Here is a 72,089-nt window from a genome sequence, read left to right on the forward strand (position 1 = left end):
CATAATAGCTTCACGCTGGCATGTGTTAACTCCATCTGCAATGCAAATGCAAATTTGCATGTTTTATACAATCTGATTTGAAAGTAAAATATACATTTTGTACAATGTCACACACACCCTATAATAAGTGTAAGCTGATATTCAAAGCTTCAAGGGGCATTGGATACTGTAGATAGAAGAGCCTGGCACAGCTGCCCCTTCACCCAAAGGAAAACTGCCGAACAAGAGGAAATATTAAACCTGGGGCAAGGCAGTAACTAAATAGTTAACAAATCTGTGACAGGGTCGAAATGGGTCTCCACAGACACCCTGAGCCAATTCAAACAGCAATTAGATATAAATAGTGTCAAATGGTATAGCTTTTTATACAGGCCCACAGTGGAAATAAGGATGAAAATGAAGTGGCCCATTGGAAGATTCTTTGGTAGGCCAACCCAACACTGCTCTCTGAATCCAGTACTAAGTGAAACAATCTTGCAGCTTTCTAAAATATGTATAAACACAAATATACAGAGAAGGAATGTCTGGGCACACAATAAGCTATACCCTCATACTGTACTGTCTAAGGGAAACAATATGGCACCTCCTTCCCATATGTATAAATACAAATATACAGAGAAGGAATGTTCTGGGCACATAATAAGCTATACCCTCATACTGTACTGTCTAAGGGAAACAATATGGCACCTCCTTCTCATATGTATAAATACAAATATACAGAGAAGGAATGCTCTGGGCACACAATAAGCTATACCCTCATACTGTACTGTCTAAGGGAAACAATATGGCACCTCCTTCCCATATGTATAAATACAAATATACAGAGAAGGAATGTCTGGGCACACAATAAGCTATACCCTCATACTGTACTGTCTAAGGGAAACAATATGGCACCTCCTTCTCATATGTATAAATACAAATATACAGAGAAGGAATGCTCTGGGCACACAATAAGCTATACCCTCATACTGTACTGTCTAAGGGAAATAATATGGCACCTCCTTCCCATATGTATAAATACAAATATACAGAGAAGGAATGTTCTGGGCACACAATAAGCTATACCCTCATGCTGTACTGTCTAAGGGAAACAATATGGCACCTCCTTCCCATATGTATAAATACAAATATACAGAGAAGGAATGTTCTGGGCACACAATAAGTTATACCCTCATACTGTACTGTCTAAGGGAATCAGTATGGCACCTCCTTCCCATATGTATAAATACAAATATACAGAGAAGGAATGTTCTGTGCACAATAAGCTATACCCTTATAAGGGAAACAAAATGGTGCTTCTTTTGCCTCAGAAAAGTGAGCACTTGAGTGTTGGGGCTCTGAGGCAGGGAGGGAGGACATGATATAGGGTCAGTTAGGGCTTCTACATAAGTACACTTAATAATAGTTCAAACATTGGCCTCCACCTGGTCTTATGGCTGCAGCCCTAATAGGACACATCACACAGACATAGCCCTGAGTAGTAACTACTGTCACCTCAAGCATTTCTATCTCCTAGGCAACAACCCGCGTCATCCCCATCCGGGAACCATTTCCGTATCAGAGGTGACGTCACTTCAGTCAAGTCTATGGTGACCGAGCTGGATAGATAAGCTGCTGTGACAACTGTTCTCAGAGGGCGGAAGCCGATTGAAACTTATCGGATGTCCGGGAATATTGCACGCATTTATGGTTATTTTGGCTTCGCGTGAGAGTGCCAAGATGGCGGAAGGCGAGTACGTATCTTTATTATTACCGGGTTCGAAGGGAAAATGTTTATTCCGTTATATACGGGCGGGTGGAATACAGAGGCAGCCGGAGGCTTATTATAGAGGATGTTTATTTCTATTCTGGGCGTTCATTTTGGTTGAAGCTGTAGTTTCCTTGTGCTGCAGATTCACCTGTTACCCGCGCTGCAGACTGGCCTCTCCCTGAGGACTTTATAAAATCAGAGGCCCTGTGATCATTGCTTTTATTTTGTACAATAACAGCAGAGCAGCTGACACCAGTTCTCTTTGTTGACATTTCTGTTTGTAGGAATTCCTTTAATAATACTCCACAGCCTGTCAGTGTTAAACATTCCCTGCTGTATTCATCAAATGTATTATTTTAGCCTCAGATTATATCATGTTTGCTAAAGTGGATACATGATGGGATTGCTTATGGTTTTTGTGCTGCTATCCAAGTGGAAATAATTCTCTGTCTGGAGTTAAAAGGAGAACTAAACCCTAAAAATAAATATGAACAAAAATGGCATATTTTATATAGTGAATTTATTGCACGAGGCTAAAGTTTCAGCTTGTCAATAGCAGCAATGATCCAGGACTTCAAACTTGTCACAGGGGGTCACCATCTTGGAAAGTGTCTGTGACACTCACATGCTCAGTGGGCTCTGATTGGCTGTTGAGAAGCTAAGCTTAAGGGTCGTCCAGTACCGTAACTGGAGGGGGCCCGGCTGCGTGTCACGGACCAGGGCCTGCCCCCCTCTGTACGGCCCGAATTTCAGTGGCGCATGGCGCTGCCGGGTGGATTTCAGTGGTGCGTGGCGCTGCCAGGGGGGTGCCTGAGGGTCTGCGGGCCCTGACCCGTTCGCACCCCCTGCTCCCCCGGTAGTTCCGCCACTGGGGTCGTCACTAATTATCCAGCAGAAAATGAAGTTGGTCTCTAATATAAGCTGATGAAAAAAGGGCTGATTATTAAAGGATATGTCAACCCAAAACAATTATTTTTGGCCTAAAAAAGAAAACCTAATTCTAAGCAACTTTGCAATATATATTAATTACAGATTTCCTATGTTTCTCTTAGTTATATATGTATTGCTATTGAAAGGAGTGTTTGTCCCTTTCTATTTTCTGCCCTGGTGGCTCTGGCTTGTGAAACAATGTAACCTAAACCAACGGATTAACAGACCTGTCTTGCTGGAGCAGACTGGATTTTGCAACATTGTTTTAAAAGTCAGTAGTTAAGCAAATGCTGATTTCAATAGCAATTACATTTACAGAAGGAAAGCTACCAAAGTAGTTTATTGCCAATATATTATCCACAACAGTGCAAGCTAGAATGTCATTCTTATTCTTTAGAATGCTTTTCCATTCCTGAGTAAACCGCTCTAGACACTGTCTCTGTTTGTTTAGGATAGCAGCTGCCATATTAGCTTGCTGTGACATCACTTCCTGCCTGAGTCTTCTCCCTGCTCGCACATAACTCTGAGCTCAGGTTACTGCAGGGAGGGGAGAGGAGCATACTGAGCATGCTCAAGCCCAAGCCCTGGAGGTTTAAGATGAAAACAGGAAGTCTGATACAAAAGCCCATGTGTACACAATAGAAGGAAAGAAATGAACAGATCTTCCCTGCTGAAGGGCGGTGGTTGCCTTGGGCTGGTACAGAAACCCAAATCATAATGGGGCTTATTTATAAATACTGGGCAAATTTGCACCTGGGCAGTAACCCACAGCAACCAATCAGTGATGAGCTTTTTTCAGCCGGCTGCAGGTTGAACACTGAAAGCAATCATCTGATTGGTTGCCATGGGTTACTGCCTAGGTGCAAATTTGCCCAGTGTTTATAAATGACCCCCAATGTGCAACATTTCTACCTACTTCTTTAGCAAGGCTTTAGTTATCCTTTAAAGGAGTGGTTCTCCTTTAGGTTAACTTTTAGTAAGAAATTTTTCAATTGAAAATTTTCATTATATATTTTTTTACAGTTATTTTTTTTTTTTTTAATTATTGCCTTCTTCTGACTCTTTCCAGGTCACTGACCCCATCTAAAAAAAACGTATTTAAGATTAAAAATCGTTATTACTACTTTTTATTACTCCTCTTTCTATTCAGGCCCTCTCCTATTCATACTTGAGTCTTTTATTTAAATCAGTCCATGGTTGCTAGGGGAATTTGGAGCCAGCAACCTGACTGCTGAAATATAAAAAGCTAAATAACTACAAGTAATAAAAACTGAAAACCAATTGCAAATTGTCAGTCTCTACATCATACTAAAGGTTACCTCAAAGGCAAACGATTCCTTGAATATTTTATTTGGTTTTATTTCCGTTATCAATCTGTCCAATATATTTCTCAGCTCTACTTTGAGATAATAGTAGTAAATGGGTTACTTTGTTTTGTTTTTACATTTTAGGAATGAGAGCAGTATTTAGATTTTGTATAGCACAGGATACATGTTTTTCTTGCCTTACCTAGCTAATAAGTGAACCTTTTATGTTTTACAGATTTCACAATGTCAGCCATGGAGATTTTAACACCACCTTCTTCACTACCCTTGCAATTTCGACAAAGCTTGTGCTTCCTACGCCAGAAAAACCAATTATACCAGTACAAACTGGGGTACAAGCTCAGCAGGAGGAACAGTCAAGTGGCATGTCTATATTCTTTAGTCTTTTAGTTTTAGGTAAGTCTAACTATGGAAATTTGCTTTTATCTATTGCTGTCTCTGATAACCTGTGTGCAGTCACATAAGGTATTTGGTCTTGGAAATCTTATGTGCCGTGATTTGTGATATCCTTAGATTTCCATTATTTATTATATGGTGCATGAACTATGTCAATTAGGTCTTTAAAAGTAATATTTATGTACAGAAGCTTCTTTTATTTATATTATTTATGCTGTACAACAGCGTTGTAGCAACTGATTTAATGTTATGTAAGACATGGGATTTTAATAATATTTTGTTGCAGTTAGAGAAACAGTAACACCAAAATATGAAAGTGTTTTAAAGTAATGAAAATGTAATGTAGTGTTGAGCTGCAGTGGTAATACTGGTGTGTTTGCTTCAGAAACTCTACTATAGTTTATATAAACAAGCTGCTGTGTAGCCATGGGGGCAGCCATTCAAGCACAGGATACACAGTAGATAACAGATAAGTACTACTATAGTTTATATAAACAAGCTGCTGTGTAGCCATGGGGGCAGCCATTCAAGCACAGGATACACAGTAGATAACAGATAAGTACTACTATAGTTTATATAAACAAGCTGCTGTGTAGCCATGGGGGCAGCCATTCAAGCACAGGATACACAGTAGATAACAGATAAGTACTACTATAGTTTATATAAACAAGCTGCTGTGTAGCCATGGGGGCAGCCATTCAAGCACAGGATACACAGTAGATAACAGATAAGTACTACTATAGTTTATATAAACAAGCTGCTGTGTAGCCATGGGGGCAGGATTGAGCCGCAGGAGAAATGGCACAATTGGTGGTGGGGCAGAAAGAGACAGGACAGGTTTGTGAAAAAAGTGGTGGAGATCGCGAGAAAGCAGGATTATTGCTTTATTGCATATAAATACCCTTTACAGAACTGGGGATATTTTCCCTTTAAATCATCATCTTGCACAAGCCTTTAGGGATGGTAAGTGTATTGCCGCTCACTACTGCAGAAAAGTACTTCAGTTAAAAAAAACCAAAAAACGAAACCTACTATTTTCCACATGACCTCTCGGCAGGAAACTCGTGCTACACTTAATCATTCAAGTCAATGGATTCAAATAAGCAACAATTCCCTCTTTATGATTCTTACTTTTCCTGCCGCCACCCCAGCTCTAATATTGGTCTTGTGTATTAAAGATGTGGCCTGCACTGTGAGACCCACTCTGTTACTATGACTCACGTAAGGTGAATCGTCATCACTGCTCCTTTAGTGATACATTAAAGTGGTTGTTCACCTTCAAACAACTCGTTGTTTTCAGATAGATCACCAGAAATAATGACTTTCCAGTTAGAATATTGATACAGTAGTTGCTAATACTCCAGAGATACTGCTGAGAAATGTATCAACTCAATGTTCCAAAATTGTAACAGTTTAGAGGCTACACCTGAATTCCTGAGCTGCCAGTCTCCAACACAAGACACAGGAACATTACACTTTAAACTTAGAAAAAGAGTAAAAAATAATGGAAAGTAATTGAACAAACTCTTTATTTCTGGGGATCTGAAAACAACTGAACTGAAAAAAGTGTTTGGAAGGTGAACAACCGTTTGGGTCAGTCCACACGAGCAGATTCGGGGAGATTAGTCGCCGACTAAAACGAAAATCGTCTGAGACAATGCACACACGGTGCTTCCCCCGGTGGAGGGCAGGGGGAAGGCAGTTTGGGGGGGATTGTCGCCCCGAAGAAGAGGCGATTTGTCACTGGGCTGACTAATCTCCCCGAATCTACTCGTGTGGCCTGACCCTTAAGGAAATTTTGCCTCATTCCAAGAATCCAATTTTTTTTCTGTGCCCTTTTTATGAAAGGGGATGTATAGTCTGATACTGGTAAGGTTCTTGGAGAAATTTTTTAGTAAAAAATGTAGCATTTAAAGGCACCTTCCTTGATTGACTCTGGTTATTTTTTTAAACAGTTTTTTAAAATAGTTTGTTTTGCAAAGGGTGTTGCCGCGTTAAAGCTGCTATACTCTTCCTAGTCACAGCAACCGGTATCTTGTCATGCAGTCACCCTCTTACCATGAAAAATGGCAGAATATTGATTTATTTTTTAAAAACATTACATTTAAAACTTGGCAGCACTTCTGAGATATGGCAGTACCCCTGTTGTACAAGAACAGCCATATTAATGTTTTATCGTTTTCTTCCTAATGGATTTCCGTGATGACCCTTTTAACATTTATTTTTTTTAAATTCTATATAAGCTTTGTTAGCAAGCAAAAAACAAATTACAGACTATAAACTTCCTTCCTGATTTGCTGTGTGTATGAGGATTTCCTGGAATATGCATACAGGAAGTCTGGTGTGCAAAGAGTAAATGCTGCACATTACATATTGGTCTTTTTTAACCCAAGGCACCCACAGCCTTTTAATATAAAAGACATGTTCCTCAGATTCCCCTAATAGATCCCCAACTTTTTCTGCTGATTCACAGCATATGCTCTAGGCTCCTGTATGTTAACTGAGCTCAGGGGCCCAAGATTAGCATGAGTACAATGCAACCTTTATGGATGAATGGTAGACTCCTTGGATCAAATAGCTGCTGCCCAAATTGAAACGCTGCAATGAACCCATCTGTAATCCAGTAGATGGGGGTATATTCCCTACACAATGTGTACCATTAGTAGCCATTTGTCCCAAAAGGTTAATTGAAGGTGAAAAATCATGTAGCTCACTCAGTGACTTCTGTGATCACAAGTGCTACAGTCATAAGAAAGTCTTGCTGATTGAGTGTCTTATATCATGGGGCCGCAGTCATGTGATTCAGCTTCTCTTTTCTCTTACCTCTGGAATTCCATTGATTCCCATACTATAGACAATGTCTGCGTATAAAATAGGTGCTAATCATAGTTGCTTCATTTTTAAAGGGGAAGTGAAGTCTAAAATAGAATAAGGCTAGAAATGTCGTATTTTGTATACTAAACATTAACACGAACTTACTGCACCCCAAGCCAATGCACCACAAGCACAGATCCTATCTGATCCCCATTGTAAGCAGCAGTCCTGTCCTGCTTTATGGCAGAGATTCTAGCTATCTGTATAACAGAGAATTCTGTCCCAGTGGCTGCACAGATCCTATCTGATCCCCATTGTAAGCAGCAGTCCTGTCCTGCTTTATGGCTGAGATTCTAGCTATCTGTATAACAGAACATTCAGTCCTAGTGGCATAGATACTGTCACTGTTTTAAGTAGCAGCCTGCTTATTATATAAATATGACATATCAAGATATATTGTATGTATATATTTGACATATTTACAACATTCATTGCTTCTCCTCTTTTTTTTCTTTTTCAGCCATTTGCATCATATTGGTGCATCTTTTGATAAAGTACAGACTTCATTTCTTGCCAGAAAGTGTTGCCGTCGTTTCTTTAGGTGAGTCCTTTCTTTACAACTTTGTGCATGCTGAAACAGCTAGAGGGTAGGTGTGATGGATTGTTCTAAGTTCTCAATGTTTGCCTGTATTAATGCACCTAGGGCATCTACAGCACTGCAATTCAGCAGAACAGGAAAGTCACCCTTTTGTCCCTAGCTTAAAGTCAGCTAATGGCTGCGCATGCTGGGATTTGTCATTCAGCAACCATTAAAATGCCTCAGGGATATAGCACATGCAGATTTTATATATATATATATATATATAAGCCACTTTTATGTGCATGACATGCATTCAGTCCTTTAGTGTGCACACTCTATATAGCTACAAAGCATAGCAAGGAGAGCAGTCCTCTGCTATAAGAATTTATGTAATTAACACTTACGTGCAGTATTTTCCATCACTAATATTTATAATGGCCCAGTGCCCTGTAACATGTTACGATCTATATGTGTCCCTTGTCTAATGTCAGGCAACATTTAAAAAAAAATCTTATTTGTGTTTAGATTTTGTAATAGGTTTAAATATCCTGTTGGGGGTGAGGACTGCACCATCTTGTTGATGTAGTCCTCTCCTCGACAACCTGCATTTAAAGGGGAAGGAAACCTAGTCGGCGCAAACCATCCTCCCCCCCCCCCCTGGCATACCCGTCCCGCTGGGCAAATGCCCCTAACTTGTTACTTACCCTTCTGCGCAGGTCCAGTCCAGGGAGTTCACAGACAGCGTTTTAGCGCATGTGCAGTAGGATCATTTCGCCGGTACGGATCTACTGCGCATGCGCCAAAAGTCACGCGCATGCGCAGTAGATCGTACCGGCGAAATGATCCTACTGCGCATGCGCCGTTCAAAGCAGTAAGAAGATCGCGTGGAAGAAGATGTCGTCTGTGAACTCCCTGGACTGGACCTGCGCAGAAGGGTAAGTAACACGTTAGGGGCATTTGCCCAGCGGGACGGGTAGGCCAGGGGGGAGAGTGGGCAACAAACGGGAGGGGGGGTGGGGGGGTTTGCGCCGACTAGGTTTCCTTCCCCTTTAAAGTCCTTGTGATCCGATTGTTTGGCCCCCAAGGGCAAAACAATTAGTTTAGCCCAATATTGCCCGCCTCAAGGTGGGCATAATGGGAAAAGATGGATCATTCAGGGAACTGCCTGTATTGATAACATTTTATGGTGTCTCGGATTTTTCCTGCTGAATTAAGTACAATTCCTATTAAGGGTAGGGGCACACGGGAAGATTAGTTGCCCGCGATTTTTAAAAAGTCGTTCGTTTTGTCTTTGCATGCAGCTACATGCAAATTGCCAGCTATTATGCATGCAGCATGATTTGAGATCACCTGTAGCTCCAAAATGCTCAGAGAGACCCTTTTTGGAACGATTTGTCAGAAATAGCATGTACATAGAGAAGTACTGAAATCTCCTACAAGCACACACACAGATTAGTAGGTGCCATAGTATGTAAATTCTTGCGCTGGCCGAGGGAATGAACACGCCGAGATGACTTCCGTCTCATGCGTGGGAGGATAACGTAGCGTGAAGCACTATAGGATATAAATCGCTTGAAATCAAAAGTCGTGCGAAATCTTTCCTGCCCAAAGACGATCGCCTTGTCACGGCGACTTCCTTTTTAACATTCGCGGGCGACTAATCTCACCGTGTGCCCCAAGTCAAACTATGCCTAAAGGACAATGGAATCTGAGGCCAAACTGAAACTGCAGCAAAAGTTATTGCAGAATGCTGGAGGCGAAAGGTCTGTAACCGATAATAAAAGAAAAGACAAGAGTCTTGTATTTGCCCTTCATTATTATTTTAACTTTACCCAGCAGTGAGTTGAAACCCATTCAGGGACCAGGGCTTTATCTTGCTTTTCCTTGCTAGAGATTTCAACAGATTCCTTTAGTCACTCCGTTTTTGTTCCCAATCTCCTCTCTTATCCCCTGAGCCCTCTGGTGGCCACTGAATGGTTTCCATATTGATTAGAACCTTGGACTATGGACCAATTAGTTCATTGTGCATTTTTATTCGCTGACTGCCTTAGAACAAGGGGCGTCCTTGGTTATATCTTGACTACAAAGCTGACGTGTCTGGGATGAGGCTCTAATAATGGGCATCTTGTGATTGTCTGACTGTGTTGGGAAGGGCCCATTCTGTCATGTGCTGATTCATGAGCTATTTCTAAAGGCTGCAATCGTTGCAAAAGCCTCTTTCAGCTCTGCAGGAAATCATTTTTGTGTTGCAATCTTTTTTTAAGTCTGTTTAGACAAGGTGACTCTTCTTATAAAGTTCTTTAGCTCCTAGGGCTTCTTCAGAAGCTCTGCCTGTTAGTTGGGAGGGGTTGTATTTAAACCAAGGTTGTCCAAACTGCAATCAACTATAAACAACCCCACTCCAGCAGTGCTGGGAGAATTGTAGTTCAACAACAGCTGGGATTTGGAAACTTGGATACTTGTGGTTTATAAAGTACAGTTCTTTATGGTCTGGCTCTGTTTACTTCCTTTCATTAACCCCCCAAAATTCCTATGTTTATTACTAACAATAACCTTTGCTTTAATCCTAAACTGAGGGACATTGGAAATTGTATAAAAAAGTGATTACAGACATTTTATTAGTTTTGTTTCAACACTTAAGGTGGCCATACACAGGGAGATCCGCTCATTTGGCGATTTCGTTAAATGAGCGGATCACTCCCAGATATGCCCACATTGAGGTTGGCGATATTGGGCTAATCCAATCGGCCCAATGATCGGATCAGAATTTAGGCAATACAGGCGGTCAGATTGCGGGACCGCATCAATGTACAAATGTGGCCGCGATCCAACGAGTTTTTTTAACCGTCCCGATCAACATCTTGCCGACTTTCGCCGAGATATCGATTGGGGACGCCTGTCGGATGGCCCCACACATGGGCCAATAAGCTGCCGACTCGGTATGTTGCCTTTAGAGATTTAATAAGGGTCAAATTGAATTTTCGAAAAAAAAATTTTGGTCAAAACTCTCAAATTCTAATTGTGAATTTTCCAAGCTTGATTTGAGTTTTAATTCGAATTTTGAGATTTATCATACTCTGGCCCTTTAAGAACTCTAATTCGACTATTCGCCATCTAAAACCTTCCGAATTACTGTACATGTTAATGGGAGAGTTGCAGTGACCAATTTGGAGTTGTTTGTAGCCTTCCTGACGTTCAGGGTTTTTTTTGGAGAAAAAACTCGAATCGAGTGTGGTCGAATTCTATTCGGATTCGAGTTTTCCAATCGGTAAAATTCATCTGAGCTTGACATATTCGATTTTATTAATAGATAGTTATATATTCGCATTTGGAGTAAAATCAAATTCATGTGAGTAAAAAAACAACAACAAAAAAACAGGAATTCGAACCTTGATAAATGTGCCCCTAAGTTAGTTGCATTGCAAGGAAATGCAAAAACTGCACATAATTGTATATTTACTTTAGGGATGCACCGAATCCACTATTTTGGATTCGACCGAACCCCCGAGTCCTTTGTGAAAGATTCGGCTGAATACCGAACCCTAATTTGCATATGCAAATCAGCGAGGGGGAGAGAAAAAGAGAGCCACGCACATAGTATTGTGACGAAAAGTTACATGATTTTAAGCATTTGAATTCGGTTCGGGCAGGAACAAGGATTCGGCCGAATCCGAATCCTGCTTGAAAATGGCCGAATATCGAACCGAATCCTGTATTTGGTGCATCCCTAATTTACTTGCATGGCAAATCAAATGCTGAAATACTACCAACATGCTACATTACTTCTTAAATTGGGAGACCTTCACTTGGCTGACCATTCCTGTACTTCATCTTACAGAATGGATGATTTATATACTTGTACTGATGCCATGGCATGCATGGGTAGAGGTCAGCAAGCAAGTGTATCCAGGGCCGCCATCAGGGGGGGACAGGGGGGACAAGCGTACCGGGCCCGGGCATGAAGGGGGGCCCGGCAGCGCTGCATTTTTTTGAAGATCCGGGCCCCCCTTACGAGCGCCCGAGCCGTACGTCTTGCCTCTTCAGTGCCGAATGCGGAAGTGCCGAAAAGCCGAAGCTGATGCGACGAAAAGACCCGAAGTCACGGAAAAAGCCGAAGTCACGAAGCGCCGAAAAGACCCGAAGTCACGAAAACAGCCGAAGCCGAAGTCCTGAAGCAGCGCAAAGACCCGAAGTCACGAAAACAGCCGAAATTGAAGTCCTGAAGCGGTGAAAAGACCCGAAGTCACGAAAGGAGGCGAAGTTGAAGTACTGAAGCCATGAGTTCAATTGCTACTGAACACCAGTTTGTGTTTTTTTTTTTTTTTAATCCCCTGGCCACCAATGTATTATTTTAATATTCTATAGGCCCCTGCCACCAATCTTTTTTTTAAAACTTTTGTTTTTGGGGCCCCAATTTTTTTTTTAACTCGTAAGGGGCCCCTTGCCACCATTGTTTTTTTTGGGTTTTTTTTTTTTAAAAAAAAATTAATTTTCTTTTTGGTGGCCCCAAATTTTTTTAACTTGTAAGGGGGCCCCTGCCACCAGTTTTTTTTTTTTTTAAAAAAAAATTATTTTTTTTTAAAAATTTTTTTGGGGCCCCAATTTGTTTTTAACTTGTAAGGGGGCCCCTGCCACCATTTTTTTTTTTTTTTTCAAAAAAATATTTTTTTCTCCAAATTTTTTTTTTGGGGCCCCAATTTGTTTTTAACTTATAAGGGGGCCCCTGCGCCAATGTTTTTTTTTTTTTACATTTTTTTTTGTTGGGGCCCCAAGTTTTTTTTAACAGGGGGCCCCTGCCACCAATGTTTTTAAAAAAAAAAAAAATTTAATTTTTTTTTTTGGGGCCCCAATTTTTTTTATAAGGGGGCCCTGACCATCAATAGCTTTTTACAACTTGTGTGGGGGGGGGTTACTTTTTTAGCGCTGATGTCTGTGTGGTCTTTTAACTGCGATGTGGGCGGGATATGGGGCTTGGTCGTCAGTGTGGGCGGGGCCCAGGGGGCCCCAAAAATTTTGTTGTACGGGGCCCCGTGATTTCTAATGGCGGCCCTGAGTGTATCCCAAATCTTATCTGATTGACCCCTGATAGGATAATGATATCCTCCTAAGCTGGAATTTTTTTTAACCAGCCCCAATCATTTGGGGTGAGCATCAGTTTGACCCCAGGCATGCATCAGTCGGCTCATGGTAGCCGATCTTGTAAGTAGTGGCATTTCATTTGTTCAGAGTTTGCCATTTTGGATTCCAGTTTTTGATAAGGCCCCACTTAAATCTGCGTGTTACAGAACAGAAACCCTGCTATACTTTTTAAGAGAACCCAGAACAGCGAAGGGTGTTTAAACATGCACCTTTCCAGAAACAATTACCTGTTACATGGAGAAGCCAAGAGTTTGATGCCCCTTTTAGCTTAGGTGGCATAGGAATCAGTTGGCATCAGCCTTCTCAGGCCAGAAGGGGAATATAGTAACAATTGTTACACTGGGATACATATCTCGGTGGCCTATTCTCTATGTTTTACAACTTGATAAATTATCATCAAAGAGGTGTTGACTGCATTACACCCTCCTGCAATAAGATTACTGTAATCCATTTTTATTTCTGTTCTCCAGGTATTTTAATGGGGGCCGTGATAAAGATCGTAGAGTCCCTGAAACTAGCTAATTGGAAGGTAAGCTCTTAAAACCAGTACCATGTCTTTAAAGGATTAAATGAATGTCAATCCACACACTGATTCTGAAGACTTTAATAATTGGAACTTTATTAAAACTGAATCCTTTTTCCTGTAATCATGACAGATTAATATTAGACTATACTTTTTACTACCATATAGGTGCTTAATATTTTATTTTGGTAGATTCACAGTAGATTTTGGCTGATCCAAACTCCCGGCACAGAGGATTAGATATTGAGCTGAATCCACAAGTGATATAAACTAATTGGGTAATGTAATTAATGGTTTTCTTATTGTCGAGTAACCCATCCCAACCAATCGTCCGTTTACTGTCAGCTGTTTGAAAACAAGCATCTGATTGGTTGCTGCGGGTTACTAGATATGGACAAACCTAAGACTTTTTATTACAGAAGCTGTTTATTAGGGACATTTAACCAGTAACTGCATATGCTGCTTAGCTACAACTTCCAACATGCCTCAACTTGTAAATGCAAAACATGGCAGCTGTACATCCAGAAAGCTTGAGAGGAACATTATTTATTGTTTAACTGGCTCCCGCTGAAATTGATGTGTGCTAGGCATGGAGTAGGAACCTTAGATTGTTAGCTCTGGAGAGAGAACATTATCTGTAAAATGCTACTTAAAGAGGAAGAAAAGTGTAAAATAGAATAAGGCTAGAAATGCTGTATTTTGTATACTAAACATAAACATGAACTTACTGCACCACAAGCCTAATCAAACAAATGATTTATGCTTTCAAAGTTGGCCACAGGGGGTCACCATCTTGTAACTTTGTTATACATCTTTGCAAGACCAAGACTGTGCACATGCTCAGTGTGGTCTGGGCTGCTTAGGGATCATCATAAATTATCAAAACAGCACAAGTCAAATAATATCTGCCAGAAGCCGATACACAAGACTGATTAATAATCAGAATATACAGACTGCACTGGGTCCTGTGTTGTCATGTAATCTAATGTGGAGTTTATAGTTTTTGTATTGTTTAATATAAACTTTCTCCAACTCTGCAGAACCAGTGGCTGCAGCAAAATAATCCTCCCAATAGAATCCCAGTTTATCTGTTTAAATCTGGCTCCATGATCTTTGTCCCTGCAGCTGGAGTTGGAAACAGTAAAGGGGATGTAAAGGCAAAAATAAAATCCAATACAAATCTCTACGCAGTCGCCGACTGCTCTACAGGGAAACAAACAAAGCTGCTTGAGTTCTGCATGGCTGGGAAGTAAGGCGGGGGCTCCCCCTGCTGTTCATAAGTATGATTGTTTCCCTGAAGAACAGTTAGGGACTGTCTGATAATTCCTATCCACAGCAGTAAATGAAGGGAGAATTTCACTGCATACAGTCAGGTTTCTTATAAAAAAAATACACATTTTTTAATTAAAGTATATTGGAGATAGGTTTTTTTTCATTAAAGAAAGTAAAAATGGGATTTTATTTTTTTTGCCTTTACCCTACTCTGCCCTTTAAAGGGGTGGTTCACCTTTGAGGTAACTTTAGTATGTAATAGAATTGCAAAATCTAAGCAACTTTTCCACTGATTATTTTTATAGTTTTATAATTATTTGCCTTTTTCCATTGTCTTTAAAGCTTTCAAATATGCGTCGCTGACGTCATCTAAAAAGTAGCAAATATAGCTACTTTTTATTATTCATCTTTCTATTCAGGCCTCTCCTATTCATATTCCAGTCTCTTATTCAAATCAATACATGGTTGCCAGGGGAATTTGGACTCTAGCAACTAGATTGCTGAAACTGGAGAGCTGCTGAATAAAAAGCTAAATAAGTCAAAAACCTTCAATAATAAAAAATGAAAACCAATTGCAAATTGCCTCAGACTGTCACTCTCTATGTCATACTAAAAGTTAACTCAAGGGTAAACCACTCACTATCTACACTGCTCCATATTGTCGGCTTTGCACAGGGCAGTAATCCTAATGGCCGCATTCAGCACCTGCACATCAAAACCAAACAGCAGGTGGTTCTCATACAGACTTCTACGGAGTTTTTCACGACCCCGTAAGCAGAACGCAACTTTCTATTGGTCGTCCACTCCAATTACTATCTGTATTGTTTTACAGACACAAGGGTCTGAATAGAAATGTTTCCCACGCAGAATGTAGTTCAGTTCTTGATGTACCGCAGGGCTAACTGTATCCTGAATGCACGCCATCATTTTCCGCTATTAAATATTCTTTCAGTTCAGAGAAAAGGTTTGTGCTGCACAGCTGGAGATAATTACGGCAAAAATAACAGGTTTACTGGAAACGAGAAACAGGCCTGCGTTCTAGGCAGAGGCGGAAGGGTTGATGGAAATGTAAAGGCTTCGCTATGGTGCACGATGAGGGTGAAGGCACATGCCACTTATAATGTTCCCACAGGTAGCAGCAAAAGATAAAATATGTTTTAGTCATTCTCAAAAGCCTCAGGAAACTTCATTGGTTTTGGCTAACCGCAGAGATAAAAGCTGCCACCTTGTACTTGAGTTGGCGAGCCTGTTGGAAAGACCCTGTCGGGCAACCAGTCTCTATCTACCGAGGAAATCTCATCTACGAAATAATGCCACCTAGACTTATGAGATCAAGAAATCCGATAAGATTTATTCGCACGGGGAATGGCACTCGCGTATGACACAAGTTGCACATAAACACTCCAAAAACAGTCCCCCAATGTTGGACCTTTTATACCCCTGTAAGGGGGTCTCCAAAGGCTTCAGTTCTGACCAATCGGTAAAAGTCCTTCTTTGCTTTAGTCCATGTTCTATGATGAATCCTCCAGGCCGTCTGGTCTCAGATGATCTTGTCTGGAACATTTTGGGGAAATTGAGACATATGTGATGACGATAATGATGATAACTTCTCAGCAAGTACTTTACAAGCCAAACAGCAAGTGTACAATCCTTTTGATGTAAACAACTATACCCTTCATTATTCTGTTAAACATAATTCAAACTATATATGCTTATACTTAATTAACCTAATTCTTACACACACCTAAAAATAAGATGGTATAACTTAGCCTCACAACCCCATAAATAGGCCAGTAAGCTGCTAAACATCTCCCATTGGGTCTCCCTAGACCCACATTATGATCCAGTCACTGGCTCTCATTCTTGATATGTTATAGGAGTTGTTGTTGAGGCAAAGCTATGTTGCTTTGCCATACAGAAAAATGCAACAGCTATAGAAGGCCTAATTTGTCTGTTGCAGCATCTGTTTGGACCTCCAAGCAGGTTGTCAATGGCTGCCCTTGCTTTGGATTGACTAGCAGCAGTTTTGTTTCAAGGGGAATTGCTATCACATAGGGCAGGAATAGAGAACCAGTCTATATCAAATCATAATACTAATGCCTAGAGCTTATCTTTCTCCCATCATTGAAACTTTCAGGTTTAGACCAATGTGTAGCCAATCAGAACAGGAAAACATTGACTGGACTAAATAAAGACAATGCTTACATTAGAACTTTAAAGGAGAACTAAAACCTAACTAAAGTAGCTAGAAATGTTGCACATGATGTTTTGTGCTTCTGTACCAGCCCAAGGCAACCACAGCCCTTTAGCAGTAAAGATCTGTGTCTCCAAAGATGCCCCAGTAGCTCCCCATCTTCTTTTCTGCTGATTTACTGCACATGCTCTGTGCTGCTGTCACTTGCTGAGCTTAGGGACCCACTCACAATATACAGTACACATAGAATAGAAATGTCACAATATAAGGCTGATTAGTAATTAATACACATAATTACTACATGGCAGCACAGAAACCAGTGCAATTAGCATCAGAATTTAATAATCAGCAAACCTGTAGCATCAGCTTATATTGCAGCCAGGGAAGCTCATTTTCTGCTGGATAATTAGTGATGAGCCCTAAGCTTAGCTTCTCAACAGCCAATCAGAGCCCACTGAGCATGTGAGTGTCACAGACACTTTCCAAGATGGTGACCCCCTGTGACAAGTTTGAAGTCCTGGATCATTGCTGCTATTGACAAGCTCAAACTTTAGGCTGATGCAATAAGTTCACTATATAAAATATGCCATTTTTTTCTCCCACATTCCTTCTCTCAGGTGATGGATCCGTTATCCAGAAACCCGTTATCTAGAAAATTCTGGATTACAGAAAGGCCATCTCCCATAGACTCCATTTTTTCCAAATAATCAATCTTTTTTCCCTGTAATAATAAAACAGTAGCTTGTACTTGATCCCAACTAAGATATAATTAATCTTTATTGGAAGGAAAACCAGCCTATTCGGTTTATTTAATGTTTACATGAATTTCTAGTAGACTTAAGGTATGAAGATCCAAATGACAGAAATATCTGTTATCTGGAAAACCCCAGGTCCTTGGCATTCTGGATAACAGGTCCTGTACCTCTGTTTGTATTTACGCATATGGGAAGGAGGAGCCATATTGTTTCCGTTAGACAGTACAGTCGCCCGGTGACAAATCTCCTCTCCAGGGCGACTAATCTCCCTGAACTGCTTCCTCTGCCTTCCCACCGGCTAAAATGTAAATCGCTGGCGGGATGGCGCTTGGAGCGATTCGTTTTCCGAAGTTGCCCGAAGTTTCCTCTTGAGACATCTTGGGCAACTTTGGAAAACGAATCGCTCCGAGCACCATCCCGTCGGCAATTTACATTCTAGCCAGCAGGAAGGCAAGGGTAGGCAGTTCGGGGAGATTAGTTGCCCGAAGAAGAGGAGATTTGTCGCCGGGTGACTAATCTCCCCGAATCTGCCTGTGTGCCCTGACCCTATTTGAACAGCCTTTGTGCCTGGTGTTGGGGGGGATCTAATTACCCCATGGAAGGATTCCAGTGCTGTGCAGCTCCTATAAGTGACAACAAATGTGCTGATGTGGGACATGACTGTGTTGATGTTTGATCTCAGATGTGCATTACAGAGTGGGGATATTCGGTTTATAATTTACACTCAATAACCTTGACATTCCTAATAATTGTCTCTTTTCATCCAGTCTTGGGTATAGGGTGCAGTAAACTCCAGATATCCTTGTGTATCATTGCCCTTACAGGAGCTTTGGCACATGCTGTGTACTGCTCACGACTGCCAGAAATTGCTTCATGTTGATGTAAATGGTAACACTGTGGGTTGCCATTCATGAACAATGGTTTACTATGGGTTATTTATATAGCGCTTAACACATTTACACAGCACTTTTCAGAGATTATAGGTTGTTACCACCCAAAGTTGCGGCACTGCACGCAATGCTTTTGGGCGATAACCCAAAACAGCTTTTGTGCTGCTGTCTAAAGGGTAAATAAACTCTATTGTAGTTTGTAAATGTTATTTTCTTTCCCCCCACAACAGGAAGAGGAAATGTTCCGTCCCAACACGTTCTTTCTGGTTCTCCTTCCCCCGATTATTTTTGAGTCTGGGTATTCCCTGCACAAGGTAAGTGCTGTATTTTACGTGACTGCCACGGCTATTTTATATTATATATATATTAGCCTGTTGGGAAATTGCTTTTCACGCTCCACTACACCGAACGTTTCTGAGAATCGTAAGACAAAAATGACAAGGGGCCACTTCTGTTGCTCCCCCACATCTACTTGTCACTTAGCGGCTAGGTTATGGCTTCAGCTATTGTGGCATGGCTATTGTCAGGCAAACCACAAAGGGCCACTATATACCTTTCATTTTTCTCTTTGTTAAAGGACAATATTAAGTCCATAGCATATGATTATCTTTAATTTTATTTTGTTTTCCCTACCTTCTGTAAAGGTTTTAATGGTGTAACTTGCAGTTCCAGTGTTGGCTAAGCTTCAGAGAGATCCCATAAAATTATATTAGTATAGGTATTGCACAATTCAGCAGGAACAGTCTCCTAAGTTTGCTCATAGTCTGTACAGAGAGATCCCATAAAACTATGGCAGCATAGGTATTCCCCTGTACTAAGCACAATACAGCAGGAACGGTCCCTAAGTTTGCTCATAGTCTGTACAGAGAGATCCCATAAAACTATGGCAGCATAGGTATTCCCTGTACTAAGCACAATTCAGCAGGAACAGTCCCTAAGTTTGCTCATAGTCTGTACAGAGAGATCCCATAAAACTATGGCAGCATAGGTATTCCCCTGTACTAAGCACAATTCAGCAGGAACAGTCTCCTAAGTTTGCTCATAGTCTGTACAGAGAGATCCCATAAAACTATGGCAGCATAGGTATTCCCCTGTACTAAGCACAATACAGCAGGAACGGTCCCTAAGTTTGCTTATAGTCTGTACAGAGAGATCCCATAAAACTATGGCAGCATAGGTATTCCCTGTACTAAGCACAATTCAGCAGGAACAGTCCCTAAGTTTGCTCATAGTCTGTACAGAGAGATCCCATAAAACTATGGCAGCATAGGTATTCCCCTGTACTAAGCACAATTCAGCAGGAACAGCCCCTAAGTTTGCACATAGTCTGTACAGAGAGATCCCATAAAACTATGGCAGCATAGGTATTCCCCTGTACTAAGCACAATTCAGCAGGAACAGTCCCCTAAGTTTGCTCATAGTCTGTACAGAGAGATCCCATAAAACTATGGCAGCATAGGTATTCCCCTGTACAAAGCACAATTCAGCAGGAACATCCCCCTAAGTTTGCTCACAGTGAACAAATTATGTTTAATTGTGCGAAGGCACCATGGCAACACATGTTTAAATAGCACAGGTGCCTCCAAATGAAAAATGTGTCTATTTGGGAACTCATTTCCGCTATTGTGGCTAAAGCACTTTATATTACTGTAAATATGGTTTTATATATAGAAATGTTGATTCTTTCATAATGAATATGATATTTGTTTCCTGTCTGAAAGAGAAAATTTGAAAAAAGAACTAAAATAATGTTTCGTGTTATTACATAATATATTATGCAACATTCAGCATGTCGCAGAAATAAAATCATCATCATCATCTGCTCAATGCAGGCTGCAAACATATCAAGCTGAGGGATAAGAGATTAAAGGACAACTGAAGACTAAGTGGCAAATTCACTAAAGAGCGAGCTTTTGCCATCAAACGCTCCACCACACTTTGCGCCACTTCGCCAGGCATAAATTCGTTATCACTATGCTAATTCACTAAAATGTGAAGTTGCGTCTCAGCAGATGCACGCTGGCAAAGTTTCGCTAGCGTTAATTCATCAGCACCATTTTTTAGCGATCTATCGCTAGAGTTCAATTCTGCCTTGCGAAACTTTGTACTTTTAAGCTTAGGTCAATTTGAATAGGGAAGGTACATATAGGTCATATATATGTCTTTATTAGAGATGTTGGTGCAAATGCTTGAAGTGGCCACTTATTATTACAAATGTCCAAGGAAGCAAAATAAAGGCAAAAGAGATCCTCTAATGTCCTTGACATGAGCCCACCCTAAAACAACATGCCCCTCAAATTGGTTAAAAAAATTAACACAAATCTTTTATAATTAGGGCTTTTGAAGGCAATCTTTAAAATATGAAAAAAAACACCAGCATTTTTAAGAACTTTTATTACTTTTAGGCATACTGGATAAGATATCACTGACATAAGATTGAAATGTTATCAGTTCGGCAGGTCTAAGCTGTGAAGGAAACTGGCAAAAGAGGTAAAATTCGCACTTTAGTGAATTTGCGGAGTAATGATCGTTCGCCTGGGCGATAAGGCGCAAAACTTCACTAGCAACAGTCTCTTTCGCTGGAGGTTTGTCCTCTACGACTGTTATTAAATTGACGATGTCCCTGCCGATGGGATTCCTGGCAAATTTTTGCTAACGAAAGGCACTTTGCCCTTTAGGGTAAGGTCACACAGGGCGTTTTGGGGAGATTTGGTCGCCTGGCGACAAATCGCCTTGTCTTTGCAGCGAACAATCTCCCCAAACGCCTTCCCTCACTATGCGATGGCTAAAATGAAAAATCGCCAGTGCTAATCGTTTCGTTTTCCGAAGTCGTCCGAACTTTCCTCGTGAGCCACATTCAAATGCCAACTTCTGGCTTTATAGCCGCATGCCTGCTAGCTCCACCACTTTTGTGAGGTCATTGGTGGGGCGAGTCGGCGTCCGTCTATAAAAGGAACCTGGAAGTTGTCTGCGCGCGGGCTGAGGGAGGGCGGGTTAGGGTCGTGTGCAGGTTGGGAAAAAAACGACCCGCACATCACTAATTGTTTGGGTTATAAAATTGGTAATATCTGTGCCTGGTTCATCTAGGTGACTATATTCTACTAAGAAACTGGGCAAGGATTGGTCAAGAAATAATCTATTAATAGTAGAGTTGAAGGAGTATCTAGTGTGCCGTCACTCCACTAGCCCCAGCAGGATAGTCTATAGAAGCTTGGAAAGCATTCTAGGTAATACCAGGAGACTGGAATATTCTGTCCCTGAGCTTTTAAGCCTGCTCTTTCATAAGTGGGAACTGCCGGTGGTTAATTCACTTGCCCTGACTGTACTTAATACAGCAGCTGAGTAGTCATTATCACGTTGAACAATTACATGAAAAGAGATTAAATCAACATGAGTTTAGCAATAAAAAAAGGCAAAGGGATTTGGAATTTCCAGCTCTGGGAGTGCGGATCGGATCTGTGCACGGCTAATTCTGGAATGAATGCAGCCCCGTAGTGGGTGAAAATCGTTTTCCTGAATAGTATAAAAGTATATTACTTTTTAATGAGACTGACAAGCACCATGCCTGCATCAAGTCCGCTTCCATTCCCATTGCATCACTATTGTGTTGGTGCATCTCACTTCATTTTTTCTTGTTTGTGGTTTTTGAGTTATTTCGATTTTTATTCTGCAGCTCTCCAGTTTGCAATTTCAGCAACCCGATTGCTAGGGTCCATTCATTGATCTGAATAATAACTGAAGAGACTGGAATATGAATAGGAGAGGCCTGAATAGGAAGATGAGCAATAAACAGTAGCAATACAAAGAACTTTGTAGCCTTACAGAGCATTTGTTTTATTTTTAGATTGGGCAGTGACCCCCATTTGAAAGCTGGAAAAAGTCAGAAGAAAAAGGCAAATAATTCAAAAACCTTTAAATAAATAATGAATACCAAAAGGTTGAAAAGTTGTTTTCGAATTTTCAATTTTATACTATACTAAGTCACTTAAAAGTGAAACACCCCTTTAAAGGAGAACTAAAACGTAAAAATTAATATGGCTGAATGCCATATTTTATATACTGATCTTATTGCACGAGGCTAAAGTTTCAGCTTGTCAATAGCAGCAATGATCCAGGACTTCAAACTTGTCACAGGGGGTCACCATCTTGGAAAGTGTCTGTGACACTCACATGCTCAGTGGGCTCTGATTGGCTGTTGAGAAGCTAAGCTTAGGGCTCGTCACTAATTATCCAGCAGAAAATGAGCTTCCCTGGCTGTAATATAAGCTGATGCTACAGGTTTGCTGATTATTAAATTCTGATGCTAATTGCACTGGTTTCTGTGCTGCCATGTAGTAATTATCTGTATTAATTACTAATCAGCCTTATATTGTGACATTTCTATTCTATGTGTACTGTATATTGTGAGTGGGTCCCTAAGCTCAGTAAGTGACAGCAGCACAGAGAATGTGCAGTGAATCAGCAGAAAAGAAGATGGGGAGCTACTGGGGCATCTTTGGAGAGACAGATCTTTACTGCTAAAGGGCTGTGGTTGTCTTGGGCTGGTACAGAAGCCCAAAACATAATATACAACATTTCTACCTACTTCTTTAGTTAGGCTTTAGTTCTCCTTTAAAGCTTGGGAGTGACCAAACCCCACACACTAGAATTTTTCAGCGTCAAAATGATATCTGTACCCAGGCTGTCATGGCAACCTGAAACTCCAGGACTCCCCTACATCAACTGGCACATTTGCACATGATTCTGAAACCCTATTGTGTTTATATGCCCAGCCATGAAGCAAGATTTCTATATTAACTGTCAGTAATGTTCATTTTATTTTACTTTCAGGGCAACTTCTTTCAGAACATAGGATCCATCACGCTATTCGCAGTGTTCGGCACGGTCATTTCTGCCTTCATCGTTGGCGGCGGGATTTACTTTTTAGGACAAGTAAGGCACTTTCCGATTCATTCGTGTAATTTTTCACCGGGCTGTGATGAAGCAGCCCAAGTACAGGTATGGAATCCGGTATCTGGGAAACCTGTTGTCCAGAAAGATCCGAATTACAGAAAAGTCTTCTCCCATAGACTCCATTATAATCAAATAATCCAAATTTTAAAAAATGATTTCCCTTTTCTCTGTAATAATAAAACAGTCGCTTGTACTTGATCCCAACTAAGATATAATTAATCCTTATTGGATTCAAAACCAGCCAATTGGGTTTATTTAATCTTTACATGATTTTCTAGTAGACTTAAGGTATGAAGATCCAAATTACAGAAAGAGTCGTTATTTGGAAAACCCCAGGTCCTGAGCATTCTGGATAACAGGTCCCATACCTGTATAGTCCATTCTGATGATCTTTTCCCATGTTGTTGTTGTAAGGGATGAACAAAATCCATCATTTTTGCATTTGTCTGAATACCATGTCCTCCACAAAAAAAAAAACTGTCCAATTGTCTAACCAAAAAAAATCCCAGATATAATTAAATATATAAAAATTGAATTATTTGAACAACAATTTGAAACAATGTAGCAAAAGCCAACTGGAAAAAAAAGTGTGAACAAGCATGCAATGCATTGTGGGAATTGAAGTTTTTGTATTTGTTTTTCTCATAGGCTGATGTCATCTACAAACTCACAATGACAGACAGGTATGTTCATGGTTCATTATTTTCCAATGACACTAAAGGATGAAAAAATACAAAACCATGCACCCCTTCCATAAAAACACACACCAATTCAGAGTACTTTGTTGTAAAGTAGTATGCTGCCATGTTTTATCTCTTTCCCAGCAATCCCTTGAGTCGCCATGGGCAGGGTGTATGTACAGTATTTTACTTTTAAGGGATAACTGTATAGAACATGCTCCCAGCTTTAATCTTGCAAGGGATGTGTTTGACAGATATGAAGCATGATGGAACATCTCTATCTGGGCACACAATAAGTTATACCCTCATACTGTACTGTCTAAGGGAAACAATATGGCACCTCCTTCCCATATGTATAAATACAAATATACAGAGAAGGAATGTTCTGGGCACACAATAAGTTATACCCTCATACTGTACTGTCTAAGGGAAACAATATGGCACCTCCTTCCCATATGTATAAATACAAATATACAGAGAAGGAATGTTCTGGGCACACAATAAGTTATACCCTCATACTATACTGTCTAAGGGAAACAATATGGCACCTCCTTCCCATATGTATAAATACAAATATACAGAGAAGGAATGTTCTGGGCACAAAATAAGCTATACCCTCATACTGTACTGTCTAAGGGAAACAATATGGCACCTCCTTCCCATATGTATAAATACAAATATACAGAGAAGGAATGTTCTGGGCACACAATAAGTTATACCCTCATACTATACTGTCTAAGGGAAACAATATGGCACCTCCTTCCCATATGTATAAATACAAATATACAGAGAAGGAATGTTCTGGGCACACAATAAGCTATACCCTCATACTGTACTGTCTAAGGGAATTAATATGGCACCTCCCTCCTACATGTTTAAGTCCATAAAGTTCAACCCCTCCAAATGAAAACACAGCATCCATACACATACCCCTCCCTACTTTTAATTAAAATTCTATATACGGATAATGGGTTTCTGGATAACAGACCCCATACCTGTATCTCTCTTTTAATGACACATTGTCAGGAGCCCTTGAAGGCCTATATTGAAAATATGGCCCTGCATGTAACCAGTCTGTGATGATTGTGTAGACTGGTAGTCGCAGAGTTTAACATGTCACTAGTCCGGGCTTTTTAATTGTCCTTTTTTGTTTTTACTCTATATTTATTTCAAGGCTAATAAGCTGATGCTAGCTGCATTCATTGTACTGCATGACATGTTCCTACTGTATAAATATTTAATCTAGTGAACGAGATAAGCCTCCGTTTATATGTGACTCACTGGTATCTAGCAAAAACACAGCCTATTAAATCAATATTAAATGCTTGGCCAAAGGAGCCTATTAAAACAACTTCTGTGTAAGTTATATAGTAAGTTATATAGTCATGTCAGGTGTACAGAACAATGAAGGGAAAATCCCATTTAAAGGAATACCATCCTCTTTTCATGAAATTGCAATATTTAAAGCTGCTCTGCAAATGTTTTGCCAATATAGCTTCTCTAAATCAATCTGACCTTACATAAGAGTGCTGTATCCAATGGATATTAGGATTTGTCTGCTGTGACAAAATGTTCTGCAATAAACATACTATGATCTGAGCCATAAAGCAGGTCAGGACTGCTGTCTATAATGGATATCAGAGAAGATCTTTCCCACACACCTTATTGGCTACCCATTGATTAGGATTATTGATCATATCTGATCCCCATTGTAAGCAGCAGTCCTGCTCTGCTTTATGGCAGCTGAGATTCTAGCTATCTGTATAACAGAGCATTCTGTCCCAGTGGCTGCACAGATCCCATCTGATTCCCATTGTAAGCAGCAGTCCTGCTCTGCTTTATGGCTGAGATTCTAGCTATCTGTATAACAGAGCATTCTGTCCCAGTGGCTGCACAGATCCTATCTGATCCCCATTGTAAGCAGCAGTCTTGTCCTGCTTTATGGCTGAGATTCTAGCTATCTGTATAACAGAACATTCTGTCCCAGTGGCTGCTCAGATCCTATCTGATCCCCATTGTAAGCAGCAGTCCTGTCCTGCTTTATGGCAGCTGAGATTCTAGCTATCTGTATAACAGAGCATTCTGTCCCAGTGGCTGCACAGATCCTATCTGATCCCCATTGTAAGCAGCAGTCCTGTCCTGCTTTATGGCAGCTGAGATTCTAGCTATCTGTATAACAGAGCATTCTGTCCCAGTGGCTGCACAGATCCCAATTGATCCCCATTGTAAGCAGCAGTCCTGTCCTGCTTTATGGCTGAGATTCTAGATGTCTGTATGACAGAACATGCTGGACTAAGGCAGAGCAAACAAAACTCTAGAACAACAAGGACAGTAAAACAATAGAACTTAAAACAAGTAAATACGACATCTGAACCATCAGCATCACCTTTTATTTGAATATCAACAAGCTGAACAATGCTTTCCATTATATTAAATCATGGTGTAACAAAACTGTGTTTAAGTAATTACCGTATTGCAAGGCCATTTATTTATAAAGCATATCACAATTACATAAAGTGATGCCAGTGCAGCTTTGTCCTTGACTTGCGGCTCCTTAGGATGATTAATCTACTTTGTTACATCGTATTGCAGTTTGCACTACTCCAAAATATTTCCTTGCCGTCGGCATTGCCAAAAACTCAATCTGGCCCCATGCTAGTGTGCTGATTAAAGTAGATTCAGCTTAGGTTTATGTCCAACTCAAGTGAGAAGTATATAGTGCCTCCTCCAGATTGCAAGAAAAAAAATGCATAAAATGTTCTAATTACTTTCATAAACTGACAATCTGATATAAATGAGAACAGCAAATTAGATGTTGGGCTGTTAACCCCTTGCCTTCTGGCAACATCGAACCCAGGACACAAAAATGCACTCACCCCAAATCTCCCCCTAACTGGCCTTCAGACTGGGCCCCTTTAGCTCATAACACGGTTACTGATATATAGAAACATTGGGGTAACAGTCACCCTGCTATAGTTCCAGGGGTACCCAGGGCACAAATAAGCACTCACCCCAAATCTCCCCCTAACTGGCCTTCAGGCTGGGTCCCCTTAGCTTATAACAAGGTTACAGATATATAGAAACATTGGGGTAACAGTCACCCTGCTATAGTTCCAGGGGTACCCAGGGTACAAATAAGCACTCACCCCAAATCTCCCCCTAACTGGCCTTCAGGCTGGGCCCCCTTAGCTCATAACAAGGTTACAGAAACTGGAGAGCCCCTGAAAAAAAGCTATATAACCCAAAAACCACAAATAGTAAAAAATGAGAACCAATTGCAAATTGTCTTAGAATATCCCTCTCTATCTTATATTAAAAGTTAAAGGAGAAGGAAAGGTTAAAACTAAGTAAGCCTTATCAGAAAGGTCCATCTAAATACACCAGTAAACCCCCAAAGTAATGCTGCTCTGAGTCCCCTGTCAAAAGAAACACAGCATTTCTTTCCTTCTATTGTGTACTCATGGGCTTCTGTATCAGACTTCCTGCCTTCAGCTTAAACCTCATTGCCCTGGGCAAGAGCATGCTCAGTTTGCTCCTCTTCCCCCTCCCCCTCCCTTCTCTACTGTAATCTGAGCCCAGAGCAGGGAGAGACTCAGGCAGGAAGTGATGTCACACCATGTTAATACAGCAGCTCCTATTCTAGACAAACAGAGAGTTTCTAGAGCTTTTTACTCAGGTATGGTAAAACATTCTACAGAATAAATATCGCATTGTAGCTTGCACTATTGCAGCTAATCTATTGGCAATAAAATGCCTCCATAGCTTTCCTTCTCCTTTAATTTAAAGGTGAACAATGGAAACATTTAAATTTGATTTAGTGTATCCACACACAGACACACACCCTCCTGATACAGTTGAGCCATAATATACCCTTTATTATTTAAAAAAAAATATTGTAAAAACAAAAAACTCCTCCAGTCTGGAAGCAGAGCTGAAGGGGAGAGTGGTTTTACCTCTCTCTTTGATAGTCGGCACATGAACTGATTGGGGAGCAGGAGAGCGCAGGTCCAGTGTTTGGGATTTTCCAAACGTATAAACTGTCAATAGGGCACTATCCATAGGACTATGAATAAAATGCCCGAAATTAAGACCAATCACTTCTTGACAGTTGTATGGGTTTAATAATAACTGGTCACCCCTAATGTTGCTACAATTCACAGACTCCTCCATTAATCAAGATATATGCATGTTGGGAGATGTTCAGCAGCATCCAGGGCCCCAAGGTTAAATAACAGATGTAAAGGGACACTTTAAGTACAGCATTTCAGATATGAGCTGGAGGGCCCCTTCATAAAGAATAATACAGTATACGTTGCAAATATTCCTACGCTCATGTTTGTCTCTCTGACTTTCCTCTGAATCTTTGATTTCTTGTTACCCCCTCCCTAAATAAGCCTTTGCAGGTACAAGGCAGATAGATGATTAATTCTGTTTTTATAATTCTCCTTGCAACTGGGTAAGTGTATATTGTTTTTTGATCAGTCAGCATTTTGGGTTTTCCCTACAGGAGTTCTATAATGTATGAATGCGCATGCCTGTGGGGCTTAGACAGCACTGGAGAAAATTATTTGTACAATTAAATTCCAAATTGAAAATACCTTTTTAGTCTTTGCATCCCTGATCTTGCCCATGGAATATGTAACAGCCAATCAGCATAAACTACTGTGCATCTTTATGGCAAGGGTTCTAGAAATGAGGGATGCGCCGAATCCAGGATTCGGTTCAAGATTCGGCCAGGATTCGTCCTTTTTCAGCAGGATTCAGCCAAATCCTTCTGCCTGCCTGAACCGAATCCGAATCGTAATTTGCTTACGCAAATTTAGGGCAGGGAGGGAAATCTCGTTACTTTTTGTTAAAAAACAAGGAAGTAAAAAAAGTTTTCCCCTTCCCACCCCTAATTTACATATGCAAATTAGGATTTGGTTCAGTATTTGGCCGAATCTTTCGCGAAGGATTCGGGGATTCAGCCGAATCCAAAATAGTGGATTCAGTGCATCTCTACTACATATACACTCAACATCAGAGCCGTAGTCTTAAAGGAGAAGGAAAGGCTAAAATGAAGTAATTATCAGAAAGGTCTATATAAATACACCAGTAAACCCTCAAAGTAATGCTGCTCTTAGTCAACACCACATTTCTTTCCTTCTATTGTGTACTCATGGGCTTCTGTATCAGACTTTCTGTTTTCATCTTAAACCTACAGGGCTAGGGCTTGAGCATGCTCAGTTTGCTCCTCTCTCCCCTCCCTTTCCCCCCTCTGTCCTCCCCTCTCTGCTGTAATCTGAGCCCTGTGCTATGAGTGAGCAGGGAAAGACTCAGGCAGGAAGTGATGTCACACAAAACTAATATGGCAGCTGCTATCCTAAACAAACAGCTTCTAGAGCTTTTTACTCAGGTATGGTAAAGCATGCTGCAGAATAAATATAGTGTTATAGATTGCACTATTGTGGCTAATCTATTGGTAATAAACTGCTTTGGTAGCTTTCCTTTTCCTTTAAAAAAAGCACAAAAAATTTGCTTACCCCTTTTTCTGAAAGGCTCATTTAATGTACAATTGTTGCACTGCTACCTGTCACTTAAATAATGTACAGTAGCAGAAATAAAAAGGCATGAGCAAACAAAACTGTGTCTGTGACAAAACAAAAATAATCAAAGTGTGAAAGGGGAGGTAATTGTATGATGAGTGTTTTAGTGATACTAACAAATATTGTATATGTTTCTTTTTTTTCTAGCTTTGCGTTTGGCTCTCTAATATCTGCTGTTGACCCCGTAGCCACCATTGCAATATTTAACGCCCTTAATGTGGATCCTGTACTCAACATGTTGGTGTTTGGAGAAAGCATTCTCAATGATGCAGTGTCCATCGTACTGACCAAGTAAGTGCTCCGATGTGAGATAGGCCCCTAAATCTCACTGCAAACACGATAATATATCCTTTTGTGTTAAAGCGACCGTATTGCACTCACTCTGGCCTATATATGAGCTGTCTAGCCCTGTTACTTATTTATCAGCATGTCAAGGGGAACCTATTTATTTTCCAGCATACTCTGGAAATGGGATGCGAAACAAGAATTCCATTCTTCAAATGTGTTACCAACTTATCCTACAGTTTCAATTTTCTTCATCTGCCATTGTGTCTGGTGAACTTTAGTGTTATGTCCCAGTGGCCATAGTGGTACAGCATGACAGGGCCCCTGCCTTATTCCCCATGAGCAGAGAACACCCGCAGGCCATAGATTTAACTGGGCTTTTCAGTGTCTTAAAGTGGCCCTAAATAAGGATGGTGCCAGCATTCTCCTGTATTAAGCAGAAAGAGATCCTTAAAGGAACAGTAACACCAGAAAATGTAAGTGTTTTAATTATAGTAATGAAAATATCATGTACTGTTGCCCTGCACTGGTAAAACTGGTGTGTTTGCTTCAGAAACACTACTATAGTTTATATAAACAAGCTGCTGTGTAGCAATGGTGGAAATGGAAAAACTGCTATATGGCACAGGTTAACTAATGGATAACACCATTATGTTCTACAGAGCTTATCTGCTGTGTAACCTGCGCCTTTTCTTCTTTGAATGACTGCCCCCATTGCTACACAGCAGCTTATTTATATAAACTATAGTAGTGTTTTTGAAGCAAACACAGCAGTTTTACCAGTGCAGGGCAACACTGCATTACATTTTCATTACTTTAAAACACTTTTACTTTTTGACGTTACTGTTCCTTTAAGATCGCTCATAACCTGTACAGAAGACTACATAAAAGGTCTGTATAGGTATTCCCCTGTACTAAGCACAATTCAGCACGAACAGCCCCTTAAGTTTGCTGATAACCTGTATAGAGAGATACCATAAAACTATTACAACATAGGTATTCCCCTGTACTAATCAGAATACAGCAGGAACAGTCCCCTAAGTTTGCTCATAGTCTGTACAGAGAGACCATAAAATTATGGCAGCATAGGTATTCCCCTGTACTAAGCACAATTCAGCAGGAACAGTCCCCTAAGTTTGCTCATAGTCTGTACAGATAGATCCCATAAAACTATGGCAGCATAGGTATTCCCTGTACTAAGCACAATTCAGCAGGAACAGTCCCCTAAATTTGCTCATAGTCTGTACAGAGAGATCCCATAAAACTATGGCAGCATAGGTATTCCCCTGTACTAAGCACAATTCAGCAGGAACAGTCCCCTAAATTTGCTCATAGTCTGTACAGAGAGATCCCATAAAACTATGGCAGCATAGGTATTCCCTGTACTTAGCACAATTCAGCAGGAACAGTCCCTAAGTTTGCTCATAGTCTGTACAGAGAGATCCCATAAAACTATGGCAGTGTAGGTATTCCCCTGTACTAAGCACAATTCAGCAGGAACAGTCCCCTAAGTTTGCTCATAGTCTGTACAGATAGATCCCATAAAACTATGGCAGTATAGGTATTCCCCTGTACTAAGCACAATTCAGCAGGAACAGTCCCTTAAGTTTGCTCATAGTCTGTACAGAGAGATACCCAAAAACTCAGTTTTTCCTTTGTTATTTTAAGAAGCTGTAAAAAAGGTTTTGTGGGCTCCTAATATTAAGGCAATTATACTCTCTCTCTGCAGAAATTTGCATTGTACAGAGGAGTACCCTTTAAGACTTGGGTAACGAGGGAGGAGGGTGGCATTTTTGTTTGGGGATGGCTTTCCAAGAGGATGTCTGTAACTAGATATATAGAGCGGCCAACACTTCCTAGGATGCCGTATCCATTAATAAATTATATGTTGTTTGCAAATTGGGGGTATCTAGGCCCAATGAATAAGAAATCTAAAATAGGGGTATGAATAGATCAAATAAAAAGGTGTTTTTTTTCTTCAGATGGAAGGTTAGATAAAGGGGAAAACAAAACCCTCTCTTTTAAGCCAGACCCACAGAAGATCCCTCTCTGCTATAATTATTTAAGATTTCATTGGAGCACGGACGCCTTTGGCAACCCGGAGCTGAGCTAGTGAATTGATCCCGGCAGTACAAGGAAAGGCAGAGATTAGTGCCTCCAGGCTTGTCACAGTTCAGCTCCCAGGAGCACGGCTGAATATAGAACTAACCGCGGCTGCTGAGAAACATAAAGCAACGTATGTAGAAGAGCCGCACAAGCAGTTGTTCCGGAACAGCGGGAAGTGGAGCTGCAGCCGTAGTACATTCAATCTTACTGATAACTTCCATTATTATTCTGTATACCTGTCCTTATTTTACTTCCCCAAAGCCTGTGGTGTAAATAAATCTCATTCCCCTAGTCCAGGAGCAGTCAGAGTCCAGTGTGCACTCATCAACCCATTTTCGGTCAGATATTAGCTAGGACAGCCCTCTGGTGGGCCACATACATTCATGGGCAGAAAGCTTCATTACAAGTTATTGCCTCTGTTCATTCATTCTTTGTAGCATGGAGTGTATCTCAAAGTGCACAGGGCTTTGTATATTCCTCCTTTCCCATCAGCAGTTTTCACTCGCTCCTTTAATTAACCAGCCAGTGTCAGCCACCCCCTGAGGATTTGGCAGTTACACAAGGAATTAATTATGGCTTTGCTAGAGAGAGATCTGATGGTGCCCTTTTATAGAAACATAAAATAGTGACATCAAGGGATCAGGGTTAATTTCATTTGGGAAATTAGCATAACTTTGTTTTTGTATCTGGTGGGAGGGAGAAATCTTGTGTCAGTTGAAGGTTTTCAATTTGCTCAGGCGAAATATATTATCGTTAGATAATCTGCCCTTGGCTAGTACAGTATGCGGGTATAGCTGATTGTGTGCCCAGAACATTTCTTCTCTGTATATTTATACATATGGGAAGGAGGTGCCATATTGATTCCCTTAGACAGTACAGTATGCGGGTATAGCTGATTGTGTGCCCAGAACATTTCTTCTCTGTATATTTATACATATGGGAAGGAGGTGCCATATTGATTCCCTTAGACAGTACAGTATGCGGGTATAGCTGATTGTGTGCCCAGAACATTTCTTCTCTGTATATTTATACATATGGGAAGGAGGTGCCATATTGATTCCCTTAGACAGTACAGTATGCGGGTATAGCTGATTGTGTGCCCAGAACATTTCTTCTCTGTATATTTATATTTATACATATGGGAAGGAGGTGCCATATTGATTCCCTTAGACAGTACAGTATGCGGGTATAGCTGATTGTGTGCCCAGAACATTTCTTCTCTGTATATTTATACATATGGGAGCAGGGAGGTGCCATATTGTTTCCCTTAGACAGTACAGTATGAGGGTATAGCTTATTGTGTGCCCAGAACATTCCTTCTCTGTATATTTGTATTTAGACATATGGGAAGGAGGTGCCATATTGTTTCCCTTAGACAGTACAGTATGAGGGTATAGCTTATTATGTGCCCAGAACATTCCTTCTCTGTATATTTGTATTTATACATATGGGAAGGAGGTGCCATATTGTTTCCCTTAGACAGTACAGTATGAGGGTATAACTTATTGTGTGCCCAGAACATTCCTTCTCTGTATATTTGTATTTATACATATGGGAAGGAGGTGCCATATTGATTCCCTTAGACAGTACAGTATGAGGGTATAGCTTATTGTATGCCCAGAACATTCCTTCTCTGTATATTTGTATTTATACATATGGGAAGGAGGTGCCATATTGTTTCCCTTAGACAGTACAGTATGAGGGTACAGCTTATTGTGTGCCCAGAACATTCCTTCTCTGTATATTTGTATTTATACATATGAGCGGGAGATACCCCATTTGTGGGGGTATCATTTGCCATCTCACTAAATCCCCCCATTTCTTTCTTTTTGACCAATGTGTCTGCAGCACGGCGGAAGGTCTCAACAGAGGCAACATGGCTGACGTGAGCAGCTGGCAGACTTTCCTACAGGCATTGGCATATTTTCTCAAGATGTTTTTCGGTTCAGCAGCCCTCGGAACACTGACTGGACTGATTTCTGCATTAATATCCTTTTTATTTTGGGACAAGAGCTTGCACAGTAATATTCTCATGAAGCAACAATGTTCCCATTCAATCATTTTCCAACCTCTCCCAGGCTGTGCAGGAATGGCTTTATTGTGTGTCTGCTGATTGAAAAGTGAAAATGGCTTGTCTGGAGATTACGCTTGGAAAACTTTATAACCAATAAGAGATATTCTATCCATTCCTGCTTGTCCCATGAGACTCCCATCATCAGGCTGGGGGTCTTGTGATGCCATGTGACTTCTTATTCAGATTTCACTAGTTTGATTAGGAGCTACTTACATTTATAAACCTTAAAAAGGGAGACCAGCACAATCATAATAAACAGGTCTTAAATGGGTTGTTCACCTTTGAAATAACTTTTAGTATGACGTAGAGAGAGATATTCTGAGGCAATTGCCAATTGATTTTCATTTTTTTTTTTTGTGGTTTTTGTTATTTCGCTTTTTATTCAGCAGCTCTCCAGTTTGCAATTTCAGCAATGTGGTTGCTAGGGTTTAAATTCCCCTAGCAACCATGCATTGATTTGAATAAGAGACTGGAATATGAATAGGAGAGGCCTGAATAGAGAGATGAGCAATAAAAATTAGCAATAACAATACATTTGTAGCCTTACAGAGAATTTGCTTTTTATAAGGGCTCAGTGACGCCCATTTGAAAGCTGCAGAAGAATAAGGCAAATAATTATAAAACTGTAAAATATAAATAATCAAAATCAATTGAAAGGTTGCTTAGAATTGGCCATTCTATAATATACTAAAAGTTACCTTAAAGGTGACCCATCCTTTTAAAGGGATATTACTTTTCCTTTCCTTTTAGAACTAATGAAGATGTGTAATGCTGCTTAGAATGACTTTTCCTTTCATTAGACAATGTTCTATGTTTGGCTGTGTCCCCTTAATGGTTGGTTTGAATTTAAGTTAACTTTTAGTATGTTATAGAATGGCCAAGTCTAAGCAACTTTATTGATCTTCATTATTTCTAAATTAATGATTTGCCATTTTCCTCTAACTCTTTCCAGCTTCCAAATGGGGGTCACCATCGAAAAAGACAAATGCGCTGCAATACAAATGTATTGTTACTGCAACTTTTTATTACTCCTCTTTCTATTGAAGCCTCTCCTATTCATATTCCAGTCTTATTCAAGTCAGTGCATGGTTGCTAGGGGAATTTGGACTCTAGCAACTGAAATTGCAAATTGGAGAACTGCTGGATAAAAAGCTGACTAACCTTTAAAAAATAGGTTAACTATACATACTTTATATATAATATGCAGTATAAATGTCACCGTACAAGGCTGATCATATAAGTAATTCAGATCTGCATTACGTGGCAGCATATGAACCAGTGCAGTCTGCATCAGAATCAATCAATAATTTGATAATAATAAAAACCAGCCCTGAAGCACAGCTTCTGTGATAGATGAACCTTGTTTTATTTGGATTCTCCGCAAAAGCAGCCCACAGCACACTGAGCATGTGCAGTGCCACTGGCACACGAAAGATGGCCTAACAAGGTCCAAGATAGGGAGCTGCTGTGGAGACTTTAAAATCCTGGTTCATTCCTTTCTTAGGACTGCAGAACATCTCAGCTGGTACAATAAACACAATACATTTCTATATTTCATATATTCTTATTTAATTTGTGGCTTTAGTTCTCCTTTTCTGTGGTGTATGTGAGGTAGCTGGTGGTTGGTGACGGCATGAGGTGTAGTTATGTGCGGGTCAGGGTTTTCCTGACCCGACCCTAACCCACCATGCTCCAGCCCGCACCCACGCTTCTGGTGTCCTTTTATGGGACGCGAGACTATAAAACCGGAACCCGGAAGTCGGAAGCCGGCATTTGAAGGTGGCGGACGGGGAGAGCAGGAGAAGAGCTCTACCCGCACCCACCGCGAGGAGCAGTGCGAGGTCGGCCCAAACCCGTGGGTCCCACAGGTATCGAGTCGGCCTGCACATCACTAATGAGGAGCTAAAGGAGAAGGAAAGCTACCGAAGCAGAGTCTTTGCCAACAAATTAGCCACAATAGTGCAAGCTATAACACTGTATTTATTTTATAGAATGCTTCATTATACCTCTGTAAACAGCTCTGGAAGCTCTCTGTTTGCTTAGGATAGCAGCTGCCATTTTAGCTTGGTGTGATATCACTTCCTACCTGTCTCTCTCCCTGCTCATTTATAGCTCTGGGCTCAGATTACAGCAGGGAGGGAGAGAGAGGAGAATGGAGCAAACAGAGCATGCTCAAGCCCTAGCCCTGGAAGTTTAAGCTGAAAACAGGAAGTCTGATACAGAAGCCCATGAGTACACAATAGAAGGAAAGAAATTCTGGATTTCTTTTGAGAACTCCGAGCAGCTTTACTTTGGGTGTTTGCTGGTGTATTTATATAGACCTTTCTGATAAAGCTGACTTTATTTTAGCCTTTCCTTCTCCTTTAAGTGCTGCCTTCTTTATATGTCGGAGAACCGTCCTCAAGCTAACGTCAGTGACAAGGCCAGTAGCCTTTAGGACTTTGTCCCATATTATTCACATTCACAAAAAAAAGTTGGATATGGAACTAACCACTGGAGTTTTCCTTAACTAAAAATGTATGTTTTGAAGCATCTAGATTTAAGGAAAACGCCTTCCCTGGAGTTTGGGATGATGATCATCTTTGCCTACCTCCCCTATGGACTCTCAGAAGGCATCTCTCTGTCTGGTGAGTTGTACACTGGTTGTTAAGCGATTAGAATCTCTCTCATTCAGCCACAAGAGCATTAGTGAGGTTGGGCACGGATGGGGGATCAGGCCTTTCTCACAGCTCGGGTTCCAATAAATTCCTCAGGGTTCAGTCAGGTTGAAGTCAGGGCTTTGGATTTGGAAAGTCATGTTTTTCTCATCTCCACAAACCCTATGCTGTAGGCACCTGATTTTGTACATGGGGACATTAATTTGCTGAAACAGGAAAGGGCCTTCCCCAAGATGTTCCACAAAGAAGCAAGAATAGCATTGTCAAGAATATATAACACAGTAGATTTAAGAGGGGAACTATCGCGAAAATTAAAATTTAATATAAGCTTCATCAAACTGAAATAAGAAACTTTCTAAATACAATCAACTGAAAATGCTGTAGTGTTTCTGAAATAATCAAGTTTATCTTCACTATTCCTCTCTCATCATCTGTTTCTCTTCATTCTGTCTTCATGCAGCAGTTGGGTGTCAGATATTCATTGACAGTTAGATCCAATATATCTTATAGGGAGGCTCCTTTTGCCTAGAAGATGTATTAGAGCTCACTCTATTAAAATCACCAGACATCATGTCTCTCTACATGCAGGATTTGTGCAAAAGGCAGTTATTTTGTTAGATTTTGTTTGTACTGGAATCCGTTATTTGAGTGAGCTCTAACACATCTGCTAGGAAAGGAGCCCCCCTATAAGATATATTGGATCTAACTGTCAATGAATATCTGACACCCAACTGCTGCATGACGAGAGAATAAAGAGAAACAGAAGCTGGGAGAGGGCAACTGAAGATACACTTGATTATTTTAGAAACAATGCAGAATTTTTAATTGATTGTATATAAAAAGTTTATTATTTCAGTATGAGAGAGCTTATATTCAATTTCTATTTTCGCGATTTAAGCTCAAACCATGGAATACCGCCGTAGCAGAGTATTCATGCCTTCAAGCAGGTGATGTTCTTCTGGTATCCGCCATACCTAGACTTCATGATCAGATTGTCCCAATTAATAGTTTTAGTGGCAGTGAGTGTGGGCGAGAAGGATCCAGGTGCTTTTGACCATATCTTTAACTTTGTTATAATGTAAGATCCAAAAAGAAAGACTCAAACCCAAACAGGACAAACCTTCATGAAGAGCTTCTTGTAACAAGAGGAATTGCTGAAGCACAGTACAGGCAAGTGATTGTGGGTGCTATTTAGGCCCATACTCGCAAAACTATGCAGGAAACAATATGTGATATTTGATGGGTTTTTTTCACTGTGACTTCCCTTTAGAAAAGTTAATCCGTGTCTTAAATAAACCTTGAATAGTCTGGCACGTTATATGTAATGGTTAACTGAATAAACACATGTTACAAGGCTTTAGGAGTGTGTTGGAATGCTGCCATGAAGCTCTGCAATATTTAATATTTTACACTTGGCCTTCAGAACTGTGATCTTCAGCATGTAAGTGCACTGGAGTTACAAGTTACCTCTTTGTAAGTGTTGTCGGCGTGTATTGGGGCAGGATTTTATCATAGATATCGTGGGAATTGGCTATTTTGGAATATAGCCCCACTTACCTTTAACTAGGCAGCGATAAATGTCTTTTTTTTTTTTTTTTTTTTTGTATTGTACCAAGTCATTAGGTGAGAAACCAAAGCTGCCTTTGCTTGGCTAATCACTGCCTGTTATAATGAGAAATGAACAACGTCTTAAGCTCGTAATTATGGGGCACCTCGTATGTAAATGAATTTTGCTGGCTTTTCTGTGGTGTATGTGAGGCAGCTGGTGGTTGGTGAAGGCATGAGGAGTAGTGATGTGCGGGTCAGGGTTTTCCTGACCCGCACCCGACCCTAACCCACCATGCTCCAGCCCGCACCCACGCTTCTGGTGTCCTTTTATAGACCCGCGCTGACCGGCCCCGCCAATGACGTCACAATGACATCACAAAAGGGGTGGGGCGAGCAGACGCGAGACTATAAAACCGGAACCCAGAAGCCGGCATTTGAAGGTGGCGGACGGGGAGAGCAGGAGCCACCCGCGAGGAGCAGTGCGAGGTCGGCCTGAACCCGCAGGTCCCGCAGGTATCGGGTCGGCCCGCACATCACTAATGAGGAGCTTAAAGGAGAAGGAAAGCTACCGAAGCAGATTCTTTGACAACAAATTAGCCACAATAGTGCAAGCTATAACACTGTATTTATTTTATAGAATGCTTCATTATACCTCCGTAAACAGCTCTGGGAAATGAACAACGTGATCCATGGTCTTAAGCTCGTAATTATGGGGCACCTCGTATGTACATGAATTTTGCTGAATTTGAAAAGCGTAGAAAATTATGTTGCATTTAGAAAAATACAGTCAACGTCAGAACGAAATCTGTTGAATAATAACATGATTTAACAAGACCCTTAGAATAAAGACTGGGCTTGAACCCTTAAATACATAACCCTGCAAACTAAAATCCACGGAAAGGCAACCAAAACCCCTGTTTGATGCTAATGTGGGGTTCAATGCAAGGAAATCCTAAAGGCACACTCAGATTGGTCTTCAGCCTGGACTGCTAAATTTAGTTTCCCATAAGGAAGCCAGGCCCATAGTTGAGTCTTGAGGTTCAATTTGGTCCCAGGACCCCTCAGTAACTCAGTGCATTATGTCCTATATTGGGGCAAATTCACTAAGATTCGTAGTTGCGCCAGCGTCTGCTTCGCCGCACTTCGCCGCACTTCGCCAGGCATATTTTCGCCAGCGCTACGTAAATTCACTAAAATCTGAAGTTGCGCTCAGGGGAAGCGTAAGGTTGCGAAAGCGTTAATTCGCCAAGCAAAGCGAAGTATCGCTAGCGATGGTTAATTTGCATTCAAGTTACAATGGAGGTATATGTAGCAGCACTACACAAGCCTGGGAAACCTTCAAAACAGCAAATAAAATTTTTATTTTGCCCTACACATGTGCCCACTGTATAGTTAAGGTGCCATGAGTTAGGAAATGTAGGGGGGAAGGAGGGGAGCCCCAAAAAAATTTTCAATCTTTTTCAGCCTATCACCCATAAAAAAAGAAAAAGCGCCAGTGTTTTTTGGGACTTAGAAACATTTTTAACTTTTTTGGAAGCAATCCCTATCTACTCTATTGCACTTCGCCTGGTCTGAGGTGGCGAAGAAAGTCTGGCGTAAAAGGTAGCGTTCAGAATAATTTGCGCGTCAGTGAATTTGCGTAGTTACGTCCATTGCGCAAATTCGCCAGGCGTAAGGGTGCGAAGTAACACTAGCGAATTTACGCCAGCGTCCGTTAGTGAATCGGCGAATTAACAAAAATGCGCTACGCTGGCGAATTCACGCAAGCGTTGGGCGCTTCGTCGTTTAGTGAATTTGCCCCGATGTGTTTGGGTCTTAACCATTTGTGCTTGTTAACCATCCACCTGCCACAGCTTTTACAATCTACTTGCAACTGGAAATAAGCGTTGATTCTGTGTTTACCACTTCTCTGCTATTCTGTGTCCGTTCACATGGCAGCCAAATGTTTAAATGATCAACGGCCTGCAAATATTGTCTCGTTAATCTTGTCGTAAATGCATTTTACTTATAAACATGTTATTTTACATGTCACTGTACAATTGGGAGAGAAAGAATGTTCTGTACAAACAAGGCAAAGAATCGACGCATAACCCATAACAACCAACAGCGGTTAGTATTCGCTGCTAGAATAACAAAAGGCAACACATCTCGTCGATCAAAGATAACAATTCGGTCTTTGTCCCTTAAACTGGCCATAGATGTTGATCGGGAGACCACGATCTTCTCAGAACGATCATACGATCGTACAAATTTACCATCAACTAAAAAGCCAGGAAAACAAAGGGGAGCTGCCTGCTTGGCCCTGCAAACATAGATACATTGCACTGGGACCAACAAAGATTTTTTGACCTGGCCGATCAATTTCCTGATAGATGTCGGCCGAAAAATCTTAAAATGTATGATCGTAATAATCCCACTAACCGCACGATAATTTCGAAGGATTGATCTTCCTTAAAATCGGTCGTTCGGCAAGAAGAATCGTCGCGTCTATGGGGAGCTTTAGAACAAAGCTGAGGAGTTGTAGATGTCACTGAGCTATACCTGCCCATAGATCTCAATGGCATTCCCAGAAATCAGTGCCCTAGGTATAATGATCAATGGTTTATCCTCTGAAACCGCTTCTTCTTCTGCTTCTTGGAGCATCAAGTCAAGGAATGGCTCTGGCTGTTACAGCCAACAGTCTGTGCACCCATAATCTAAAGGCACACTCTGATTGGTCTTCAGCCTGGACTCCTACATTTAAGAAAGACAGGCCCATAGTTTAGAGCAGCATTCACCAACCTTTTTTAACCGTGAGCCACATTCAATTGTAATAAGAGTTGGAGAGCATGAAAATGTTCCTGGGGATGTCAAATAAGGGCTGTGATTGGTTATTTGGTAGCCCCTATGTGGACTGGCAGTCTAACATAGATTCTGTTTGACACTTCATCTGGTTTTTATGCAACTACAGCTCATTTCCAAGTCAAGAATTAATAAATAAGCACTTGCTCTGTGGCCACTGGGAGCAATGGCCAAGGGGTTGGTGGGCAACATGTTACTCATAAGATTACTGGTTTTAAGTTCTGGGTTGATATCAGATGCTACATGTTTTGACTGTTAGGGCAGAGACACACGGGGAGATTAGTTGCCGGGTGACTAATCTTCCCGAACTGCTGCCGGCTAGAATGAAAATCACAGGCGGGATGGCAATTGGAGAGCTTTGTTTTCCGAAGTGATGCAACCTCGAGCGACTTTGGAAAACAAAGTGCTCCGAGGGCCATCCCACTGGCGATTTTCATTCTAGCCGGCAGCAGTTCGGGAAGATTAGTCACCCGAAGAAGAGGAGATTCGTCACCGGGCAACTAATCTCCCCAAATCTGACCGTGTGTCTCTGCCCTAAATGTCTTTACATCTTCAATACTTTTACATGGCTAAAATCCACCTGTAGCCACCTGGAACTTTAAACTGCTTGCTAGGCTAACCAATGATTAGCCAATTGGAATGCTAACAGGTCTAAACCATGTAAACTCTGTGTAATCTGTGTCAGAGGCTCAGGAACCCACAGCTGAGCGAGGAGCAGAGGGAGATCCAGGGAAGGAGGTTATTCATAGCTTTACATGTTAACAGAAAGGTAATGTGAATTATTTATAGCTTGATGAAGAAGTCTTAAAGTGGACCTGTCACCCAGACGTAAAAAGCTGTATAATAAAAGTCCTTTTCAAATTAAACATGAAATCCAATTTCTTTTTTTATTAAAGCATTCGTAGCTGTTGTAAACTCATTTTTAAATCTCAACTGTCAATCAAATATTGCCTGCCCCTCCTCTATGCCTTAGGCAATTACTTTCACTTTCCATTCAGAACTTCCTAGATGTCACTGCTCTCCCTACATTCCCCCGTTCTCTGAACCATTTAATTGTGTAGCCAGTGCATGGGGATGGACATCAGGTCCCCCCCAACAAACAAGATTCTGAGATGATACAAGGCTTGTCTTAATAACGGTGTCCACAAAATGGCTCCTGCCTGCTTGTGATAATTATGAATTCCCAGACCGAAGGAAACAAGATTCAAATAATTAAAGTCAATTTTGCTTGTCTAGCTTGGTAAAATAGGATTTGGAATAATTTTTCTGGGGGCGACGGGTCCCCTTAAAGGGGTTGTTCGCCTTCCAAACAATTTTTCAGTTGCGCTGTTTTCAGATTGTTCTCCAGAAATAGACTTTTTTCAATTCTTTCCATCTTTTATTTTTTACAGTTTTTCCAAATTCTAAGCTTGAAGTTTAAGGGCAAGGCCAGACGATGCGTTTTTACATTGCGTTTTTAAAAAAGTTCCATCAGGCGGAAACTAATGGAAGACGCACAATTCTCACAGGGCGCTTGCAAGCCAAAATCCGCCACAGGACGCCAATATTGGCATTTTTAGCGGAAACGCCAATAGGTCAAGAAACTACCAAATCTATGGGATCTGCAAGTTTGGAACCACATTTTACGTAAATACGCAGTGTATTTTAAATATGGCGTTCAAATTCTTGCAAGATAAATGACGCATATACGTTTTTAAGGCGTATTAGGCCAGTGACGTAATTACTTTTGACTATTGACGATCATTCCTGCTCCATTTTCCATGTAAATAGCTTTTCTCTTTCTAAATAGCTTTTTCATTTCTAGCCAACGGAATTATGGGGAACGAGAGCAATGACAAGTGCATGTTGGGAAAAGAAACCTACGTGCTGGAAAACGCATGTTGACGGTTGCGTGTGGTTTCAGTGGTGTATTTACGCCCGACCGAGTTTTTTTTTAAAAACACAATGTAAAAATTCCACGTCTGGCTTTTCCCTAATGTCCCTGTCTCTGGTGTTTTAGTCTGGCAGCTCAGTAATTCGGGGGCAGATTCTGAACTGTTAAAACATTTTTAAAATGTAGTTGTAGTTGAGCAGCATCTCTGGAGTATTGGCAGCTATTGTATCAATTCTAACAGCTGCCTTTAATGGAACCCAAGGATTCTGCTCAGCAGAGACAAAGATAAGAAATGGATCAACTAAATGTATCAATTAAGAACAGCTTACAGGGTCGGTGTCCCCCTCCCCTTCCCAGAGCTGATTTAGATTTACACTTCAATATTAGAAGAACGGTCACACATAGAAAATAGGAAGTAATTGGAAAAAGTCTTTATTTCTGGTGAACCATCTTAAAACCAACTGAACTGAAAAAAAAGTGTTGGAAGGTGAACAACCCCTTTAATATGATCCGAGCTACAAAGGTGCAGGTGGAGTCTTTATAGACAAGGAATTCTATATTATAATAGGCAACTGCAGAACTGTCTGTCCCTTTATACCGTGTGACTATAGGTGATCATAGGGTTTGTGCCTGGGGAATTGCTACTCATGTACATGGTTTGTGCTCTTTCTGCAGGTATCATGGCAATCCTATTCTCTGGGATTGTGATGTCCCATTACACACATCACAACCTGTCACCAGTCACACAGATACTTATGCAACAAACGCTGCGGACCGTGGCCTTCTTGTGCGGTAAGGTACTCATTAATTTATAATACACAATTGCATAAATCTTTATAAACAAGGGATTAGTGATGTTATTGTCACCACTTGCTGAAACCTGTATTATAAGCAATGACTGCACCCTCTTGTTGTCAACTATAAGGAAAATAGAAATCACTTCAGAGTCACGTGACTTGTATAAAAGCACTCAGCCAATAGCACTTGCCTATAAATGGTCATGAAACTCTCTGGGGGCTTAATATCCTTATAATTTACAATAGGAGGTATATTTACTAGTGATTTCATCATTTATAAACAGTGCTCAGTGATGTAATATTTGTCACATGAAACATGTATTATATAGTAGGGGGTACATTATCCCTTATAATACATGAGTGATACTCAGAGTTCCCTGTATAACTCAGCCTGCAGCCTTGTGCCTTTATATGGTCACAGAACAACCCCTCAGTGACTTCTAATATCCTTATCATTTACAGTAGGGGGTACATTATCCCTTATAATACATGAGTGATACTCAGAGTTCCCTGTATAACTCAGCCTGCAGCCTTGTGCCTTTATATGGTCACAGAACAACCCCTCAGTGACTTCTAATATCCTTATCATTTACAGTAGGGGGTACATTATCCCTTATAATACATGAGTGATACTCAGAGTTCCCTGTATAACTCAGCCTGCAGCCTTGTGCCTTTATATGGTCACAGAACAACCCCTCAGTGACTTCTAATATCCTTATCATTTACAGTAGGGGGTACATTATCCCTTATAATACATGAGTGATACTCAGAGTTCCCTGTATAACTCAGCCTGCAGCCTTGTGCCTTTATATGGTCACAGAACAACCCCTCAGTGACTTCTAATATCCTTATCATTTACAGTAGGGGGTACATTACCCCTTATAATACATGAGTGATACTCAGAGTTCCCTGTATAACTCAGCCTGTAGCCTTGTGCCTTTATATGGTCACAGGACCTCTTCTAATATCCTCATAATATGCAGCAGGGGGTACAATATAGCCTTTATTGTGTTTGGTGCATAACGCTTAGTACTTATTAACCACCTACCTGCCCTAGCTTTTAAAATCTACAATTCTTGCAGTCAGCTGTGCATTGATTCTGTGTGTACGGGTCTGTGTTCGTTATTTAGTGTTCGTTCACGTTGCAGCCAATGGTTTAAATGATCAACAACCTGCATATATTGTCCCGTTTATATTTTTTGTAAATGCATCTATATCATTCACTTATAACCGGCTGACTTTTTACATGTCACTGTACATCATGAAAGAAAGAATGTTCTGTACAAACAAGGGAAAGAATCGATGCGTAACCCATAACAACCAAAAACAGTTGGTATTTACTGCTAGAATAGCGAAAGGCGACATCTCGTTGATCAAAGATAAGAATCTTTATCCATTAAAGCTGAGGAGTGTTACTGAGCTATATCTGCCCATAGATCTCAATGGCATTTCCCATGAATCAATGTCCTACGTACTACAATCACTGGCACTTAACAGGTGCTAACCGGATCAATTTTTTCTTAATGTAAAGGCAATATAGGGAAAAGCTTTTTTAATAAAGGGGCACCAAATATTGTTTATAGTTCCCATGCTTATTGAGCCTTGGTGGGCCCTTAGAGACTCACTGCCAGGTACCAAAAATCTTCTGTAGTAAGTTTATCATCCAATAAATTACACTTAATCTCATCTGCTCTATGGAGACCGTCATGAAAAGCAGTAGAATTTAGCAGCTGGGCCCGTGAGCTAATAATCCGCTTCCGCACAGAGTAAACACATAACCGTTAAGAGTTTCTTTTTTTTTTTTTTTATACGTTCGGAGATGGAGCTAAAACTGCATTCGCTGGATTTATTAGGGGTGATTCTGAAACTTCTGCTGTAGGTATTTAAAGAGGAAATATGCCTTGTGTTAAATGTTCCTTTAAACGTAGCAGGGGACTTTATTTCACTTAATCCAGGTGGGTTCAATGGTCTCACTCAGTTGGACTCCAGATACACCAAGCAGAGTCTATGGCTTTATAGGTGGCCTCTATCCTATATTTTTCTTCTAAATGTGGCCAGGAGTTCCGATAAGTTGGTGATGTTTACATTGATCTGGGCATTGCCTCCTTTTGGCTCCTGAAGGGTAATCAGAGAAGGGTAATTAGGGTTACACCCCTGTATCATTTACATAAACCCTTTTGTTACTGTTCCTATAATTATTATGTTTGTTCTTTATTCTGCTCCAGAAACCTGCGTTTTTGCTTTTCTCGGACTGTCAATTTTCAGTTTCCCGCACAAGTTCGAAATATCGTTTGTCATTTGGTGCATAGTAAGTAACTGCTTTATGTTATTGTATTAAACACTTGCCAGGCCTGTTTTATATCAAAAGCATAAAATAGGTAAAGTCCTCTATGTTTGCTCATTGTGTCTACAGAATGATTCCCCTGTACTTAGCACAATTCAGCAGGAACAGTCCCTAACTTTGCTTTTAGTCTGTACTGAGAGATACCATAAAACTATGGCAGCATAGGTATTCCCTGTACTAGGCACAATTCAGCAGGAACAGCCCCTAAGTTTGCTCATAGTCTGTACAGAGAGATCCCATAAAAATATGGCAGCATAGGGATTCCCCTGTAGTTAGTAGAATTCAGCAGGAACAGTCCCATAAGTTTGCTCATAGCCTGTTTATTTTAATTATGTGCATTGAGCTATCCCTGGAGTTGTCATTGCCTCAGCTGGGACATGCTCCATAACTAGGAGGTTTGTAACATACCCAAGACTGGTATACCAGCAGGTACATGCTGCAAAAGTTTTTTGACCCTGAGCAATCGGCAATTGACGTTGATGGATCTATTGCTGATAGAATACCAGAAGCCTATTTATTCAGAGCGGTTGTGCAGGTGGCTCATATAATAAAGTATAGAGAACACTACCAGCTGGACAGTGATCAAGCTTTGTATCTCAGCTTTGAGATATTTTATTAACTTACTGACGGTGAACCAGCACTTAAAGAGGAGAACTAAAGCCTAACTAAAGAAGTAGGTAGAAATGTTGGACATGATGTTTGTGCTTCTGTACCAGCCCAAGGCAACCACAGCCCTTTAGCAGTAAAGATCTGTGTCTCCAAAGATGCCCCAGTAGCTCCCCATCTTCTTTTCTGCTGATTCACTGCACATGCTCTGTGCTGCTGTCACTTACTGAGCTTAGGGACCCACTCACAATATACAGTACACATAGAATAGAAATGTCACAATATAAGGCTGATTAGTGATTAATACAGATAATTACTACATGGCAGCACAGAAACCAGTGCAATTAGCATCAGAATTTAATAATCAGCAAACCTGTAGCATCAGCTTATATTACAGCCAGGGAAGCTCATTTTCTGCTGGATAATTAGTGACGAGCCCTAAGCTTAGCTTCTCAACAGCCAATCAGAGCCCACTGAGCATGTGAGTGTCACAGACACTTTCCAAGATGGTGACCCCCTGTGACAAGTTTGAAGTCCTGGATCATTGCTGCTATTGACAAGCTCAAACTTTAGGCAGATGCAATAAGTTCACTATATAAAATATGCCTTTTTTAGCTGCATTCATTTTTAGGGTTTAGTTCTCCTTTAATTTTTTAGTAAAAAGCTTCCATTTTCCACAGCCACTAACCGACTCGTAAATGCAAAGGAGGAACGTACAGTAAATCCCACGGTTTACAGTCTTATTACAGCTCTGCCTGAAATGTATAATGCAGCTTTAGCTGTGCTCTATATTCCCCCTATACAGGGGGTCTGTGCCCCTTCAGAATGTTCTGGAGATTTGTGCAGATTTACAGTATAGCAGAATCTCCTCGCTGGAACACACCGTATATATATATATATATATATGCTGCGTTATTATTTAAGGCACAGAAATTGAGGCAGAATTAAATGAGGTTACATTTGGGGACGCTCAGATCTCTGCTAAATTGTGTTATGCCCTGCAGTTGCTTTTAAATAAACCCAATAGGCTGGTTTTGCTTCCAATAAGGATTAATTATATCTTAGTTGGGATCAAGTACAAGGTACAGGTATGGGACCTGTTATACTTACTAATGGTTCAAGCACACAGGCAGAATCGGGGAGATTTAGTCGCCAGGCGACTAATCGCCTCATCTTTGTGGGGCGACAATCTGCCAGAACTGCCTTCCCCTTGCCTTAAACCCTTAATCTCCCCGAATCTGAGCATGTGTATCTGCCCTAAAGGAATGCAGGCAGCACAAATAGTGTGTGTAGTTGATAGACAATAGGGATTAAAGGTCTGAGGTTACAAGATTAACATTCCCAAGCGACTGTGCCGGATACAAAGAAGGAAGCGTCATATAAACTGAGCCTTGGCCCATAAATTGTGGGAGCAGGTGGTAGGCAAATACGCTGCAAAAAGAAACAAAACATAATCTTTAGGAAAGCAGTATCTCTATACAGTAGCTTCCAGTGGATACCGTTCCCTAACTGCACAACACAGAACATATGTGGGAGGGAGGTGCCATATTGTTTCCCTTAGACAGTACAGTATGAGGGTATAGCTTATTGTGTGCCCAGAACATTCCTTCTCTGTATATTTGTATTTATACATGTGGGAGGGAGGTGCCATATTGTTTCCCTTAGACAGTACAGTATGAAGGTATAGCTTATTGTGTGCCCAGAACATTCCATCTCTGTATATTTGTATTTATACATATGGGAAGGAGGTGCCATATTGTTTCCCTTAGACAGTATAGTATGAGGGTATAGCTTATTGTGTGCCCAGAACATTCCTTCTCTGTATATTTGTATTTATACATATGGGAAGGAGGTGCCATATTGTTTCCCTTAGACAGTACAGTATGACGGTATAGCTTATTGTGTGCCCAGAACATTCCTTCTCTGTATATTTGTATTTATACATATGGGAGGAGGTGCCATATTGTTTCCCTTAGACAGTACAGTATGAGGGTATAGCTTATTGTGTGCCCAGAACATTCCTTCTCTGTATATTTGTATTTATACATATGGGAAGGAGGTGCCATATTGTTTCCCTTAGACAGTACAGTATGAGGGTATAGCTTATTGTGTGCCCAGAACATTCCCTCTCTGTATATTTGTATTTATACATATGGGAAGGAGGTGCCATATTGTTTCCCTTAGACAGTATAGTATGAGGGTATAGCTTATTGTGTGCCCAGAACATTCCTTCTCTGTATATTTGTATTTATACATATGGGAAGGAGGTGCCATATTGTTTCCCTTAGACAGTACAGTATGAGGGTATAGCTTATTGTGTGCCCAGAACATTCCTTCTCTGTATATTTGTATTTATACATATGGGAGGAGGTGCCATATTGTTTCCCTTAGACAGTACAGTATGAGGGTATAGCTTATTGTGTGCCCAGAACATTCCTTCTCTGTATATTTGTATTTATACATATGGGAAGGAGGTGCCATATTGTTTCCCTTAGACAGTACAGTATGAGGGTATAGCTTATTGTGTGCCCAGAACATTCCTTCTCTGTATATTTGTATTTATACAAATGGGAAGGAGGTGCCATATTGTTTCCCTTAGACAGTACAGTATGAGGGTATAGCTTATTGTGTGCCCAGAACATTCCTTCTCTGTATATTTGTATTTATACATATGGGAAGGAGGTGCCATATTGTTTCCCTTAGACAGTACAGTATGAGGGTATAGCTTATTGTGTGCCCAGAACATTCCTTCTCTGTATATTTGTATTTATACATATGGGAAGGAGGTGCCATATTGTTTCCCTTAGACAGTACAGTATGAGGGTATAGCTTATTGTGTGCCCAGAACATTCCTTCTCTGTATATTTGTATTTATACATATGGGAGGAGGTGCCATATTGTTTCCCTTAGACAGTACAGTATGAGGGTATAGCTTATTGTGTGCCCAGAACATTCCTTCTCTGTATATTTGTATTTATACATATGGGAAGGAGGTGCCATATTGTTTCCCTTAGACAGTACAGTATGAGGGTATAGCTTATTGTGTGCCCAGAACATTCCCTCTCTGTATATTTGTATTTATACATATGGGAAGGAGGTGCCATATTGTTTCCCTTAGACAGTATAGTATGAGGGTATAGCTTATTGTGTGCCCAGAACATTCCTTCTCTGTATATTTGTATTTATACATATGGGAAGGAGGTGCCATATTGTTTCCCTTAGACAGTACAGTATGAGGGTATAGCTTATTGTGTGCCCAGAACATTCCTTCTCTGTATATTTGTATTTATACATATGGGAGGAGGTGCCATATTGTTTCCCTTAGACAGTACAGTATGAGGGTATAGCTTATTGTGTGCCCAGAACATTCCTTCTCTGTATATTTGTATTTATACATATGGGAAGGAGGTGCCATATTGTTTCCCTTAGACAGTACAGTATGAGGGTATAGCTTATTGTGTGCCCAGAACATTCCTTCTCTGTATATTTGTATTTATACAAATGGGAAGGAGGTGCCATATTGTTTCCCTTAGACAGTACAGTATGAGGGTATAGCTTATTGTGTGCCCAGAACATTCCTTCTCTGTATATTTGTATTTATACATATGGGAAGGAGGTGCCATATTGTTTCCCTTAGACAGTACAGTATGAGGGTATAGCTTATTGTGTGCCCAGAACATTCCTTCTCTGTATATTTGTATTTATACATATGGGAAGGAGGTGCCATGTTGTTTCCCTTAGATAGTACAGTATGAGGGTATAGCTTATTGTGTGCCCAGAACATTCCTTCTCTGTATATTTGTATTTATACATATGGGAAGGAGGTGCCATATTGTTTCCCTTAGACAGTACAGTGTAAGAGGAGCACAATGAGCTGTACCTTCATACTGTACTATATAAAATAAATATATATAATATTGTCATTTGAACTGTACAGAGTCCCTCTACTAAATCCCTTATAACCTTTCCAGTAGAATCCAACACATTTGTTTTAAATTTATTGTTTTACTGCACTGTTTTTAATCCATATCTTGTCTTTAATATGCCCAACCATAAGCCTTTATCAGGCCAATATTAAGGCTTATGTCACAGCGAGTATCTTTCCAGCTAGAGATAAAGTTTAGCTGTTTGTAGGGACCTGCAGGTAATTTTACCCTGTGGGATGAAACCTATATCCCTTAGGGAAGTTTCTCGTCGTGAGAACAGCCAGTGACAGCCCTGACGCATGAAACTCCCTGAGTCATGTGTAAGCCTTGCTATGTTCTTAAAGGACCAGTAACATCAAAAACATTTTAAAAAAAATTTGTTCGAATACAACCAAAAAAAACACCAAGACAAAGTAAAATTTAAAATTGCAAAGGTTTTTTTAAGAAAAAACTTACCGAAACTCCACTTCCGCTCCTCTTCAGAAAATGCGACAGGGCGACCATCCATCGATTTCTCCTCCCTGGTTAGCTCCTATAGTCTATTGACAGCAGGAAAATGTCGAACGGTGCTGGAAAGCGGCCCGGCTGGATAAAGAGCTGAAGTGCCGGTGTGCGGCTCCTTCTACAGGGAGCCCATTATCCTCCCCTGTTGCCACAGCCTGTGCCTATCCTGTGTTCCTGGAACATCTTTGTGCAGAGCTAGCACCTCGGGGGAGATCTTGCGGGACTCAGCCTCCAACTCACCCAGTGGTAGCAGGCGATGCATAGCGAGAGTACCCTGTGGCGTGTGGCAGCGCAGGCGGCAGGGCTCAAGGCGTGATAAATGATAATCTCAAGCAAATTGCGGACAAGTCCTTCCACTCAACACAACGACCAGGGTGAGTACCGGCACCACACCAAGTATTACCGATCCGCAATTTGCTTGAGATTATCATTTATCACGCTGGATCAGGGGCTGCAGCCGGCAGATCAGCCAACAAGTATTAGGCGAAGGTGTGGGATGCGCATAGAGAGGATGAAGAGCCAATCAGCGATGTCGGTGAGCCCTGCCGTCTGCGCTGCCACCCGCCGGGACACTCTTGCTAAGCATCGCCTGCTGCAACAGGGCTGGGTGAGTAGGATGTTGAGTCCCCGCAAGATCTCCCCCGAGGCGCTAGCTCTGCACAAAGATGTTCCGGGAACACAGGATAGGCACAGGCTGTGGCAACAGGGGAGGATAATGGGCTCCCTGTAAAAGGAGCCGCACACCGGGCACTTCAGCTCTTCATCCAGCCGGGCCGCTTTCCAGCTCCGTCCGACACTTTCCTGCTGTCAGTAGACTATGGGAGTTGTATTCTAACGAATTTTTTTAAAAGATTTTTTTGATGTTCCCGGTCCTTTAAATGACTGCTTGCTAATGCTCTTTTGCTTGCCCAGGTCATGGTTTTGTTTGAGGACATTAGTCAAGCAGTACGGCTGCTCCGATTAACTTTCATAAATTATAATATGTGGCTATCTATATAAAAACAATGCCCATGAATTCCTTGCCGTTTATAAAGAAAGGAATTTCTGCAAAAGGAATAGTTTGCCTTTAACTGTGTTATTGGGTTTAATGTTAACATGATTTTCTAGTAGACTTAAGATATGAAGATCCAAATTACGGAACAATCCATTATCCGGAAAACACCAGGTCCCGAGCATTCTGGATAACAGGTCCCATACCTGTACTGCTACTAAGATGTCGCTTTCTAAATAAGCCTGTATTTGCCTCCGACAGGTGCTGGTCTTGCTGGGAAGAGCAGTCAACATATTCCCTCTCTCCTACCTGCTTAACTTCTTCCGGGACCATAAGATCACCCCTAAAATGATGTACATTATGTGGTTCAGCGGTAAGGGATCTTTTTTGACTCCATGGATTTTAAAGGAACAGTAACATCAAAAAAATGAAAGTTTTTTAAAGTAATAACAATATAATGCAGTGTTGCCCTGCACTGGTAAAACTGCTGTTTGCTTCAGAAACACTACTATAGTTTATATAAATAAGCTGCTGTGTAGCAATGGGGGCATCCATTCAAAGGAGAAAAGGCTCAGGTTACACAGCAGATAAGATCTGTAGAACATAATGGTGTTCTCTGTTATCCACTATTTAACCTGTGCCATATAGCCTTTTTTCAATTTCCACCATTGCTACACAGCAGCTTGTTTATATAAACTATAGTAGTACTTATCTGTTATCTACTGTGTATCCTGTGCTTGAATGGCTGCCCCCATGGCTACACAGCAGCTTGTTTATATAAACTATAGTAGTACTTTTCTGTTATCTACTGTGTATTCTGTGCTTGAATGGCTGCCCCATGGCTACACAGCAGCTTGTTTATATAAACTATAGTAGTGTTTCTGAAGCAAACACACCAGTTTTACCAGTGCAGGACAACACTACATTATATTTTCATTACTTGAAAACACTTTCATTTTTTGGTTACTGTTCCTTTGAATTGTATGTTCTTTTGGTTGACTAAAATGTTTGGGGCACCTTGTAGATCCCTTTGAAGCTGGATCAGTCCGATATAGCAGATATATACCCAGTAGCACAGCTTCATGTAACATTGCTTCTTCTAACTCACATGCACTTTATGTTAATCTTTTCTTCTTCTTTTTTTCCTTTTGTGTTTATGATACTATCAGTTAAACACTGCTAACATTGTGTATGCTGTATTCATTGGTCACATTCCTTTCTCTTATTGTTTATGTGCAATGAAAGTAATTTAATCGCATGTCCCCTTGTGAGGCCAAAGAGTGAGAGAAAGGGAGCCTGTTAGGTAGACATTAAATATGTTTTATGTTGGCACAAATGGGAGCCAGGATGATTGAGTCATTATTCTAGTGCTTTCCTTCTCTGTCCATCAGGCTTGCGGGGAGCCATTCCATACGCCCTGAGTCTTCACTTGGAGCTTGAACCAATGGAGAAGCGGCAGCTGATAGGAACCACCACTATAATAATTGTGCTTTTCACAATCCTGATTTTGGGAGGGGGCACCATGCCACTCATTCGCCTGATCGACTTTGAGGATTCCAAAGCACGCCGACGGAGCAAGAAAGACGTGATCCTCAGTAAGACAGAAAAAATGGTACGTTACCTTTACGATAATTACACTGAACAACAACAAACTATTCTATGTAAGGAATAATGTACCCCCTACTGTAAATGATAAGGATATAAGAAGTCACTAAGGGGTTGTTCTGTGACCATATAAAGGCACAAGGCTGCAGGCTGAGATATACAGGGAACTCTGAGTATCACTCATGTATTATAAGGGATAATGTACCCCCTACTGTAAATGATAAGGATATTAGAAGTCACTGAGGGGTTGTTCTGTGACCATATAAAGGCACAAGCCTGCAGGCTGAGTTATACAGGGAACTCTGAGTATCACTCATGTATTATAAGGGATAATGTACCCCCTACTGTAAATGATAAGGATATCAGAAATCACTGAGGGGTTCTGTGACCATATAAAGGCACAAGGCTGCAGGCTGAGTTATACAGGGAACTCTGAGTATCACTCATGTATTATAAGGGATAATGTACCCCCTACTGTAAATGATAAGGATATTAGAAGTCACTGAGGGGTTGTTCTGTGACCATATAAAGGCACAAGGCTGCAGCCTGAGTTATACAGGGAACTCTGAGTATCACTCATGTATTATAAGGGATAATGTACCCCCTACTGTAAATGATAAGGATATTAGAAGTCACTGAGGGGTTGTTCTGTGACCATATAAAGGCACATGGCTGCAGGCTGAGTTATACAGGGAACTCTGAGTATCACTCATGTATTATAAGGGATAATGTACCCCCTACTGTAAATGATAAGGATATTAGAAGTCACTAAGGGGTTCTGTGACCATATAAAGGCACAAGGCTGCAGGCTGAGTTATACAGGGAACTCTGAGTATCACTCATGTATTATAAGGGATAATGTACCCCCTACTGTAAATGATTAGGATATTAGAAGTCACGGAGGGGTTCTGTGACCATATAAAGACACAAGGCTGCAGGCTGAGTTATACAGGGAACTCTGAGTATCAATCATGTATTATAAGGGATAATTTACCCCCTACTGTATAATATATACATGTATGATGGTCCTATACTTTCTCCATATTGGGCATCAAGTTGACCTCCTATATCCTCATCAGTATCAGTTTGAGGTGCACTATTCCTGACCATAAAAATGTCACAGTCATAGCCGTTATGTTTGTTAATTGTAAGATTGAGTATAATATATTGACCTGTTGATGTGCATTGTAATGATTTTAGGGTAACACCATTGAGTCAGAGCATTTGTCAGAGCTGACAGAAGAGGAGTACGAGGCTCATTACATCAGACATCACGACCTCAAAGGATTCATGTGGCTGGATGCAAAGTATTTAAATCCTTTCTTTACTCGCAGGCTGACCCGAGAGGTAAGTAAACTCCAAATGTAGTGTATACAGTTAATTGGGTAAATAGACAGGCTGTGTAAAATAAAAAATGTTTCTGATATAGTTAATTAGCACATTTATCAAGAGTAGAATTTCGAAACTCAAAATCCGACCAATCTAAATTTATTAATAAAAAATTATTTTTAAAAGTTGGATGAATAGTTTTGACCCGCAAACTCAAATCGAATTTGATTCTAATTTAAAAATGACTGCAAACAACTCCAAATTGATCCCTGGACGTCTTCCGTTGACTTAAACAGCAATTCGGCAGGTTTTAGATGGCGAATAGTCAAATTCAAGTTCTTAAATGGCCAGACTATGATAAATTTCAAAAGTCGAATTTGAATTTTTTTAAGAAAACGCAAATCGAATTTGAGCAACTCCCTAGTCGAATTTGACAGTTTTGATCATAAAAATTATGAATAACTAATTATATTAGAAACATTTATTTTGCACAGCCTACGGTATCTATTTACCCAGTTTTTATTTTCACACTGAATTATTCAGAATAAAAATAAAAACTGGATAAATAGATGGTCTGTGCAAAATAAAAAATGTTTCTAATATAGTTATTATGCAAAAATGTAATGTATAAAGGCTGGAGTGAGTGGATGTGTAACATAATAGCGAGAATACTACTTCCTGCTTTGCAGCTCTCTTGGCTTCCACTGATTGGTTACCCTGGTGACCAAGCAGTAACCAATCAGAGACTTGAGGGGGGGCACGTAGGGCATAACTGTTGCTTTTGAATCTGAGCTGAATGCTTAGGATCAATTGCAAACTCACTGAACAATTATGTCCCATGTGGCCCCCCTTATAGTCACTGACTAACTCAGAGTTAGAGAGCTGAAAAACAGGAAGTAGAGTTCTGGCTATTATGTTACACATCCAGTCACTCCAGCCTTTATACATTACATTTTTGGCTAATTAACTATATTAGAAACTTTATTTATTTTGCACAGCCTATCTATTTACCCAGTTTTTATTTTTACACTGAACTGTTCCTTTAAGTGTCTATAACTATGGTTACAAAGATGTGGTCTTCTCCTCCTGTAGGACCTTCATCACGGGCGCATACAGATGAAGAGCCTGACCAACAAATGGTATGAAGAGGTGCGCCAAGGGCCTTCAGGGTCAGAGGATGATGAGCAGGAGCTTCTGTAGGAATAAGGGATCATGAGTTCAGAAGGAAGATGCAGCCATCGGGGAGTTGCATCAGAAGACTGTGCTGGTGTCTTAGCATGGAAGGACCTGGACAATGTTTAATACACCTATAGAGTAAATAAAGGTGTAGGATCTGCTATGGGAAATATAGCAATTTTGGGTGCAAGGGTAAATTTTTTTTTTTACCCTTGTTTTTTTTTTCTCGTTTTGTTTTTATAAAGGGGAACTATCACGAAAATTTAAATTTAATATAAGCTTCAGCATACTGAAATAAGAAACTATCCAAATACAATCTATTAGAAATTCAGAAATTTCTGAAATAATCAAGTTTATCTTCACTATTCCTCTCTCAGCATCTGTTTCTCTTCATTCTGTCTTCATTCAGGAGTTGGGTGTCAGATAATCATTGACAGTTAGATCCAATATATCTTATAGGGGGGCTCCTTTTGCCTAGAAGATGTATTAGAGCTCACTCTATTAAACTCACCAGACATCATGTCTCTCTACATGCAGGATTTGTGCAAAAGGCAGTTATTTTGTTAGATTTTGTTTGTACTGGAATCAGTTATTTGAGTGAGCTCTAATACATCGTCTAGGCAAAAGGAGCCCCCCTATAAGATATATTGGATCATTCATCTGACACCCAACTGCTGCATGAAGAGAAATAGATGCTGAGAGAAGAATAGTGAAGATAAACTTGATTATTTCAGAAACAATGCAGAATATTTAATGGATTGTATTTAGTAAGTTTTTTTATTTCAGTATGAGGAAGCTTATAATAAATGTTTGCAATAGTTCGCCTTTAAGATACCAAAGCCAATATGGGGATAGATGAAGGCAAATTACATTATATCTTATCATTTTATTATAGTGCTCCTTTCCTTTGCACTGGGGGGTTTCACAAGGAACTCAAAATGCTATGTTTTGGCAACTTTTCAATTGGTCTTCAATTTTATAGCTTTTCATTTATCATTCTGCCTCTTTCCAGCTTTCAAAATGGAGGGGCTACTGACCCCAGCAGCCAAAAGACTATTTCTTTGTGTTGTTATTGTCACTTTTTATTCCTTATCTTTCTATTCCGCCACATTCCTGTCTCTGTTTTTAGACTGGTTGCTAGGGAAAAGTGGAACGTTAGCAATTAGATAGGTGCTGAAATTCCAACCTGGAGAGCTGCTGAACAAAAAAAAAAAAATGTTCTTAAAAATGAAGACCAATTGCAAATTGTTAAATAATATCACAGTCACCTATCATCATACTAAAAGTTAATTTAAAGGTGAACTACCCCCTTATTTATATATGTGTGTGTGTGTGTGTGTGTGTATATATATATATATATATCTATATATATATATATATCTATATATATATATATATCTATCTATATATATATATATATATCTATATCTATCTATATATATATATATATATATATATATATATATATATATATATATATATATATATATATTCCCTTTTCTGTTATGTAGGAAGGTATAACACTGCCGGGGTTGTTTACTGTGTATATATCTGATGTCGGCAGCACACAATGCACTTTATAGTGGGACACTGGAATTATTTATGACCTATTTATATAATATATATATATATATATATATATATATATATATATATATATATATATATATATATATATGTGTGTGTATATAAATATATTTAGATCTGAGATACTTGTAAATGCCCGTTATAATGGGCTTTACTTTTCCTTTAATTCCCAAAACACCTTTGCCATGAAGTGAAATGATATCAAAGGGAATGTAAACCCTTACGCAGAGCAAATGAATATAAAATCTACTTAGAACACCCTTCTAAACCCCTTTCTAGCTGTTTACATTCATTATTTTTTCTAGTTTTGAAGATATTGCCAGTTTTTAAAGTGCTAATACGTGTTTTAAACGACAGCGCCACCTGCTGTCCATGTAACCAGTTGGCTGAGAATTAATTTCTTGAGAAAAGGAATGAAGTTAGTGAGCAGGGAAGAGCCATCTGATATCACCCGGGCTAATTCAAAGCAAACTCACAAGGCTTTAATTTCCTCATTTTTATTACAATGTGGGATCCGTTATCCGGAAATGCGTTATCCAGAAAGCTCTAAATTAGGAAATGGTTGTCTCCCATAGACTCCATTTTATCCAAATAATCAAATTTTTTTAAATGATTTCCTTAATCTCTGTAATAATAAAACAGTAGCTTGTACTTGATCCCAACTAAGATATAATTAATCCTTATTGGAAGCAAACCCAGCCTATTGGGTTTATTTAATGTTTACATGATTTTCTAGTAGACTTAAGGCATGAAGATCCAAATTACAGAAAGATCTGTTATCCGGAAAACCCCAGGTCCCAAGCAGTCTGCATAACAGGTCTCATACATGTATATGTAAATTGCCTAAAAGCATGCTCTAGGTTTGCATCTCCCGTATAAAGGGTTTTGTTCCCCCCCCCCAAAATTTTTATCCATATAATGTTTTTGTTGGTTTTGGAAATTAAGTTTTCTACATAATTGAATGTGATCTAAATAATGAAGAAAGTATTAACTGTAACTGGGCATATCTGTGAATTTATTCTCAAGAAAGAGACAGTAATATTATTTGTATTTATATTTCTTTCGGTCCGTTGCAAATTCCATTACAGGAGGCGGAGTTAAGGTTGCGGGTGCAAAAAAACTTCCAATTTAATGTAAATCTGAAGATAAAGTTTGCTTTTTTTGGGTGAGGATTGGGAATCTGTGTTAAAGCAGCGGTTTGACTGTAAGTTTTCCTGTTCCTGAATGTGAATCTGATGATACAGTAATGGGACTTTTGTAATGAAAATGAACATATATAAAGATCAATGATTTTTTTCCAAAAATTCGACATTTACAGTTTTAATATTCCATCGGTTGGATGGTAACAAATGCTACTCAATGCACATGGTATAGTCCACTCTCCACTATGTGCCCCTACCCAGGGTGGTGCAGGGATAATTTGGAAATGGAACCAATATATGGGGGGGGGGGGCTGGGGCTCTCAAAGTATCTTATTGTAATTATAACACCTTCAAAACATTACTTACCATTACTACTACTACTCGGTATTAGTCTTAAAGCTGCAAATGCTATCATGCATAGCAATATTTTAGTTTTTTCAATATAGGAGGTTCTCTGTATCGCTGTATTTCTCTGTACAGACTATGAGCATGCTTAGGGGCTGTTCCTGCTGAATTGTGCTTAGTACAGGGGAATACCTACCGTATATACTCGAGTATAAGCCGTCCCGAGTATAAGCCGAGGTACCTAATTTTACCTCCAAAAACTGGGAAAGCTTATTGACTCGAGTATAAACCGAGTATAAGCATAGGGTGAGAAATGCAGCAGCTTCTGGGAAGTTTCAATCAAAAAATTGAGGGTTTCTGCTCCCATTGGAGGTGCCCGCATCTCGTTTTTGGATGCCGGGGACCATTCTTGTATGCCGGCGACTATTCTTGGATGCCAGCGACTATTCTTGGAGACTATTCTTGGATGCCAGCGACTATTCTTGGAGACTATTCTTGGACGCCAGCGACTATTCTTGGACGCCGGCGACTATTCTTGGACGCCGGCGACCGTTTTTGCGCTTGACCCGAGTATAAGCCGAGGTAGAGTTTTTCAGCATATTTTGGGGGCTGAAAAACTCGGCTTATACTCGAGTATATACGGTATGCTGCCATAGTTTTATGGGATCTCTCTGTACAGGCTATAAGTAAACTTAGGGACTGTTCCTGCTGAATTGTGCTTAGTACAGGGGAATACCTATGCTGCCATAGTTTTATGGGATCTCTCTGTACAGGCTATAAGTAAACTTAGGGACTGTTCCTGCTGAATTGTGCTTAGTACAGTGGAATACCTATGCTGCCATAGTTTTATGGGATCTCTCTGTACAGGCTATAAGTAAACTTAGGGACTGTTCCTGCTGAATTGTGCTTAGTACAGGGAATACCTATGCCGCCATAGTTTTATTGGATCTCTCTGTACAGACTATGAGCAAACTCAGGGGACTGTTCCTGCTGAATTGTGCTTAGTACAGGGGAATACCTTTGCTGCCATAGTTTTATGGGATCTCTCTGTACAGACTATGAGCAAACTTGTGGCAAAGTAGTAATTTCATGCAGGGTCAGCAGGACTCTTGTGGGCCCCGCTGGCCCAGATCCATATCCACATCCATGATATGGAAGCTTCTTAATGATAATAGAAACATTGTGCACTTTTGTGGCATGCACATACACGCAGCGCACCATCGCAGGAGGGGGGCCCTGGGGCGGAAGCCCCGGTGGGCTCTGGGCCCCTCAGTCAGACCCTAGTTATCTAGTAAATGGTACTGGTTAATGTAATGGGGCCCCTCGGCTTATCACAACAAAATACCCAAGTGCCCTCTTGATTTGCCAAGCCATAAACTGATTATCTGAATCAGTTACTGGTCAGTACAAAGGGAAGGGCCATTCAAACGTATTTATTATTATTATTATTATTATTTACTATTAATGCACCACCATTGGCTGAGGCACAAACCGTTTATTCCCCAATCTGTTATAGTGATAACTAACCACTAGGTGGAGGTGTACACCAACAAATAAGTGACTGCACATTGGTGTTTGAGATGTTGCCTGTTGTCATGGATCTAATCACTTGGGTGCCATTGATTCAGTGATTAATAACAAATGTTCAGCACATTCCGTAGGGACTGACTAATTAAACATGTAATAAATTTGATTTCAGTGCCAGAGCCGGGATCATTACTGAGACCAAGAAAGATGCCACTCCCTATCTGTTTGCTTCAACTGCAAGTTTTATTTAACTGCTGTTTTTGCCCTTTGGTCTCTTTCTATGAACTAACTTATGGGGCTGTTCCTGCTGAATTGTGCTTAGTACAGGGGAATACCTATGCTTCCATAGTTTTATGGTATCTCTCTGTACAGACTATGAGCAAACTTAGGGACTGTTCCTGCTGAATTGTGCTTAGTACAGGGAATACCTATGCTGCCATAGTTTTATTTATGGGATTTCTTTGTACAGACTATGAGCAAACTCAGGGGACTGTTCCTGCTGAATTGTGCTTAGTACAGGGGAATACCTATGCTGCCATAGTTTTATGGGATCTCTCTGTACAGACTATGAGCAAACGTAGGGAACTGTTCCTGCTGAATTGTGTTTAGTACAGGGGAATACCTATGCTGCCATAGTTTTATGGGATCTCTCTGTACAGACTATGAGCAAACTTAGGGGACTGTTCCTGCTGAATTGTGCTTAGTTCAGAGGAATACCTATGCTACCATAGTTTTATGGGATCTCTCTGTACAGACTATGAGCAAACTTAGGGGACTGTTCCTGCTGAATTGTGCTTAGTACAGGGGAATACCTATGCTGCCATAGTTTTATGGGCTCTCTGTACAGACTATGAGCAAACTTAGGGACTGTTCCTGCTGAATTGTGCTTAGTACAGGGGAATACCTATGCTGCCATAGTTTTATGGGATTTCTTTGTACAGACTATGAGCAAACTCAGGGGACTGTTCCTGCTGAATTGTGCTTAGTACAGGGGAATACCTATGCTGCCATAGTTTTATGGGATCTCTTTGTACAGGCTATGAGCAAACGTAGGGAACTGTTCCTGCTGAATTGTGTTTAGTACAGGGGAATACCTATGCTACCATAGTTTTATGGGATCTCTCTGTACAGACTATGAGCAAACTTAGGGGACTGTTCCTGCTGAATTGTGCTTAGTACAGGGGAATACCTATGCTGCCATAGTTTTATGGGCTCTCTGTACAGACTATGAGCAAACTTAGGGACTGTTCCTGCTGAATTGTGCTTAGTACAGGGGAATACCTATGCTGCCATAGTTTTATGGGATCTCTCTGTACAGACTATGAGCAAACTTAGGGACTGTTCCTGCTGAATTGTGCTTAGTACAGGGGAATACCTATGCTGCCATAGTTTTATGGGATCTCTTTGTACAGGCTATGAGCAAACGTAGGGAACTGTTCCTGCTGAATTGTGTTTAGTACAGGGGAATACCTATGCTGCCATAGTTTTATGGGATCTCTTTGTACAGGCTATGAGCAAACGTAGGGAACTGTTCCTGCTGAATTGTGCTTAGTACAGGGGAATACCTATGCTGCCATAGTTTTATGGGATCTCTCTGTACAGACTATGAGCAAACTTAGGGGACTGTTCCTGCTGAATTGTGCTTAGTACAGGGGAATACCTATGCTGCCATAGTTTTATGGGATCTCTCTGTACAGACTATAAGCAAACTTAGGGGACTGTTCCTGCTGAATTGTGCTTAGTACAGGGGAATACCTATGCTGCCATAGTTTTATGGGCTCTCTGTACAGACTATGAGCAAACTTAGGGGACTGTTCCTGCTGAATTGTGCTTAGTACAGGGGAATACCTATGCTGCCATAGTTTTATGGGATCTCTCTGTACAGACTCTGAGCAAACTTAGGGACTGTTCCTGCTGAATTGTGCTTAGTACAGGGAATACCTATGCTGCCATAGTTTTATGGTTTGTCTCTCTACAGAATTAGGGGGTTCTGTCATTCATGAGTAGAGTCTGTAAAGGTTTATGTGACAATGATCAGAGGTGCAGGGAGTGGGTTTCATCTGTCACTAACCTGATATAATTTAGGCGGGTGCCCCTGGAGTAGTGACCGGTTAGAGGGGCATTTTTCTTCCCATTTTCCTCTGGATACCAAACAAAATGCCTCAGAGAACAGAGCCAGACAAAACACTGGTCTCCACATGTTACTGAATCCTGCGCCAGGTTTGAGGCACACGGGTCGGTGTTTGGGCGCAAGGCCTAACTGTCAGCAGTGCGTGTGCCACAGGCCAGTGACTAGTTCTGCAGCCCCTGTATCTCTGTGTGGGGAAAGCCCTTGTGTTTATTACGGTAGTTCAGACTGATAAGGGATTTATTGCAGCAATTTCACCCTGACAGGGGCAGATAGGGAAGCAAAGAGCAGGAATGAGAGCAAGTAATATAACTACATGGCACTGGTTCCCCACATAAATAACCCTCACAGGTTACCTCACGATTTACTTCAGTCGTGACACAGGAGGAAGAGACTACTGAGGGGGCAGTGAAGTCTGGGGCTGATTATATTGCCTTTGTTGGATATAAAGATTAGCAGCTACATACAAATATATTTAATAATACAATTCATTTAATATATAAAGTAACCCACGACTTGCCTTCAAGCTCGTTATGCAACATATAAGAAAATGAACACGCCCCCCACAGTTTCAAGCTTGGTATATTCCTCCATACGATGGTCAAAGCCGCGTTTACTGCTCGGTGTGTCGCGGCTACTTATTGATAGCCCAGGTTTTGACAGTACAAACTAGCCAAGGTGTGGATTTGGGCTACTTTTTGGAAACCAGCCAAGGCTTTCAGTTGGCCTAATGTGCCAAGCCTGAGTCTCCCAATGCATGTTGGGTAATGTAGTTTTTCTTTAACAGTTTGCCTACTGCCAAGTTTAATGTAAGACTACAATACCCAGCATGCACTGCGACTGCCTTGTGTAGAAATCAGGAGCTATCAGATTTTGGCCTCTGTACCCCCAATTCTCACATTTTCTGGTGACTTTTCTCAATTTCAGACAATTTTGGGGCAAAAATCTGCTGGCCAACAATATGACTAGAGGTTGAGCTGTTCTACCAATATTTATTGAAATTGTACATGAATTATGGCCTTGTGGGGCCCCTGTACCTCCTGGGCCTCTAGTGACGGCTGAATCTGTCCCGTTTTACTTCATGGAAAAATTTGCAAAAAGAAAAAGACTTATTTTCACATATATATATTTTTGTTCCACTGCACATATATAGTTATTTTTGGGCTACTTTTGAAGTGACTCTTGGGCTGGTTTTGTAGCTGATTTTGAGAATTAGACCTGGCGTTACCCTGTTCTCGCCGGTATTTGGCATATACACAACTGCTTCTGCTCAAGTAGAGAGAAAGGCGGGGCAGTTGTCTCACAATCGGCTCTGAATACCAGAACCCACCCTACACTGACAAGAACAGCCGCCCACTGACCTGCACACTGCGCCACCACCCTATCTTATCCTACAGCCGTCACCCTATTGGTCCGCTGCCACAGAGATGCTTTGCGTGCGAGACTGACGATTGGTTAAGGCAAGGCATCTCTGTGGCAGCGGACCAATAGGGTGACGGCTGTAGTATACTATAAGGTGGTGGCGCAGTTGGTCAGTGGGCGGCCGTTCTTGTCAGTGTAGGGTGGGTTTTGGTATTCACAGCCGATTGGGTTTGACAATGATCACCCCCTATTGGTTCTTTGGTCCCGCCCCTCATCCTGCTCTTCCCAATCAGCTGCCGAACTGGAGACACCGTGCTGTGCGATTGGCTGGTTGGGGACATGGCGAGGAAGGCGCACGGAGGAGCCGAGAGTGAGACCCGGCTCTGTCCGATGGCCGAGGAAGGGGTGAGCGCCGAACGTTGCGGGCAGGAGAAGAGCGATCCTTGCAAGGAAGGCGGCCCGAGGTGGGGACCCCAGCACGCAGGAGCCAGAGAATTGGCGGAACTTTACTCTTCAGGTGAGATCAGGGGTCGGGCGGGCGCAGAGGGGTCGGAGAGACTGTGTAACATGACTACTTCCTATCCTGCTCATCTGAAGCTTTATCTACCAGCAGTGATGTTGGATCGTGTAGTGTAACGTGTCATTGCTCAGTCTTGTACCTGCTGCCACAGACTGTGATGCTCAGGCCACTAATAATGTCTCATCCCTCATGTGACAGATAATAAGTGCTGCCCACCTGACTGCCATCTCCTCAGCTGACACTTAGTGTTTCACTGGAATCCCCCCACTTCTGCCTGTACCAACTTGTGCCTGTGTGGGACTAAGTACCGACATAAACCAGACTCTGCCGCCAGTGACCAGTCTCATCACTATTTACTCTCCATAAATTGCTCCTTATTTTCTCTCATGTTCCCAAATGACCATAAATTGGTCCAGGCCAGCAGCTCTGTGTGTTTATTGGTGGATATGCCAGTGACATATTTATATAACAGACTCCCTGTATGACTAGTGGCTACTGAGTCTACATACAGCCGCTGAGTGACTTGGGCTTGTACTTTTATATTAAACATATATATATATATATATATTATACAAAGTTATATATATATAATATAAATAATACACAAAAGCCATGAATATCTTTTAAATGATATCCTTATAAACGGTGAGTTCTGATGTCATCAGTTACAAACGGTGAGTTCTGATGTCATTTCTGTCACATGACTCACTGAAACTTGTGTATTATAATAAATAAAATATGGGGATATCAGAAGTTACCTCGGAGTTCCATGACCTGTATAAAAGCACTCGGCCTTATGCTTTTATATGGTCATGAAACTCCTTGGTAACTTATAATATCCTTATATTTTACAAGAGGGGGTACTTTATTCACTATATATACCAAATGCCCTCCAGCTTCTGCCCTTGAAACTTCTGTGACTAAAGCTGGCCATAGATGTTGAGATTTTTAAAAGATCCGATCCGCATCGTGAGACCACGATTATCTCAGAACGATCGTACGAACTGACCATCAACTAAAAAGACCAATTTGCCAGGAAAACAAAGGGGAGCTGCCTGCTTGGCCCTGCAAACATAGATACATTGCACTGGGACCGACAAAGATTTTTTGACCTGGCCGATCAATTTCCTGACAGATGCCGGCCGAAAAATCGTAAGATGTACGATCGGGGTCACAGAACCCCTCAGTGACTTCTAATATCCTTATCATTTACAGCAGGGGGTACATTATCCCTTATAATACATGAGTGATACTCAGAGTTCCCTGTATAACTCAGCCTGCAGCCTTGTGCCTTTATATGGTCACAGAACAACCCCTCAGTGACTTCTAATATCCTTATCATTTACAGTAGGGGGTACACTATCCCTTATAATACATGAGTGATACTCAGAGTTCCCTGTATAACTCAGCCTGCAGCCTTGTGCCTTTATGTGGTCACAGAACAACCCCTCAGTGACTTCTTATATCCTTATCATTTACAGTAGGGGGTACATTATCCCTTATAATACATGAGTGATACTCAGAGTTCCCTGTATAACTCAGCCTGCAGCCTTGTGCCTTTATATGGTCACAGAACAACCCCTCAGTGACTTCTAATATCCTTATCATTTACAGTAGGGGGTACAGTATCCCTTATAATACACGAGTGATACTCAGAGTTCCCTGTATAACTCAGCCTGCAGCCTTGTGCCTTTATATGGTCACAGAACAACCCCTCAGTGACTTCTAATATCCTTATCATTTACAGTAGGGGGTACATTATCCCTTATAATAAATTAAGGTACTGCAGTAAATCATTTGTTGTCTGACTTCCCACAGGAAAGCGTTTTCAAGAATGGATTTGTGTGATTCTGTGCTTCATCCTCCTCTCCTTCAACTTCGTCAGCCTCATACAATATTTCACCTTGGAGCACACGGCCAGCATCTTTATTAGCATCTGTAAGTACTGAGACTTTTATATTTCAAGGCATTAATGATGTATTAACCTGGGTTCTGGTCAAATGTTCCAGACTCCATTTAAATCACATAATTCCAGCCATTAACAATAATTTCCCTTTCCTCTGTAATAATAAAACTATATGCTGCGATATAATGAACCCGTATTGAATGCAAAATAACCCCATTGGGTTTAATTCATGTTTAAAGGGGAAGTAAAGTCTAACATAGAATAAGGCTAGAAATGCTGTATTTTGTATACTAAACATAAACATGAACTTACTGCACCACAAGCCTAATCAAACAAATGATTTATGCTTTCAAAGTTGGCCACAGGGGGTCACCATCTTGTAACTTTGTTATACATCTTTGCAAGACTAAGACTGTGCACATGCTCAGTGTGGTCTGGGCTGCTTAGGGATCGTCATAAATGATCAAAACAGCACAAGTCAAATAATATCTGCCAGAAGCCGATACACAAGACTGATTAATAATCAGAATATACAGACTGCACTGGGTCCTGTGTTGTCATGTAATCTAATGTGGATTTTATAGTTTTTGTATTGTTTAATACAAACTTTCTCCAACTCTGCAGAACCAGTGGCTGCAGCAAAATAATCCTCCAAATAGAATCCCAGTTTATCTGTTTAAATCTGGCTCCATGATCTTTGTCCCTGCAGCTGGAGTTGGAAACAGTAAAGGGGATGTAAAGGCAAAAATAAAATCCAATACAAATCTCTACACAGTCGCCGACTGCTCTACAGGGAAACAAACAAAGCTGCTTGAGTTCTGCATGGCTGGGAAGTAAGGCGGGGGCTCCCCCTGCTGTACATAAGTATGATTGTTTCCCTGCAGAGCAGTTAGGGACCGTCTGACAATTCCTATCCACAGCAGTAAATGAAGGGAGAATTTCACTGCATACAGTCAGGTTTCTTATAAAAACGGTATACATTTTTTAATTAAAGTATATTGGAGATAGGTTTCTTTTTCATTAAAGAAAGTAAAAATGGGATTTTATTTTTCTGCCTTTACATGCCTTTTAAATGATATTATAACTGATGTAAGGTATGGAGATCCAAATTACAGAAAGATCCCTTATCTGGGAAACACCAGGTCTTGAGCGTTCTGAATAACAGGTCCCTCACTCTGCACATTGTGGATACTGTAAAATTTCCACTTTAATCTCTGAGCCTACATGATCTCTGCCTGTGACTGTAAAGGTCTGCTGAACATATGGATAGTCTTACCTACAGGTGATACCGGATATACACAGGGAGGGGTGTGTGTACATTTTAAGCCTAGGCTTCCTTACAGGGATACTGACGTTTCCTACTCATTGGTCTGCCCACTAAGTCTCCTACCCATAATGCATATTTATATTGCCCTATAGAACATACTGGAAGGGCAGTGTCTGTTTCATTGCTCTCTGTATGCCCAATAAGGCATAGTCATGCAGGCCAGGGAAATATATCATTTAATCAACTGAAACTATCTATTTTGTTTTGAAATACAGTTATGGGACCTGTTATCCAGAATGCTCGGGAACTGGATAAAGGATCTTTCTGTAATTTGGATCTTCATACCTTAAGTCTACTAGAAAATCATGTAAACATGAAATAAACCCAATAGGCTGGTTTTGCTTCCAATAAGGATTAATTATATCTTAGTTGGGATCAAGTACAAGGTAGAGGTATGGGACCTGTTATCCAGAATGCTCATGACCTGGGGTTTTACAAATGTGGGGGCTTTCCCTTATTTGGATCTCCATACCTAAAGTCTACTAAAAAAATCAACGAAACAAGAATTTAACCCAAATGGATTGATTTGGCTCCAATAAGGACTAATTCTATCTTAGTTGGGTAAAGTACAGGTTTAGGACCTGTTATCCAGAATGCTCGGGACCTGGGGATTTCCGTAGAACGTATCTTTCTGTAATTTGGATCTTCATGTCTTAAGTCTACTAGAAAATCATGTAAACATTAAATAAACCCAATAGGCTGGTTTTGCTTCCAATAAGGATTAATTATATCTTAGTTGGGATCAAGTACAAGCTACTGTTTTATTATTACACAGAAAAAGGAAATCATTTTTAAGAATTTGGATTATTTGGATAAAATGGAGTGCCTTTCCTTAATTTCTGGATAACTGATCCCATACCCGTATAAGCAAATTTAAAAAAAGGAATACAGAGGAGAGCAGCAAAATTAATAAAGGGATTGAGCCGCAGAATTTCAGTAGCTATATAATATACAATAGGTATATTACTTTGTGTATGAATATAAACCTGGGCTGTCGGGAGCAGTTCACACCCTGCCAATAGTCCGAATGGCAGAGGAATTCCAGTAGCCGGTGGCTGTCAGATACTGTCTCTCATTGTATTGCTGGTTTGGCTCATAGGAGCAGATTATAATTATAATGCATCTGTATACAAACACAGTGAATTAATTGGCCTCAGAGTGAGTCTCTCGTGGGGTGCAGTCTCTCTCCTGCATTAACACATCTCCCATGGGTGCCGGCTGGGACCAGAGAAATCTTTTGAATTCGGGATAATATTAGAAATCTGCCAGCTGCCACATTCTACTTGAAAAGGCAGAAAGCAGGGAGCCAATGAGGTGCGGCTAAAAGATTCTCCGTAGTCACTTATTCTCTTCTCAGCCACCTGTGAGATGGTGATAGCGGATTTACTATAAATCAAACACTTTTTCGCTCCCGTTGCTGTTCTGCCCAGCCGGCCAATCAAAAGCTTCTGTCACATTCAGTAGCAGAACTGAACAGAGAAGTGTCAGAAGAAGCTTCCTGTATCTGTAGTTTCAGCTTCTGGTCAAATTCATGTTTGTGGCAGTGTTAAATTGCTAATACTGTGAAAACTAAAAGAAAAAAAAATGTAAATGTAAAAATGTTTTGCTGAGCACTGAGAAATTTTACGTGATGTTGTTTGAGTGGTGCAGGTATAGGATCTGTTATCTGGAAACCCCGTTATCCAGAAAGCTCCAAATTACAGACAAGCTGTCTTCCATAGATTCAATTTTATCCAAATAATCCAAATATTTAAAAATGCCATTCCCTATTTCTATGAGAACAAAATAGATGGAATAATAAATTATACAGGTATAGGATCCGTTATCTGGAAACCTGTTATCCAGAAAGCTCTGAATTATGGAAAGGCTGTCTCCCATAGACTCCATTTTATCTCCAAATTTTTAAAAACGATTTCCTTTGTTTTAGTAATAATAAAACAGTAGCTTGTACTTAATCCCAACTAAGATATAATTAATCCTTATTGGAGGCAAAACCAGCCTATTGGGTTTATTTAATGTTTAAATTATTTACTAGTAGATTTATGGCATGAAGATCCAAATTAGGGAAAGATCCATTATCCAGAAAACCCCAGGTCCAGAGCCCTGGATAACCAGTCCTGAGCATTCTGGAGAACCGGTCCTGAGCATTCTGAATAACCGGTCCTGAGCATTCTGGGTAACAGATCCCAAGCCTTCTGCATAACAGGTCCCGAGCCATCTGCATATCAGGTCCCGAGCCATCTGCATAACAGGTACCGAGCCTTCTGAATAACAGGTCACGGCATTCTGGATAACAGATACCGAACCTTCTGGATAACAGTTCCGAGCCTTCTGGGTAACCAGTCCCGAGCCTTCTGGGTAATCGGTCCCAAGCCTTCTGGATAACAGGTTCCCGAGCCTTCTGGATAACAGGTTCCCGAGCCTTCTGGATAACAGGTCCCGAGCCTTCTGGATAACAGATCCTATGCCTGTAATTTGTTTTAGTATTGGGAAATGTAATGGCTTAAGTCACACGTTTGGATGAGGAAGGAAGATTGGTATGCAGGGGGGACGCTGGCAGATAGGGGGGTGTCACCTTTTTAGGAGGAAAGTACCAGCACCCTGGGGAGGGCGGTGACAAAAGGGCTGGTCTGTGACATCATAGGGGCGTGGCTATGATGTCATACGCGGCTCTAGGAGGAACGAGGAAGAGAAAAGTGTTTCGGCTGATTCTGGGTGGATTGGGGGCAGCCACGGGCAAAATGTACGTGTTTTACAAATTTACTGACTACTCCCCTGCTGGTAATTTTACTGGCCCGGCCTTGGCAGGTATTTTACTGGCTCGGCTGGTGAATTACTGTCTGGGTGGCAACCCTATTGGCAGAACAGATTTTCTGCCAGGATCCATCATGGAGGGGTGGGGGGCATTTATCAACATTTGCACCTGAGCAGTATCCCATAGAAACCAATAAGTGATGAACTTTTTAAGTAAAGATTTCATTGGTCGCTCAATGTGAGACTGCAGGGCAGGTAATGCTCCAATTCTATTCTGCCTTGTTTTCTCCAGATCTGCTTTCAGCCCCAGTAATCACAGGGCAGGGGTGGCCTATGGAATGTAGCAGCTTTTGGCTGGTGGTGGATCTATAGTCTCTCCTGTCTCCCAGACTGAGTAAACACAGCGTTATCTCTTGGGCTGATAATATCGGCCCTGCTCTGATACCAGTGTTTAAACAGTAGCAAGTGATTAGGGCACAGCTGTAGCCATGAAGAGGCTCAATAAAGCAATAAATAAGAGTATGAGAATAGTTTTTTGTCTATTCTGGGGCAGGCAATATTAGGGCAGGGGCACACGGGCAGTCGACAAATCTCCTCTTCTTCAGGCGACTAATCTCCCCCAACTGCCTTCCTCATGCTAAAATGAAAAACCGCCTGCGCCAATGTACTCGCGGCGCTTCGATTTCCGAAGTCGCCCGAATTTTCCTCGTGAGCCAGCAGGAAGGCAGTTGTCGCCCCCGCAGAAGAGGCGATTTGTCGCCGGGTGACTAAATCTCCCCGAATTCTCTCATCTGTAGCCCTAAGGCTACAAATGTATTGTTACTGCTACTTTTTATTACTCATCTTTCTATTCAGGCTTCTCCTATTCATATTCCAGTTTCTTATTCAAATCAGTGCATGGTTGCTAGGGGAATTTGGACCTAGCTACCTGATTGCTGAAATTACAAACTGGAGAGCTGCTGCATAAAAAGCTAAATAACTACAAATAAAAATGCAAATAATAAAACATGAAACCCAATTGCAAATTGTCTCAGAATATCTAC

The 72,089-nt window shown here is 40.8% G+C and overlaps 2 protein-coding genes across 3 annotated transcripts in view; both read left to right on the top strand.

Moving 5' to 3' along the window:
* Positions 1-1,569: 1,569 nt before the first annotated feature.
* slc9a8.S (solute carrier family 9 member 8 S homeolog) lies at positions 1,570-56,609 on the top strand. Its single transcript, XM_018238162.2, has 16 exons — positions 1,570-1,733; positions 4,223-4,401; positions 7,736-7,816; positions 13,405-13,463; positions 18,799-18,882; positions 23,399-23,500; positions 24,170-24,204; positions 29,934-30,077; positions 34,026-34,164; positions 36,773-36,878; positions 43,846-43,962; positions 46,193-46,275; positions 52,600-52,711; positions 53,730-53,950; positions 55,144-55,290; positions 56,365-56,609. The coding sequence occupies exons 1-16, from the start codon at positions 1,687-1,689 to the stop codon at positions 56,470-56,472; spliced, it is 1,764 nt and encodes a 587-aa protein (XP_018093651.1). The 5' UTR covers positions 1,570-1,686; the 3' UTR covers positions 56,473-56,609.
* Positions 56,610-64,756: 8,147 nt separating this feature from the next.
* Positions 64,757-72,089, top strand: part of LOC733375 (plasmanylethanolamine desaturase) — a 14,954-nt gene continuing 7,621 nt past the window's right edge. Inside the window, exons 1-2 of one of the 2 annotated variants that reach the window (XM_041577890.1) lie at positions 64,763-65,056; positions 66,878-66,997. In XM_041577890.1, coding sequence (XP_041433824.1) covers positions 64,879-65,056; positions 66,878-66,997 — 298 coding nt within the window. In that variant the 5' untranslated portion in view covers positions 64,763-64,878. Of the gene's footprint in view, positions 65,057-66,877; positions 66,998-72,089 lie in introns of both variants that reach the window. The other variant, XM_018238163.2, reaches the window with a different exon arrangement.

This window comes from Xenopus laevis, chromosome 9_10S (assembly GCF_017654675.1).
Source record: "Xenopus laevis strain J_2021 chromosome 9_10S, Xenopus_laevis_v10.1, whole genome shotgun sequence".
Lineage (NCBI taxonomy): Eukaryota > Metazoa > Chordata > Amphibia > Anura > Pipidae > Xenopus > Xenopus laevis.

What these genes read in the sequence shown, in the direction of transcription:
- slc9a8.S (XM_018238162.2), top strand. Translation starts at nt 1,687, where the DNA reads ATGGTTATTTTGGCTTCGCGTGAGAGTGCCAAGATGGCGGAAGGCGA. An exon ending in GTGTCCATCGTACTGACCAA is followed by an intron (nt 30,078 to 34,025) that starts GTAAGTGCTCCG and finishes ATGTGTCTGCAG; the next exon opens with CACGGCGGAAGGTCTCAACA. An exon ending in GTACATTATGTGGTTCAGCG is followed by an intron (nt 52,712 to 53,729) that starts GTAAGGGATCTT and finishes TCTGTCCATCAG; the next exon opens with GCTTGCGGGGAGCCATTCCA.